Source organism: Silene latifolia, chromosome 11 (genome assembly GCF_048544455.1).
Source record: "Silene latifolia isolate original U9 population chromosome 11, ASM4854445v1, whole genome shotgun sequence".
NCBI classification, from domain to species: domain Eukaryota; kingdom Viridiplantae; phylum Streptophyta; class Magnoliopsida; order Caryophyllales; family Caryophyllaceae; genus Silene; species Silene latifolia.
The window spans coordinates 196,661,502-196,733,590 of record NC_133536.1 but is presented as its reverse complement, the minus strand read 5'-3'; the positions used below and the strand labels follow the sequence as shown (position 1 = coordinate 196,733,590).

Sequence of the window (72,089 nt, the reverse complement as noted above, 5' to 3'; positions counted from 1 at the left end):
GAGGTTATGATGCTGGGAGGTCGTGCCAAAATAGGGGGTTGCGATGGGTGGGTATAAATGAGGTGCGTGGCATAAAGGTATGATCATGGTTAGGAGCTGGTGATGGCGATTATGTAAGAGGGACGGTGGGGCGTAAGGGATGGTGGAGGCAAGATGGGTTTTGGGTGGTTGAAGAAGATGGGATATGGATTGGAGGGTGGCGCTTGGTTGTGGGGGGCTGTGTGTTAAGATTTGAGTTGAAAGGGAGGCCGTGGTCAAGCGAAAGGGAGGTGTTGGGCGCGGTGGAGGCTTGGTCGTGAGTCTAGAGGTAGTCGGTTAGTGATGGCTGACACAGGTTCCAAATTTCAAGACGATGGTGGGTGGGAGAGAAAATGATAGTTAAGGTAGAGAATTAGGTAATATGGTTAAAAGCGTATACGTATTGCAACAAGTAAAATAAATTGTATATTGCTTAAATAAACACGTTATGGTACCTATAATAATATTTTATCCGCTTTTCAGATTCACCTATTATAATATAAAAAGTTGAATATAAATAAATAGCAGAGTGCTTTGAAAAAAATTAAGAAATATAAACTTTTCAAAAGCATATGGGTAGACAAAGTATATTTTTTAAATTTAGTAATTTACTTTATAAAATAATTTTGTAAGTTTGTCTTTCAATAATACTTTCATTACCACCCGTGCAGTGCACGGGTTTGAAAACTAGTATTTATAGTATTGTTGGATCATTAATGCATAACTGAAGTGTAGGTGAATTTATCCATTGAATTCATAGTTATAGTCAAGCGAATGATATTGTGAGATCACAAATTCTCATTGAAGCGTCACAGGTTGGGGCGGATCCAGGATTTGATATAAGGGGTAGCGGAAACACAATCCCTATAATTGTCAAATAATTTGAATGTCGCAAAATATTTTGCACATCAATAATCCAATACATAACATGTATTCAAATCATAACACAATCGACATTTAAAAATTAGAAATTTGACAAAGGATGCAAATTGCATGATTATACCGTGCATTTTTTTTCATATTCAATAACAATGTTAATAATTCGGTAACTTACAATGATTCTACAATATACTTCTTACTTATCACTGATTTTTACGCATTACCATACAAAAACGTACCTTATATTGAATGGGATTGTGGCACTCTACTCGCCGCCAATGCGGAAGGATGCCGCCGAAAAGAATGGAACGCTACTTTGCTCTGCGTGATGAATGGTGCTTCTTGCCTCCCTGTCGTTGTAGGGTAACTTCGTTATTTTGGCGTCTTCACTACTACAAATCCAGGCAACTACAACGCCCCTTTAACAACGATTATTCACGAAAATCACAATAGACGTTGTAGAATGTATGGCGTGAATTTTACTAAAATGAATTACAACAGGTATGGTTATAAAAACCGTTGTTATAAGTTTTAACAACGGGTAACACATGCACAACCGTTGTTAATAATTTGGCGCAAAATTGACGCAAAGTTAGTTAAAAGAAATCACAACGGTTACTTTTGAAACCCGTTGTTAAAACTTATTTAACAACGGTTGTTGTTTTACAACCGTTGTTAAAACTTATTTGACAACGGTTGTTGTTTTACAACCGTTGTTAAAACTTATTTGACAACGGTTGTTGTTTAATAACCGTTGTCAATACCTTCCATACTATAAACCACACAAACACAAGTCTCTCTGACCACAAAACACAAACCTTAATACACAAACACAAACACAAACACAAACACAAACACAAACACAAAACACACACTTTCTCATCGTCTCTTTTTCTCTTTCTCATCGTCTCTTTCTCTCTTTCTCATCGTCGCTTTATCTTCTCGCCGTCACTGTTGATTTCATCGTCTAATTATCAGGTAAATCTCGCCGTCACTGTTGGTTTCATCGTCTTTCATCATCATTATTTTCTTTTTCTAATTATTTCATTTGCATGTGTATGTGTTTTTATCGACCATTATGTTATTTCTTTAAGTATTATTCGCTTAATTAGCTAGTAAAACAAATCTATATAATAACATAAAAAGGCGTCTTGAGCAGTGTTTAATCGACATGTGGCATCACTAAACTGTGCTACGTGGCACCTTAATTTTGGATGTTTTATTACTTCATCCTATATCTGGTGTAGATGACACTTCTTTTCCCCATTTGAAGCGTTGGCATACAACCCATCTAACTCCCCTTTGTTAATGGCCTTAAATTGCATTTACCAACTCTATTTATCTTTATTACTCATAATTCTCAATATTAATGAACAATGACCTTGCATTTTCCATGGAATATTTACGTTATGCTTTTAGGCTATTTAATTTGTCCACCACCATCACCTTGTCAGTTGTGATTGCTCACGACTTCCTAATTTCGGGATTGCTCCTGTGTTGTCCTCTCCATGGTACTTCGTATCCCTTCTTTCTATTTACTAAGTATTTGTATTGTTTAGTTAATTTGTATCCCCACCATGTTGTTCTTTATTCGAGATTTTTAGATAAACTCTAAGATATCGTATATTTATGGCGTGTAATTCTCACTTTAGACGAACACTATCCGTTTAAAGCTGTAGACGGATAGTGAGACTCTCACAAAATACAAGTGATATAGCTGTATTTGTATATTTTTATTTTTATTATTATTATTATTATTATTATTATTATTATTATTATTATTATTATTATTATTTAATCAAGTGGCATTATGTGTTTCTAATGCAGAGAGAATGAGATACGAAGTACCATGTATTGTTTCTGCGCTAATAAGTTTACCCTTTGATCATTGCAAATACATATTCGTCAGTAGTACACATTGCGAGCCCTCGAAATCTAAGAGCCCTCATATTTCCTCCTTGACATGCTACCTTCATCTCCACTCTCCTTCCTCTAACCACCAAACAATGAATTTTTATCACCATTCTTTTCCAAACGCCACCCTTATCAAATACACATTTTATTTTGAGTGATTAAACGTGTAGCTTGCAAAGAAATCAATCCGTAATATTGCCATTCACAAAACTGTATTGTGTTTTATTTATCCTTCATCCCCTTAAAGATTAGACTTAATACTATGAGTTCCCTTATACTATATTATTGTGCTCCTAGATCACTTACGGCTGCAAGATGAGGATTTTTTTTTTGGACAAAGAAGATGAGTATAAATTTCCTTCATTTCACACTACTTCACCCCAACTTTTAATTCGTTAAAACTCTAATATATTAAGTTAAAAATCTTTCTCAAAGTTGCTTTTTGTAACTTCAAAAACCAATGGTTGTATTAAAATGTAAAAACTAAGTCTTATGTGTCATTTTCACATTTTAATACTTTTTTTCCCTAACATCTCTAAAATATAGAACAAAATATTAAGAATGCAAGATAGATTATGTTCGACTTCAAGGACCTCGATGATGAGACGCGATGTAAATATGTAATTCTCAAGTAAAGCCGAGGAGCATCTCTTTGGTTCGAGAATCTGAAAGCCCATAGGGAGGCAATAAGCGAAAATCACTTCTTTGACTACTTTCTATTAAATTTCCACTGCAAGATTAGAAACAAATTAAATGACGAGAGATATAGGAAGTGCTTACATAGTAGCATTACAATAGAGGGGAGGGAGATTCGAATTTGGGACCTACCGTAAACGATACCTATATCTTACCCGCTAGACTAAACATATTCGGTATCTCATATGGAATTATTATAGCCTAATAACCAAAAAGGAATAAATTAAAACAGACCCGTGAATTCACGGGTTACAGAACTAGTTAAATAAACTAAAACAAAGAAGAAGCAAGATGATAGAGAGGAATGCATGATAAACATAATTAATATATATATATATATATATATATATATATATATATATATATATATATATATATATATATATATATATATATATAATAAATACATAAATTAAAAAAAAATTACATTAATAAAAATGCAATTCTTATATTTTCATAGAGGGTCTTATTCTCCTCTATGATATCCGTCCTCTCCTCCTTGGCTATTTGGAGGTTAGTTCGTTGCCATTGCTATATCGTCATATAGCCGCAATCGCTCGCTTTTGTCAAGCCATCTTCTTTGGCGTCCTTCAGTATGGATCGAGCATCCGCAAGGTAGCTCCTGAAACTTTCCTCAATGTGGAGCAACCGGCGGATGAAACTGTTGTTGTTCTCGATCATAGTAAGAGTCTTAAGGATGATATCATTCATTTTGTTGGAGTTTGGAGTTTGTTTTGAAAGATTAAGTAGGGTTTATTTGGAGTTTGTTTTAGCAGTTAGGGTTTGGAGATGTATAGTGAGATAATGGAATGTTAGTTGAGATAATGCATGTATTTATACTAAGCAATGTGTGGTTTGAGTTGTTTTTTAATTAATATATATGTTAGAAAGTTGTGCCATAATCATCATCATATCTATCTATGCTGCTTCAAATCTTATTACTAACCCTTCTCATTCCATATTGTCCGTTCATATGCACAGGGATGGCAGTAATAATGCATGCATCGGAATTATAACGGGCCGTAATTATGCATGCATCTAGTAATATTTAATTTAATTTTTTTTATTTTTTAAGAACAAACAACAACGGTTATTTATAAAAAAAAAACCCGTTGTCTTTAGTTATAACAACGGTTTTGTATATTACAACCCGTTGTTATAACTTTCCTCCCAAAATTGAGTCACATTTTCCACAACGGGTTTTTATACTTAAAACCGTTGTTAATAGTTTTAACAACGGGTTCCTTAAGAAAATCAACCGTTTTTAAAACCTTTTACAACAGACGCTTTAACAACGTCCGCTTTTTTATATAACAACGGTTTTTAACCGTTGTTATAGCCTGTATCTGTAGTAGTGCTTCTTGTTCAGTTGGGGCTGAGGCCCTATTTTTTAGCGGGACACCTGACGAGATAGGAACCACGGGCCTCCTGCGCCCCTTGAGGTGCCTTTTTTTTAATGGAAATAAATCAGTTGTATTTTTGTATTATAAAATTTACATCAAGTGCGAAGTATTTTTTGATATTTTAGATATACTTACAATTTATTTTTATAATTTGCAAATATGCAACATTATAAATAACTCATAACTATGAAAAAATACGCTAAATTAATATATATCTTCCCAAAAAAATAGATGAATTGTTATCCCCATTTACAACGGTGGGTTTGCTGACTTGCTCTTCATAAGGATCTTAATGAGCTTATTTATCGAATAAAATAAAAAGGAAATGGTGATATAGAAAGCAAAAAAAAAAAAAAAAAATGAAACATGTTGGTTCTACTTATTGGTTCACATAGGGATCGAACCACCATAAACCATGCGGAACATATAGTTTTTGCCAGTGACCACATGTATTACTTAGAGCATCTTCGATTGTTAAGCAAAAGGACTTGTTTGCAAATATCTCCTTAGGATAGCTCCTCAAGGTCTTTGTTCAATCTGAACTTCTTGGCTCCATTGCTCACAGAAAATTGGGTTTGAAGATAATCCCAGATTTCTTTAGCAGTCTTGGAGTCCATCACAGATCTTTAGATAGATTTCTCCAGGTTGTGCATGATCCAGGAGATGAGCAAACAGTTGCAGGTGTCCCAAGCAGCTTCCTTGAGAGGATCATTGGCAGGTCTTTTCACCACTCTAGTTAGGAAACCTAGCTTCTTCTTGGTGCATATAGCAATCTCCATTTGCCTCTTCCATTCAAGATAATTTTCAATACCAGACAGTTTGGTATCTACCACTACTGGATGTGTGCTTTCAGCAGGATGAAGGTAGAGAGGATCTGAGTGATATTAACATGTAATATTAACATGTAATACTGGTAAGTATACATGGAGGCCATAAACTTCTTAGCATACATGGAGTATTTTATTAGTGTGTAGATATGGTTGTGTTATACAATGTTCCGTTCAACTTTTTGGAAAAAATAATAATGATGCAAAAGGCTTTATGATCTATTTCTTAGTTGGGGTGCCTCTTGCTTTAAGATACTCAAAACCATATTGATCAAGTGATGGAAACACATTCAAGAACTCAAAGAGGTAATAAATTGTAGAGCAAAATATACAAATGAATTTATATGCCCTATGAATTGGTGAAGAAGCACGGTCAACTCTTATCTAATTTGATTACTGCAAAGAGCAGGATTTACCAAAGTTCATAAATTATATACTCCATCCACAAATCTATTTTCACTCAATTTCATTAAAATATACCTCACATATAATAAAGAAATATGGTGAAAATAAATTTGTGTAGGGGGTATTAAAGGTAGTTATTGTGTAAGACGATTTTACGTATAAAGGGCATTCATCATTTATTAGTTAATGGTAATAAATGAATGGTTTTCTTACACAAAAAGACCGTCTTATATGTGAGACCATTTTATACATAGAATGTGCTAATAATATGTTTTAGTTAGTTCTGTTAGTTAATTGTTTTGTATTTTGAGAATGATCTTGAGTTTTGACTCTTGAAAATTGTAAGGTTACAAATGAGCACTTACCGGCTTCAAAGTTGGATCGTCTGATTCTACCAATTTCGATGATTGTATTTTGCATTTTGTCGATTCAATTCTATCAATTGACTTATTTGCGTATATTCAACGGTAGGAGTAGTGGAGTACATAATCCTATCCAAGCTAAGACATTATACGAAATATATTTTTAGTATTAAAACTACACACAGTATTTAACGGCTTAAGAATACTAAAACGTAGTAGTAATAGTTTTTCATTCATCGTTGTACCTTCGTAGTGTTGGTACTATTCCTTTATCATTATAACATGGATGATTCTTGGGTACACCGGGTGTACCACGTCATCGTACCTCCTAGTCAATAAGATCGTTAGAATTACTCAAACTCTCCATAAATAATACAGCAAAATCTATGTGAAATATAATTAAAGATTTATCATTGATTAGGGTGTACGATAATCTGTACACCCGGTGTACCCAAGAATTTTTTCTTATAACAGATAGTAAGACAAAGCTAAGTGAGAAAAAAAATACAGATAATTAATGTAAAACTAGTATAGGCCCCGTGCAATGCATGCACGGTGTTTATAAAATTTTATCTTTTAGTATACTATATTTATAGAGTGTAAATTGACAATTCGTTATTTTTTAACGTTTTTCATCATTGTATTTTGATTTGAGAGGAAAAAAAACATTTAAGTAATACTCATAACATAAAATGTGTATTTTAATGAAAAAAAGTTTTTACACAGATTTAATGATATTGTTTTATAAGTTTTTTTAATAGCATATCTTTTAGTTACAACTTATCTTACCGAGTACGAATTTTTTATCATCAAAAAACCTAGAAGCAAATATTAAATAGGGAATTATATTGACATAGGAAAGAAAATAAGGGATTATATCGAAATAGGGGAAATATTTTAGGCGGGAAAACTTTGAGTTTTTCCTATTCATTTAGTATATAGGGGATAATACTATTGACTATCAATTTGAAAGCTTTTATTGGAAGTTGAATTTTAGGACTTACTCTGATTAAATTTTTTTTGTCAAATAACAGGTACGTAGTATTAATGATTGACCAAACAATTCTTAGGGAATTAGTTTAACTTTTTTTTTTTAATGATGAGGAGACCCGTAGTTGCTATTTTTGGTGTGCATTAGGTAAACCTTCGATATACTGTAATAGCCTGCAAACCACGTATACGAGGTAAACCATCCGAGAGTAACAACAATAACAACAACATCAGAGCCTTAATCCCAAAATGATTTGGGGTCGGCTGACGTGAATCATCCTTTCGAACCGTCCATGGGTGAACGCACGCCTCAAAATGCGAATAAAAAGGGAAAATGAAAAACAAAAAGGAGAACGAAAATGTAATGGAAAATCAGGCTAAACTTAGGGATTTTAAAATCGAATTACGGATTTCTTTTATAAAAATTAAAATTTAAATCGAGAGAAAAGATTAAAATGATTTTAAAAACCGAAATAGAATTAAGGATCCGGAATGCCTTAAAAGTAAACCAAGTAAAATCTATAAGAAAGTGGTTGGTAAAAAAGTGTAATAAAGGAGAGAAGAATAAATAATTTAATTTCTTTAAATTAAATAAAAAAAACACTAAATATGTCAAAAAAACATCAAATATTAAAAATCCACATGTATCCTTTCCCTCCATTATAACAAGCTCCAAAAATATAAGGCATAGATTTAGACCATAAATACTCCACATGATTGCTCTTGAATATGCTAACATGAGTCCCGTGAAAATTTAGACCCATTGTTCCACAAGTTAAACTCCTAAAAGTTTAGTTTAGCTTCTATAAATTCAATGCAGAAAAGTTGAGCTCTTATAAATTTAGTTAAGTTTCAATATGTTCTGATGGGGCATATTCTGCACCGCTGACCAAGTCAACATATTGAGCAAGGTCAAAGACATCCACAGCAAGTCAACGACTTAGACAGCCTAGCCGATGCAGCCCATCGGCCTGTCACCTGGGTCTCGGCATGACAACCAGCCAGCCGGGGCACACATCCGCGTACTCATATCCAAGACCCCTCGGCCGGCCTGCCATGGGTCCATCGGCCGAGGGTAGAACGGTCTTTCCACCTGCTAGCCACTTGGCCACTTGGCCACTACGTGACAAAAGGTGAAAGTCTATAAATACTCCTCAACCCTCATTGAGGAAAGGATCCACAATTTAACCTAAGAATCACTATTCATCTGGTAATATCTTCCTTATCTCTCTACAACATATACTTCGCCAAGTAACAACAACTTCTCTCTAAGTTTACTGACTTGAGCGTCGGAGTGAGTTCGCTCGGTCACCAGCCGAGCCTTCAGTTTGTTCATCGTTTCAGGAGACCGAAAGGAGGATTCAAGCTAAGACATCATTCTACAAGCTACGAGTGGTGACAAATATCTGCTCTGAAATTACACCCGGAACAATTGGCGCCGTCTGTGGGAAATCGACACTAGAAGCTAGTCACATTCATTCCCAAACGAAAAAAAAAAAACACAAAAACCCACCCAAAAAGCTAAGAAGATGTCGAAACAACAAGAGGTATTCGTGACTGACGAACCCGAATTCTGCCAAGATGATACCGTCCACAAATCTGGAGTTGCGCAACCCTCCGTCGGCCAAGTAATCCAACCGGAGTATGGGATGCCAATAATACCAGATACGCCGCTGCCCGCCGACCAGGTCACCATCATGGGACATGTGGTTGATGCAGCAAAACTGAAGATACTCCTGGACCTAATTGGTAGTACGCCGGCTAGAAATTGGAACACATTGATTCCGCTCGTTCCCGTCCTTCGCTTCAGGGCCTGTCCCGTATCTACAACTACATCCCCGAGCGGCAGTCAAACGAGGGCGTGAATGCGAGATGCCAGCGGAATGATCGGCCGGACAGAGGCTAGGGCTGCTTTCTTCCCCACCGCGTCTTTCCTTGTGTGTCGGAGCCAGAGGCAGAGACCGGCACTTCAATCCATTCTGATCTATAGTTCTATAGTACATTCCTATAATCTAATCCTAGTCATTCAAAGAGAGGCCCGAAGGAGTGGTCTTGCCCGAAGTCAGGCGAAGCCGGTCCCATTCACTAGCTAGCGTAAAACGATAGCGTATAGTCAGCCAGCCACCAGTTAGAAACCTGTCTCATTATTGGAGAAAGGAGTTCAAATCAGGCAACCAGCGGCAATGTTGCGTTTCCGGAGGCCGACCAGTACTTGTTTGTTGGCCGCCTCCGCCTGACCATTGCTTTGGGGGTGGATTCATGCGAATTCACAGACACAAAACCACACTGTCTCACCGACAAGAGCGGTGGAACCCGTCCAGGAGACCAGGGCCCAAAATGTGACTCCGAGAAACTTGAACGGAGCACTAGGAGAAGCTGACCCTGCCAAGACGCCGGAGGAGCCCAAAGTGCTAGTGGTAGACCTGAGTCCTCCCCGTACTCACGGGAGGACAGCGTCGCCGCAGCACCGACGAGGCCTGCCTTAGAGGAGTGAAAGAAGTCCGACTCAGCAGAGTCGGAGAAGAAGCCCGAGTCGGAGAAGGAGTCCTTCCCGCTACGAGGAGAAGAGCCGGACTAGGAATGCGAGGAGCCGATCGCCGCGTGTCATTCGACACGTGGTCAGACAGCCCCTCAGTGCCTATGTCCTTGAAACCGCCGTGCCAACCAAGCTAAAATTGCCGGCGTTCACATACAAAGGGGATAGCGACCCCACCGACCATGCCGAGGCTTTTAAGTCGTACATGTCGGTGTGGGAACAGCCCGATGAAGTCTGGTGCCGAGTCTTCCCAACGACCTTGCATGGGATGGCTCAAAGTTGGTACAAGGGGTTGCCCGACGGTTCGGTATACTGTTACGCCGACCTAAGGGACGCCTTTTTAGCCCAGTACTCTTGCAATAAGAGGAGGGCCGTGGAGACGTTGGATCTCCTAACTATCAAACAGGAGGGGGGCGAGTCTCTACGAAGCTATGTGAAGAGGTTCGACGGCAAGATTCAGCAGATTCGAGAGATTAATCCCGAACTGGCGGCCTTCGCGTTGATGAAAGGCCTCCCAAGGGGAGACTTAAAAAACGAGCTCATCAAGTACGGAGGTCTAGGTTTAGACGCCGCCAGGAAGATGGCCGACCAAGCCATCAAGGTAGAGGACTATCACAAGACCTGGGTAGACCACAGCGAGGCTGGGCACTCAGAGAAGAAGAGCCACCGGGAGGACAACCCGGATGAAAGACGCCGTGACAATAATGGGTCACGGTCTGACAAGTCTGCCAGGAAACAGAACTCGGCGGACGCCGGGGGGAGTTCGGGACTGTACTACCGAAAGCGGTACAATGATCACACCCCCCTGGTCGTATCGGCCGCCGAGGTCTTCGCCCTGAGCAAAAACGAGGGTCAGAAGTGGGAAAGGCCCCCCAGGCCGAGGAGTGACGGTGACACGAGCCAGTACTGTGAGTACCACGGCCACACCGGCCACTTAACTAACGACTGCCGACATCTGAAAAATGCCATTGAAGAGCTGATCCGGAAGGGGAGCCTCGGCAAATATGTTGCCGGAGGCCAAAAAACAGATGTCGGCGGGTCGAATAGCAAATCCGTCTTTGAACGGATAGGAGTAATCCATGTTGTCATCGGGGGCAACGAGAACGGTGGGTCCGCTCATGGGCACAAACGGCACCTGAATGAACTATATCAGGCCATCAACTTTGTGCCCAACACAGCAACCCCCGCTTCCAACATCCCCGATATGACCATTGGGAAGAAGGACTACGAGGGAGTCATCGCTCCTCACAGCGACCCACTTACAGTCCACCTGAACATAGCCAACCACTTGGTGAAGAGGTGCCACGATTGACACAGCGCCTACACAAACATTATGTACAGAGAATGCTTTCTCGGCCTCGGTCGAAGGTTGAAGACTTGAGCCCCGCACCAACCCGTTGTACGGCTTTTCTGGGCCTACTGGTACCCCGGGGTCAATCAGGCTGCCGGTGATGTTCGGCGAGGGAAGTGCGGCCAAGAACGTTATGTCTGAGTTCGTGGTCATTGACGGTTCGTCTGCCTACAACGTCCTCATAGGCCGAGTCACTCTGAGTGAGGCCGACGCAGTGATGTCCATCCGGGCCCTGACATTAATGTATGTCTCGGACCGGGGGGAAGCGCATAAACTCGTCTCAAAGAACGAGAGGGATGAGGTAGTCAATGTCCAAATATCTGCCAGAGGGTGCAACATGCAATCCTTCAAAGTGGCGAAGGAGTCAGAGAAGGGGAAGAGCCCATCCTTGCAACAGGGGGGCGAACGCATGGATAACTCTGTCGGCATGGTCGAAGGAGCCGAGATCGAAGAGGTGGAAGTTGACCCGGGCGCACCGTAACTATCGGTGTCAACCGGGAACCAGGATTCGGGCCGCTCTCCTAGACTGCGAGGAAGAACAAAGACGTCTTCGCCTACTCAGCGGCCGAGATGCCAGGCGTGAGCCGGGAGGTAATTATTCACAAGCTGAACGTACTCCCCACCGCTCGCCCTGTCAAGCAAAGGATGAGGAACTCCTCAGCCGAGAAAGATGAGGCCATCAAAGCCGAGGTAGATAAATTACTAGCGGCGGGCTTTATCATGCCTTGTACTTATCCTGAGTGGTTAGCCAATGTTGTGATGGTGAGGAAGTCATCGGGGGCATGGAGGATGTGCGTAGATTTTACCAATCTTAATAAAGCGTGCCCCAAGGATTGTTTTCCCTTGCCCCGAATAGATAGTTTAATTGACGCCACGGCAGGCTACACCATGCTGAGCCTGCTGGACGCCTTCTCGGGGTATCACCAGGTATTCATGGCCGAGGAAGACATGCCTAAATGCGCATTCATCACCGCTAACGGCACATACATGTACAAAATGATGCCGTTTGGTTTGAAGAACGCCGGTGCAACATACACAAGACTGGTGGACAAAGTGTTCCAAAATAAAAAAGGGCGAAACATTGAGGCTTACGTCGACGATGCTATTGTAAAAAGCAAGTCTGACAGCGAGCACTTGGCCGATTTACACGAGACATTTTGTTCACTAAGGAAATACAAGATGAAGCTCAACCCAATGAAATGCAACTTCGGTGTCCGGGCAGGTAAGTTCCTCGGCGTACTTGTCGGCGCCGGGGAATTGATGCCAATCCGGACAAAGTCCGAGCAATCCTAGACCCACGGAGCCAAGGAATCGAAAAGAGGTTATGATCGACCGGGAGAATGGCGGCTCTAGCCCGTTTCATCTCTCGGTCAGTCGACAAGAGCACCCCATTCTTCAAAGTATTGAAGGGGAATAAAGACTTCAGCTGGGGGGAGGAACAGAGCACAGCTTTCAAGCAACTGAAAGCTCATCTTCAGACTCTCCCAACTCTGTCTGGGCCGATCGGGGAGACGCTATACCCGTACATAAGCGATATTTTACCTTGGCCACGGTCGGTCTGCCGTGATCATCGGGGAAGAAGACAAACAAAGAACACCCAATCTACTTTGTCAGCCATACGCTGTTGCCCGCCGAGAGAAATTACCCACTAATTGAAAAAGCAGCCTTCGCCGTCGTCGTTGCCGCAAGGAAGTTAAAACCCTACTTCGACGCAAATCCCGTGATGGTCCTAACCGACCAGCCATTGGAGAAAGCTTTGGAAAAATTCGAACAATCCGGTAGGCTTATCAAATGGGCAGTGAAACTCTCTGGTTTCGGCATTCAGTACAAGCCGAGGCCCTCGATAAAGGGGCAGGCACTTGCAGACTTCCTTGCCGAGTGCACTTACCAAGAAGAATCACACCCCGGGGTATGGGAAGTATACACCGATGGTTCCTCCACGGCAAACAGCTCAGGAGCCGACATCCTTATCATCAGCCCAAACGGGGACGAGTTTGAGTATGCCTTGAAATTTACCTTCTCGGCCTCGAACAACGAATCCGAATACGAGGCGGTGATAACCGGAGTTGAGCTAGCTAGAGCTGCCGGAGCATAACACATTGTGTTGAAGACAGACTCACTGTTGGTTACTAACCAAATCAGAGGAGAGTTTGAGGCTCGGGACGACGGGATGGTAAGGTACCTAGAAAGGGTGAAAGCTGACATAGCAAAATTGAAATCTTTCCAAATCCAATGCGTTCCCAGATCTGAGAACAACCGGGCCGACGCTCTCTCAAAACTTGCCAGCTCAACCATCAAGAATGTCAGCCGAACCGTGCTGGTAGATATCAGGAATGCGAAGAGCATCACTGAGGCCGTCGGCATGGTGGGCGACGTGGAAACCGAGACGACGTGGATGACTCCGATAATGAAATACAAACTTACAAATGAGTTGCCGGAGGACCGCAATATCTCGGCCAAGATAAAAAGGATCGCATCAAGGTACTTGGTGTTTGAAGGAGAATTATACAGAAGGTCCGTAATAAGACCACTTTTGAAATGTGTCGGCCCAGCCGACGCGGAGCTAATTCTAACAGAGATTCACGAAGGCATCTGCGGCCATCACATGGGGGCAAGAACACTAGCCCACAAAGCTCTCCGAGCCGGCTACTTCTGGCCCACCATGCTTGAAGATTCCAGAACAAAGACCAAGAAGTGCAAAAACTGTCAGATGCATGCTCCGGTGATACATGCTCCTTCCCGGGACCTACAACCGGTGCTTAGTCCCCTTCCTTTCGCACAGTGGGGGATGGATATGCTAGGGCCGTTTCCAACGGCCTCCGGAGGAAGGAAGTTCTTGATCGTCGCCGTTGATTACTTCACCAAATGGGTTGAAGCTGTAGCTATCAGCGAAGAGCACACAGCAGCCGTCATAGAAAGGTAATGGGAAAATGTTATAACTCGTTTTGGGTTGCCCCAAGTCATGGTATTCGACCACGGCCGAGAGTTCGGAGTGACTCGATAATGAATCGGTTAGAAGAGTGGGCATCAAGTTTGCATACTCCTCCGTCTGCCACCCACAGAGCAACGGGCAGGCGGAGGCAGCCAATAAAACAATCCTCAACGGTTTGAAGAAGACAATTGAAGACCTTAAGGGAAGATGGGCCGATGAACTACCCGGCGTCCTGTGGTCCCTTCGGACCACGGAAAAGGAAGCAACGGGGTACAGCCCCTTCCACTTAGTCTACGGGTCCGAAGCAGTCCTGCCAATTGAAGCAACGGTGCCAACATTCAGAACGACTACCTTTAACCCAGTTGAAAATGAGGAAGGCCTGAAAGCCTCCCTAGATCTGGTCGAAGAAAGCCGAGATACAGCACGCCTCAACTTAGCAGTATACCAAAACCGGATGAGAAGAGCCTATAACCGAAGAGTCCACAAAAGGGACTTAAAAGTAGGAGATCTAGTCCTAAGAAAGTCGGCCGCCACCAACAAAGGAAATATTCATGGTAAATTGACGGCTAACTGGGAGGGTCCCTACAAAGTGGTTGAAGAGATGAGGCCGGGTACATACCGGCTGACAGACATGGAGGGTGTGCCTTTGATGAGCCATTGGAACACCGACAACCTAAGAAAGTACTTTGTATAGCGGCGGAGGTGTCCAAACCCATTGTGGACACCCCAACGCATGATCACAACAAATGAAGAATCACCCGAGTTTTCCATCAAAGTGCTTGTCCCCTCCATAGTTGCCACCAGGCAGTCACCCAAAGAGAAAGAAACGCTGTCGAGCCGTAACCCCGATTGCCCCGGCCAAAACCGGGAGTGACGGGGACACAACGACCGATACGCTAGAAGAAACGTATACTCAATACAGTTGAGACGCAATTCTAGCCGCCTCGGTCAACCGAAGGCCTGGCAGAGGAAGCGGTCAATATGTCTACAGATACGAACGCTGTGGAGCCGTAACCCCGATTGCCCCGGCCAAAACCGGGAGTGACGGGGACACAACGACCGATACGCTAGAAGAAACGTATACTCAGTACAGTTGAGACGCAATTCTAGCCGCCTCGGACAACCGAAGGCCTGGCAGAGGAAACAGTCAATATGTCTACAGATACGAACGCTGTCGAGCCGTAACCCCGATTGCCCCGGCCAAAACCGGGAGTGACGGGGTCACAACGACCGATACGCTAGAAGAAACGTATACTCAGTACAGTTGAGACGCAATTCTAGCCGCCTCGGTCAACCGAGGGCCTGGCAGAGTAAGCGATCAATATGTCTACAGATACGAACGCTGTCGCGCCGTAACCTCGATAACCCCGGCCAAAGCCGGGAGCGACGGGGACACAACGGTCGATACGCTAACATGTCCACAACGGCGGTTGGGAAGCGCAAATCGGACGCCTCGGCCAAGACCGAGAGTGAAAGAGGAAGCGACCAACATGCCGACATGTTTAAAAAGACGTTAAACACAGTTGAGATATGCATTCTAACTACCTCGGCCATGCCGACGGCAAAAACGAAGGCACTCAATTAATAATGCAAGAAGACAAGTGAAGGATTGTGATCAAAGCTCCGGCCAAGCCGAGGGCCAATAAGACAAACTTTATTGAAAATGATTACAAGGAGAATACAGACGACGGCCGTCCCCATAGGGATAAGCCTAAACACAACCTACCAAGAGTTTTACAACAAAACAAGGAAAAGAAAAGCAAAATATTACAAACATATCATTTGAAGCGCCAAAAGATGGCAGGGAGGAAAGGCTCAACAGTTGGCCCCCGAACAGCTAAAGCTATCCGAGATGTCGGGTGAGTCTGGTGACGACCGCCCGTCTCCCTATGCCTATTCGTTTCGCCCTCCATCTCCAGGTAGCAAGAAAGATCTTCGGTGGCCGGCTCGGGAGAAGGCTTGACATTTTCAAGTGCCTTTAGCCTCTCGGCCTCCTCTTGGGCCTCCTTCATCTTTGCATCATAGGCCGCCTTGGCCTCGCCTATCCGAGCCGCCTTCGCCGCCTCCGCCTTCTCCTCAGCCGCCTGTTTCCGCAAAGATCGGCCATCTCATCCGAAGCTGGTCAAATTTATCCCACGGGAAGGAGCCTTCGGGAAGAGCTTGATTGCCTCCCCGGTCGCCTCCTCGGCCTGGTCCCGGAATTGGGCGCACATTTTAGGGATAAGCTCAGTTTGAAGCATCTCAATATCCTTCTCCTTCTGAGCAAGGATAGCCCTTGTGTCCCTGTGCGCCTCCGACTGGGCATGGAACAGATCCTTCCACTCTTCCCTTTTGGCAAACACGGCGTCATGAGCGCCTTTATACCTGTCCCGCTCCTCCATCAACTTGGCGGTGGCGGCATCAGCAGCCTCAACTTTGGCCCTCTCGGCCAATAGCCGCTTCTCAGTTTCCTCCTCACGATTTCGGGAAGCAAGGAGGTCCAGCTTAGCCTTCCCGGCTTCCCCCTTTGCAGCGGAGAGATCAAGCTTAAGCCGTTCGATCAATGGCCCAGTTTGGGCCATGGCCTTTTCTTGCTCCATAATGTGGGAGCCGGCTAGTTGAGTCCACTTCGCCAGCCTCTTGCATATTTTCGTACCCTCTGCCACAAGCTCGGTGGGGGGAATCTTCTGAAGCAAGGAGTCAGCGGTGGCACTTCTATCGCCCGCCTTCTCGGTCGTTTCGTAGCCGCCGCTCGGTGAGAACGGCGATCGCCGACGGCGGATCTACAAAAAATTTACACAGAGCATCCATGTCAACATGCACTGACACATCAGAGAGTCTGTCATCGGGAATGTCCAACGAACCAGCTAAGTCTGAACCGCAAGTTAGATCCGTATCAGTCTGGACCCTCTTGAATGGAGGGTCGGCTGAGTCATTCTTCTCCCCGGCAACGGTGGAAGCAGGCGGTGGCTCCTTTCTCTTATTTGGAGGAGGAGGGCCCCTCGCAACGGTCACCACCTCCCCAGAGATATCGACGACCTCCACATGCTCCTTCTGAACCGCTGGGGTCGAAGAGGGAGTTGGCACAGACGCCGTCGCCAACCTGGACGCTGCCTTCTTTGTTCTCTTCGGCACGCCTCCGAGAACCCGTACTTGGGCCGCCGCCGGATCCAGTGTCTTCAGCTGCTTGTCCATGAGTTCGTTGGGAGCCAGTCTACGATCACGCGCGTCAGTCGTAGGATGTCGCTGAACGACCTTCCCGTCCTTATCAAGCCCTAACCTCTTCAAGGTCCTCTCAGACAGATCCTGGCCAAACCGGTCTGCAAGAAATCAAACAAGAGTTACATAAAAGAAGTAAAACAAAGCTCTAAAACAGGAGCATAACAGGCAAAGATGGGCCTCACACCGACCCCACTCACCCTGGTTGAGGGCCGGTATGAGGCCGACGCGGCAAAGCAGCTCATCCTGAAGAATAATCTGAGTCGGGGGCACCCATCCCTTCTCAGCATCAAACAGCTGCATCGCCCGCTTCTCATCCGCAGTAAGAGGGACCATCGAAGCGTCCATCTTCAGCTTACCCCGGGTGACCCATTTGTCGTGCTCTGCCTTACTCTCACACCGCAAATTAACTTGGTGCTGGAAGGACCGGGGCAGCGGATAGTCATCTGGCACTTCGACATACACCCATCGCCCCTTCCAGTCCTTACAGGAAGAGAGCTTATCAACGGAGACGTAGCCCGGCTCCATCTGCACGCTGTACCACCCCACTTTACCGGAGATTGACGGTCGAAGATGATGGAGTCGGCGGAATAAGTTAACTGTTGGGGTCTCCCCCCTAAAGAGACAGAGCCACACAAAGCCGACTATCGTCCTAATGGCCAACGGATGCAGTTGGGCCACAGCGACGTTCATAGCTTTGATGATGGCCATGACGTATTCATTCAAAGGAAACCGGAGCCCATACTCCAGGTGCCTGATATATACGCCGATATGACCCGGGGGAGGGCAACAGACCGCCTGACCCTCCTCGGGGATAACAATTTTGTACCCCTCACCGAAGGAGAAATGACCCCCGAAAAGAGTTCCACCGGAGCAACTGGCGAATTTATTGGTCCAGGCACGGTCAAGACCAGTCATGCAGGCCTCGCCGTGATCCAGGATATGCGGCCTCTTACCATCAGAAGGAGTCCTCTCATCATCACCATCGTCATCATCAACATCCTCATCCTCCCATTCCTCCAAAATTTGTGGATCAACTTCGGGAGAAGGAGACCTAGGACCCCCGGACCTTAGCGGGATGGCGTCTAATACCCCTCCTCATCAGGACGCGACGGGGAACCCCCCGGCGCACGGTTACTAGGTCCGGCATCAGCAGAAGACATGTTCACAACAAATAAACTTTACAATTAAAAGTTGGAAATTTTGTTTGTTTACCTTGAAGAAAAACACTAGCCGAGGTGACAACTCTGAAAATTGGAAGAAAAAGAAGCCCTTGAAAGTTTAGAGAGAAGAAAATTTTGGAGAGAATGAAATTGGTGGCCAATTTCAGGGACTAACTGCCCTATTTATAGGGAAAAGCCCATGAAGATGGACCAATCAGGGCACAGCCCATGAAGCATCAGCCAATCAGCGAACAGACACGTGTCGGACATGCAACCACGGAATGTCAATCGTTGTAACAGTTGAACGTCAATCAATGCAACAGTGACCAAGCGTCTTCAACACGCCCATTCATATCTCCTTGCCTATTCATCTTCCTCAACGAATTCCTAAGTATCTGTTCTCCGCCAGCCACATGATCAACCAAGCTAGGTAGCACCCGGCCGGGGGCAATCAAAAACAACCGGCACTCTCAACCCTGGTCTCGGCCAGCGTCACTTTCTTTTCCACATCGGATGCCCTTTACACGTCCATGTGGAGGGGGGATATGGTACGGCCTAAGCAGAAGAAGTCGATGCAGTAGAAGAAGCCGATGCAGAAAAATTTTTGCAAATTACTTGCGCAGAATATACGCTCAACATACATCGGAGCCCATACCACGGCATAGACTACGCTGGGGGCAAATTGATGGGGCATATTCTGCACCGCTGACCAAGTCAACATATTGAGCAAGGTCAAAGACATCCACAGCAAGTCAACGACTTAGACAGCCTAGCCGATGCAGCCCATCGGCCTGTCACCTGGGTCTCGGCATGGCAACCAGCCAGCCGGGGCACACATCCGCGTACTCATATCCAAGACCCCTCGGCCGGCCTGCCATGGGTCCATCGGCCGAGGGTAGAACGGTCTTTCCACCTGCTAGCCACTTGGCCACTTGGCCACTACGTGACAAAAGGTGAAAGTCTATAAATACTCCTCAACCCTCATTGAGGAAATGATCCACAATTTAACCTAAGAATCACTATTCATCTGGTAATATCTTCCTTATCTCTCTACAACATATACTTCGCCAAGTAACAACAACTTCTCTCTAAGTTTACTGACTTGAGCGTCGGAGTGAGTTCGCTCGGTCACCAGCCGAGCCTTCAGTTTGTTCATCGTTTCAGGAGACCGAAAGGAGGATTCAAGCTAAGACATCATTCTACAAGCTACGAGTGGTGACAAATATCTGCTCTGGAATTACACCCGGAACATGTTCAATTCAGCAAAATTAAGTGCAAAATAGTAGGACCTTAGAGTATTATAACATCATAATATTCATAAACATAGGATATTACAAGTATGCCCTTGCATCATCCGGGCATTAAATCTAGTTCCCTAATAAAGTTAAGAAAAAGCTAAACTATAATTTTAATTGATTCATATAATTAGTATATTTTTTTTATTTTATTTCAAGCTATTTTCAATTTCCAGCTTAGTTAGGGGTAACTTTCCTAAAAAAAAATAAAGAAAAGGAAATCATAATTTGAGTTAAGGAAAAGAAGAACCGTATTAGCTAAAAAAAAAAAAAAAAAAAAATAAAAAAAGGTTGTTGAAGTGTTGAACAGAACAAGAATCATATCTCTACCCTCTAACAGTCTAACACACAGCATACCTTGTTCCATAATCTTCAGGTTTGGTTTCCTCTTTCACTTCTTGTGTTGGTAATATTATTAAGCTGTTTAATTGATCCGTCTCTGTTTAATCGTGTTGAATAATTGTGTTTAGTAAATTTGCTTCACTTCATGCATGTTTCCTTTTGTTTATTTTACTCTCCTGTTTATATTCCTTTGTGATCTTTCAATTCTATTGCTGTTAGTAGATACCCGCCAACATATGTCATATGTCTGTTACCTTAATTTTACCGTCATGTTGTTAGATAGTAGACAAGCTTCTCTGTCTTTATTCCTATTTATCAATATTATTTTTGTTATTCATATTACTGTCCTATTTATCACTTCATGATTGTTTTTTTTTTTTGTTTGCAAGATCATGGCTGCTAATGATTGGTCGACATTGCCTCTTGATCTTCTTGGTGCCATTGCGATGAAGTTGGAAACTTTAGATGATTTTATTTATTTTTCAGCGGTATGTCACTCTTGGAATCGTGTTTCATCCTTAATAAAGCACCAGTGGAGGCCGACAGTGCCATGGCTTTTACTAGCTGAAAACACTAGCAATAATCCACATTGTGTACGGAAGATTTTTAATCCTAGTAATAATAAGTGTTACAAATTGAATCTCCCTGAGATTTTTGGAGCAAAGTGTTGGGGTTCAGACTATGGTTGGATTGCAATGGTTGACCGTAAGCTTGATGTACGCTTGTTCAATCCAATCACTAAGGCTGAAATTCGCTTCCCATCTGCGGAAACCATCCCAAATCGACGCCCATATGATGAAGAGGTCGATGAGGATGAAGAAGATTATATTAGTTGGTTTTTGGAGTTGTATATGAAGAAGCTCATTGTGCTCAAAGTGTCTCAAAATGAGTTTGTTATTCTAGTAATTTATCATTCCTTCGGTCACCTAGCTTTTGCTAAACCGGGGGATAAATCGTGGACATCAGTATTCGTCAAGAAAGGTCATGGTTGTAGGATGTTTGATGTCATGGCTATGAACGGTTATGTATTTGCTTTGTATAGTAATGCATCGCTTGTATATTGGAATATCGAGGACTTCCAGGGTTATGAGCTTGTAAAGCCAATGGATTATTTGTCAAGTGAATTGCAAATGTCAAGAAAATATCATTTGCTTCCGTTCATACATGGGATATCTAAACTATATTTGGTGGAATCGGATTGTGATCTCCTCCTGGTGTTACGATTCAAGGAATCCATGTCAGATGACCATCCTGACATTTATGAAACAGTTGGTTTTTCGGTCTATAGACTGGATCCTAAAGACAGAAGATGGGAAGAAATTAAAGATCATGCGACATTGTTTGTAGGTGTTCATTCTGCCATGTCCGTTTCGGCCAAAAGTTTGCAACCCAACTGTATATATTTCACCGATGATGAATTTGAGCAGTGTAAATCGAGGACCGAGCTTGGTCAACCTGATATGGGTGTTTATGACATAAAATGTGAGGAAAAATGGCGATTTTATGAAGGAGATGACATCCGCTCCGCATATTGTACACCAACTTGGTTTATTCCTCAACTTCAAATTATTGGAAGTGACAGACAGTCAAATTTTAGGCCATGATACCGCGTGCTGATCATGTTATAAGATGTATTGAAGTCTGCTACATCAGAGATTCAGAGCATATTCGCAAATGATACAGCATGCCGATCATGATACCATATAAAATAAAAATAAAATAAAAAGTCATTCTTCCGTGTCATTCATTTGTTTACCTTTGATTAAAATCCGTCTCCCAAAAATAAAATAAAAAAGTTAAAACAAATGAATGGGACGAATGGAGAATAGATGAACTTAAGATACTAGGAAATGAAGAACACAGTCAGTGGGATTTTGAATTGAATGATTGATACAAAGAAACCCGATTTCTTAATCACTAACACATCATTAAGCAGAATCATCTTAATATATACTTTAACAAACCCGATTTCTTAATCACTTAAATTTTAGGCCATGATACCGCATGCCGATCATGTTTGGACTTTCTGAAGTATCGATTTGTATTTCCGTATTTATTTGGTTGTGTTTTTTTTTTTCTAATTATGATTATATCAAGGTTTATGCAAATATAGATCTTATTTTTTATGGAAAGCGATAGGGCGTCACCTGGTGGTACCGAATATCAGCGTCACCACAATAAAAGAAAAAAAAAGAAAAAATTTAGTTTTTGCGCTAAATGTTTAAAGGTAGATATGTAATTTTATGTCTATTCAATATCTAAATTAACAAAAATCTAAATAAATTAAATTGTATCTATAATATTTTAGATCAAAATAATTTATTTGATAGTAACCTAATTTACCCAAAATTAATTTTATCGGTAATTTTTATTTCATCATCTTGGTTCGTTTTTCATTTATAAGCGAACAAAAGAGAAATACGATATGATCGTCGGTATAAATTCTGGAATTGTGATAAGTAACAAATGGGTTCTCTTAATTTAACATGTCTTGCCCATGAATCAAATAAGAACTCTAGTACTCAATAATAGGAATATTTATAATAGTTGGGCCTCAACCATCACTGGGTTCAAATCCTGGCAACCTCAAAACTCCTCAAAACTCGAAGTGGAAACCAACCCAGGGGTTCAAATCTTATCTATATTAATACAAAAGACAATACTCAATCCTCAGCGCGCCACGTCATTAATGCAGGGTTTTTTTTTTTGGAAATTCATGTTATGGTGGGACCCGTGAGTGTGCAATGTATTTATTTCTTCAGATTTTCGTCTTTTCAGACATGCGATAAATTCCGTCTTACAACAAATTTTATGAAATAATATTATGAAAAAATTCTATGAATTAATATTATGAAATAATTTTATATATTCCGTGTAAATAAAATTAATAACATATACGCATAATGAATTACAATTGCGAGTAAATGAAATTGAATTACATAATTTTTAAAACAAAATTACATAATACTCCGTAATAAAATTACATAATTTCAAGAAGGAATAACATTTATATACGGGATCGAACATAAAACGCAAATGAATTATATACATATATGTTAAAGTTGATTATATTAGATTATATTTCTTTTATTCGGATGTAAAGTTTTTTATGTATGCAATTTTTATTTATAAGAGTAAATTACGTTATTTCCTTATAAACCAGTGTATGTGAACACGTGTTTGTAACAAATTTAAACATAAATTATGTAGATCGTAGATTTAAACCAACTAGATAAGTACAATAGAAATGCAAAAACAAATATACATTCAAAAACATTAATACTGGCTCAAATACATACCCGTGCAATTTTGCACGGGTTTAAAACTAGTAGGAATATTTATAATAGCAACCATGACTTTAAGGTTTTTTGTTTGTTTTTTTTTTTTTTTTTTTTTGGTTGAGATTATTCATCTATCACTCAATGAAGCAGCGAAGATGACGAATTCGAGGAGTCTCCAAATTTCATGTCTAGTTTTGATCTAAGGACGGATGCCCATCGAAGAACACCCGTTACTGCTATGAGTATTACTCAAGAACTCCTTGGCGAATCAAGTACAGAATTGCATGCATCTTAAAGCACCATGTATACAAACGCAGCACTGTTTTGGTTGTTGTAAGCCCTCCACAAAAAGTGGCAAAACTTAGTAAAATTCGACTGATTCTTCATCAGTTTACAATTAATTATAACTAGTTTTAAACCCGTGCAAAATTGCACGGGTATGTATTTGGGCCAGTATTAATGTTTTCACAAATTCTCGTTTTAGGCGGACACTTTTGGTCTTATTTGTCAGACGGATAAAATGTTGTCATTTTTTAAGAAAATGTAACCAATTAATTCACAAAATGTTATGACTAGAGGTGTCATTTTTTACCCTGAAAATGATGTGAACAATAATGGTAACATGTTATCAAAAAATAACAACATTTTATTGTAAAATGATGACATGTTACCCGTCTTATTTCAGACCAAAAGCAATGGTCTTAAGAAAAACGGACCGGTTTTCACAAATTCTTGTTTCAGGCGGACACTTTTGGTCTTATTTGTCAGACGGATAAAATGTTGCCATTTTTTAAGAAAATGTAACCAATTAATTCACAAAATGTTATGACTAGAGGTGTCATTTTTTACCCTGAAAATGATGTGAACAATAATGGTAACATGTTATCAGAAAATAACAACATTTTATTGTAAAATGATGACATGTTACCCGTCTTATTTCAGACCAAAAGCAATGGTCTTAAGGAAAACGGACTTGTAATGTTTTTGGATGTATATTTGTTTTTGCATTTCTAAAAACAACATATTTTAAAGTTTTTCGACTGTTAACTTATCGTGTTGTTATTATTAAAAAAATATTTATTACAACAACTGTGAATTATTTATTAAAAAAAAATTTATTAAAAAATTTTTAATCACTTGTAAATTAAATTAAAATTTATTTGTTTTTTTAGAGTAAAAAAAAATTAAAATTTGCTTTAAATGCTAGTTGAAGACTAAATTAACTCAGTTGCCTATCATTGTCACCTACCATTTTTCGGTGTCTTGATGGTGATAGTTAAGTTGCCGAGTTTTATATTTCAAGTAAATACTCCGTTATGATTGATTTTTTAAACAAAATTTTTTTTACCATGTAGTTTTAAAAAATTATGTTGTTATGTTGTTGCTGCATGGTACAATAATATTAACCAAAATACATGAATATTTTATACTCCAAGTAAATACTCCATCAAGAATTATTTTTTAAACAAAAATTATTGTACCATGTAGTTTTAAAAAATTATGTATATAATTTATTTGCATTTTATGTTCTATCCCGTATATAAATGTAATTCCTTCTCATAATTATGTAATTTTATTATTATTTAATTTTGTTTTAAAAATTATGTAATTCAATTTCATTTACTCCCATTTGTAATTCATTCTGCGTATATGTTATTAATTTAATTTACACGGAATGTATAAAATTATTTCATAATATTAATTCATAGAATTTTTTCATAATATTATTTCGTAGAATTTGTTGCAAGACGGAATTTATCGCATATTTGAAAAGACGGAAATCTGAAGAAATAAATACATTGCACACTAACGGGTCCCACCATAACATGAATTTCCAGAAAAAAAAAAAAAAAAAAAAAAAAAAAGAGGTTGCATTAATGACGTGGCGCGTTGAGGATTGAGTATTGTCTTTTGTATTAATATAGATAAGATTAGTTATACAATTTTAAGTTCCCAAACTATCCCTTTCTACTAATTAATTTAAAATTTATAATTTAGAGGTGGAAAATGAAAATACCTATTTAATTTATTACAATGTTCGTATTTAAATTACTACTCCCTCCTATTCTCAATAACTCTCCCTATTCATGGAGGGCACGGGAATTAAGGGAGAGAGTATTATATGGTAAAGTACTGTAGTGGGGGTAGGAGATTGGAGAGAGGGAAGGTATTGTGTGATATTATTGTGGGATGAGGTGATTAAAATAAGTATTGTTGTGGGGTAATGTGATTAAAATAAGATAAAGTATGGGTATTGTGGGATAATGTTGTGGGGTGGGGTGATTAAAATAAGTATAAAAGTTTGCCAAATAAGGAAATAGGGAGAGTATTGTGAATAGATGAAAAAAGAAATAGGGAGAGTTATTGAGAATATGAGGGAGTATTTCCATATTTATTCAGTTTATAGAACGTGGATGCTGTTAAAATGAATGATTTTTTTCTCAATAATCAGAGATCAATAAAAACAAATCAAATGTTTTAAACTTTTACAGATATGAGATTTTGTACAGTCACACATTGCGGCCATATATCCTATAATCTTGCAATCGATACTTATAATAAAGGTCCTCCCGTTGCAAATGGTTCACACTCGTGTGTTTCTTGTATTTTCGAGTACCTAGGGAGTGTCGGAGCCTCCCTTCCCCCTTCTTTGATGAACAATGCTAAAAGGCGTATTTCTTATAAGTGCCAGAGCTAAGATTTTAAGTCAGCAGGGGCGAAAGATTTCAACGGGGTTGAAGGGGTAATAATATAAGGCAACCAAAATTTTCGAAAATTTTAAATAAAAATTTCAAAATTTTAAACGCTGGGGAGGGCGAGGCGAGCACCCCTGCTAACCACTGTTTCTTACGCTACTCAGCGGGCGAATAGGCTACAATGAAACATTTAGTGCATGTCAGAACAAAAAATTTATCCTTATCAGGTGTTTTTCACATAAAATGTTTTCCAAACTACATACATCGGGGTTCATTAAATTCTTGTTCATGACAAATATTTCTCAAATTCACATCATTATACTCTTTTCGGATTACGTCAAATGCCATCAAAGTTATTCAAAAAATTATTTCAAGTCCTAATCGAAAATACTCCTTACATCTCCACAATTTTATCGTTCAGCTAGTCTTGCTTGTGATAGGTTAATCTCGTCACAAGTTTGTGACCTCTTATAAAAAGGGGAGGGGACAAGGTGAGGTATCCCCATGTGCTTCTCACTCATCTTTTAATGGGCATTTTGTGAGAGGAAACGGTATCCGTCACAAGCTTATGACGGATATCGCCCGTTTTCAATGAGATTTTGTGTATCAGTGTATGATAATATCACTCAATTTTGCAGCATCAAAGTTACCAACTGCCTGCATCCCACTGTCTCACGTGAGTAATTTCCTTTCCTAATTACATTTTTGCAGATTAATTCAATATTCTCAATTTATGATCATTGATTCTTGATTTAATGTCTTCTTATTTGAATTCCCGTCTCTTTAATTACTATCCTTTTATTATGAATTCAGCTATTCTTACATGTGACGAAAAGTAATTTGTTACATCTCACAACCACATCCCCTTTTTTAAATTATTTGATAATACTCTGTAGTAATTTCTTCAAACTCTAATTTTATTCGTAATCCGTGGAAGTGGCAAATAAGCTCTATATGTTTAACTCTGTGTGCAAATTAGCCCCATAACTCTTATTTGGTGCAAATTAACCTCATAAGTTATACACTGTGAAAACATGAAGTAGGAAGCCATTGTTGTATGAAGCTTTGATGATTGATATGATTTGATTAGAGAGAGAAAGTTGTTGTAGAAAGAGAGTAAATAAACTGTGAGTTGTATATTGATTATGAATGAATAATTAGTTACAGTTTGTGTTTCTTCTTTATATACAAATGTACAGTGTACTAACTAACATATGCCAAGTCATCGATCCATGTCAATCCATATGCTTGCTTGTGATTGGTTGTGATTTGTCATCAACCAACACCTCAGCCTTCCTTATTCTCACATCCCCCCTCAAGTTGGGATCTGTTGATAAAAAGTGTAAACCCAACTTGGAGGCAAAACACATGTCCGAGAGTGCCCCAAAGTGGCTTAGTCAAGAGGTCACTAGTTGTAAATGGGTTCGAGATGAGTGGAAATGAAACCTTCTTGTATCTTGTCACGGACATAATGACAATCAATGTTGATATGTTTGGTCCTCTCATGGAAGACTGGATTGGATGCGATATGAAGGGCAGCTTTGTTGTCGCAAAATAGAGGTATAGGTACAGGGTATAGACACCCTAAAATCAGAAAGCAAGCCATACAACCAGGTTAGCTCTCCAGCAGTGTATGACATCGCCCTGTACTCAGATTCTGCCGATGATTTGGAGACAGTTTTCTGTTTCTTGGTTTTCCAGGAAACCAAGGAATTCCCTAAGAAGATGCATTGACCTGTGACAGATCTGCAAGAAGTTTGGCAACTGCCCCAGTCAGCATCACAATAACCCGTGAGCATTAAATCACTGGTGCTAGGGTAAAATAAAGCTGCTGATGCAGTCCCCTTCAAATAACGCAGAACATGGACAGCAGCTTGCAGATGAGGCTCTCGAGGAGAGCTAAGAAATTGACTGAGATGCTGAGTAGCATACGACAGATCTGGCCTTGTGAGGTTAAGGTAGAGTAATTTCCCAATAATGCATCTGTAACTCTCAGGATCAGGAAGTAAAGCTCCTTGATCAATGCTCAACTGCAAGCCTTTTGGCAAAGGAAATGGTGCTGTCTTACAGTTTGTCATACCAGCACCTGTGAGTAAATCCTGAACATATTTTTGTTGATTTAAGAGTATACCTTCAGAGTTTCTGGTAACTTCTAAACCCAGAAAATAACGAATGTCTCCAAGATCTTTGATAGTAAAAGTAGCATGTAATTTGGTCTTGAGAAAATCCAAAAAACATTTGTCTGTCCCAGTTAAGAGCAAGTCATCCACATAGACCAACACTATGGATATTTTGCCATGGAGTTCTCTAGTGAACAAAGAATAATCATATTTGGACTGTAGGAACCCCAAAGAGAGTAACAACTTGGTCAAAGCAATATTCCATTGACGAGAAGCTTGCTTCAACCCATATAAGGATTTCTTCAAATGGCATACTTGACCTGCTGAAGCACCTGAATAGCCCTCAGGTGGTGTCATATAGACCAACTCATCCAAAAAACCATGCAAAAAAGCATTGTTGATGTCTAATTGAGAGATGGGCCATTGTCTAATGGAGGCAACAGCTAAAAGAACTCTCACAGTAGTAAACTTAGCTACAGGAGAAAAAGTAGCCTTGTAATCTTTCCCTTTGACTTGATTATACCCCTTGGCCACAAGTCTAGCCTTGTACCTTTCAACCGTGCCATCTGGGTTATACTTGATTTTGTATACCCATTTGGACCCTATGGGTTTGTGTCCTGATGGAAGGTTAGTAACTACCCAAGTGCCATTTTTCTCTAAAGCTTCAAGCTCTTTGGACATGGCAGATACCCACAAGGGATCTTGCTTTGCCTGCTTATATGTGGTAGGCTCCAAGGTCCTCATTACATTGTTGACAGAATGAACCATATGAGCAGGATAGGTAGTAGGATCAAGAAGAAAGAAATTGCTATCAGAAGCAGCATTCCCAAAGATGAGAGACAGAAAGAGTGGGACAAACAAAATCCTTAAGCCATGAAGGAGTAGATCTCATCCTGTGTGACTGTCTGGGATTAGGCAGAGAACTTTCCTCAGACACAACAGAGGGAGTGTGAGTATGAACAGCAGAACCATCAGTAAAACCAACATTGAGTGGTGATGCTGACACAGTAGGAGAAATAGGATTATTATCATTATCATTGTGATTATTATCATTAGGATTGATATTGTTACTAGTATTTTGTATCTCATTTGAAATGGTAGAAGGAATATTATGTGTTTCATAAGGGAGGTCCTCAGCTGTGTCAGGAAAGAAATCCAGGTGAGGAACTTGTTGTGACTGAGTTGGTGGTTTTGATTTATATGGAAAGATGTGTTCTTGAAAGACCACATCCCTACTAATTATGATTTTTTGATTTTCTAAGTCAAAAAGTTTATAACCCTTTTGCCCATGAGGATATCCTATGAATATGCATCTCTTGCCCTTTGACTGAAACTTATCCCTCTGACGTCTTGGAATGAGTGCAAAACATTGACAGCCTATGGTCCTGAGATGCTCATAAGCAGGTTGACATCCCAGCAACATTTCATAGGGAGTCTTCCAAGACAAAAGATTAACAGGAAGCCTATTAATGACATGAGTGGCTGCTAGCAAGCAATCACCCCAGAATCTCTTAGGGAGATTGGCATAGAGCATCATGGCCCTAGCTGTTTCAACCAAGTGTCTATGTTTCCTCTCAACTCTCCCATTTTGTTGAGGGACACCTGGCACACTTTTCTGATGTAGGACTCCTCTAGCAGCAAATAAATCCAAGCAAGCACTTTGAATGATTTCAGTACCATTATCACTTCTAACTAGCTTTATAATTTTGTTAAACTGTGTGGTAACTTGATTGAAGAAAGTTTCTATGGTCTTGCTAACAATGGTCTTGTCTTGTAATAAAAAGGTCCATGTGACCCTAGTGTGGTCATCCACAATAGTCAAAAAGTAGTGTGCCCTAGTAAGAGAGGGTACTTTATAAGGTCCCCACAAGTCTATGTGAATAAGGCCAAAAGACTCATGAGCTCTAGAGTAGTCCCTTTCAAAGGGTAATTTGTGTAATTTTGCCATGATACAGACATCACAAGAATAGGACTTTAAATCTGAGTCTTTCATTCCAGTAATAAGTTTCATCTTTGCATAGGAAGTATGACCCAAACGAGCATGCATAAGCTCAACAGCACTATGTGCTTTACACCTATCTTCACTATTACAAAGAAGACAATGAACATCAGACTGACCTACATCAGTACTCATAGCATGGACAAGACTATTCTTATCTGCACTACTAGCAAAAGACACTTTATTATGTGTAGGAGAAAAAGAACTGGGAACAGACTGGTGCACAAACTTGTGCTGGAACTTGTAGAGACCTCCATCTTTGTGCCCTACAGCTAAGATGTGGTCTTCATGGTCCTGTATCACACAGTTAAAGGCATTAAACTGAATGACCAGGTTGTTATGAGAAATCAACTTTCCTATGGAAAGTAAATTATGCTTAAAGTCTGGAATGTATAAGACTTCAAGTAAGGTGATGTTTGGATTGATTTTGACAGTCCCTACATAATGCACAGATTTGGTTGAGCCATCAGGAAGACCAACAAGAACAGGAGCACCCAATTTCCTTATATTGGTAAACAAATGATTTTGAGATGACATGTGGTCAGAGGCCCCTGAGTCTAGGATCCACTCAATATCAGTATTACTTAATGTTGGAGACTTAACAACATTTGAGGCAAGAATTTTACCTGCAAAATTAACAGCAGCAGCTGAATAATCAGCTGATCCATTAAGTCTCGCTTGCATAGCATTAAGAACCTGATCACAAACAGCATTCACCAGATCTTTGTCAAACTTGCTGTGACCATTGTAATGATGAGAAGATCCTGAACCTTGCGCCTGCTGCAGAAACTGTTTCTGATCCAAATCAAACGGCATATCTTCATGTACTTCAGCATTGTGTGCCGAGATATGATTGTTATACGGCCTCTGCTTCTTGTACTTAGATTGTCCTCCAACTTGACCTGATGATCCACCATTTCTTGCCAAGTAACTTAACCTCTGATCTTCATTGAGATCCCAGCAAGAATCAATAGTGTGACCTTTCTTTTTGCAGTGGGGACACCATCGCTCCTCATACTTAGGCTTTTTACCATCCCTTCTCCAAACATTCCAGTTACCTTTATTGGAGCCAGGTCGACTGACAGCAAGGGCACTAGCATCTTGCACAGGCTGATTACTGATAGAAATGGACTTTTGGCTTTCAACTTGTTGAACAAATGAATAAACCTTGTTAACAGTAGGAAGAGGATCCATAGAAAGGATATTCGTCTTCAGAGTGTCAAATGTGTCATTCAATCCCATAAGAAACATTAAGACCTTCTCTCGTGAAGCAGAATCAACAATCTTCTTCAAAATGTTGCAGGTGCATTTACCACAAGTACATTCTGGTATTCCTTCGATCTCATCAATTTCATCCCAACGTCTTTTCAGCTGATTGTAATACTCCACAACAGAAGTAGAATCTTGACCTAGATTACGCAATTCCTTTTTCAATTGAAATAGCAAAGGCGCATTTGATTGACCGTACCTCTCCTGAATATCATTCCACAACTGTTTTGCTGATTTTGCAGAAAGAAAACCACTCTTAACTTCAGGAGTCATTGAGCTAAGAATCCAGCACCGGATCATATAATCGCAACGTTTCCACGTTGTGTACTTGTCAGATGTAAGCTCAGGCTCAGTGATTGCACCATTGATAAAACCTTCTTTGTTTTTCGATCCAAGAGCAAGTAGAACTCCTCGATTCCAATTGATGAAATCCTTGCCATTGAAAGGCGAATTAACAAGCGACATTGAAGGATGATCAGAGGAAGACAGAAAAAGCGGTTCATCGTAAGGATTACGATAAGGTGATTGATCAACAGATTCAGATTGAGGCATTTTTGAAGGAAAAACTTATTTTTGTGATTTTGTGTAAAAATTGATCAAAACAATTTGAAATACTATGAAATCAAGCGAAAAATTGACGAAAATTGTTCGCGAATGATGTAATTGGAAAATAATGAAATGCGGATCAAGAGACAGGACTTAGCCTGCTCTGATACCATGTGAAAACATGAAGTAGGAAGCCATTGTTGTATGAAGCTTTGATGATTGATATGATTTGATTAGAGAGAGAAAGTTGTTGTAGAAAGAGAGTAAATAAACTGTGAGTTGTATATTGATTATGAATGAATAATTAGTTACAGTTTGTGTTTCTTCTTTATATACAAATGTACAGTGTACTAACTAACATATGCCAAGTCATCGATCCATGTCAATCCATATGCTTGCTTGTGATTGGTTGTGATTTGTCATCAACCAACACCCTCAGCTTCCTTATTCTCACATACACAATGTACAATTAAGCCCAATTGAAGATATTCCGATCATTTTCTCACCGGAAAAAAATGACATGGCATCGAAAAGATAACTAGGATTGAGTTAGATAATAAAAAAAAATTATAATAAGAAAACTCACTTATTACCGGTTTACCACTACCTCTATTGTTGACTTGCTGTAGATATGTCCCCTCGTCGCTCCTTTCTCTCTTTCCCTAACATTTTGAGTATCATCCGCAAATCTATCAATTTACTCCATTTTTTCTCTCAATGATTTTTGTTTAGTCTAAAAGCCTCGCTTCCACATATCATTCACGATTTTATAATTGAAATTTTACTAAGTACCACCAAAAATTGAAAATAAAATTTGGGAAAATTTTTTACTCAAGTACCTAATGAAGAAGATAAATAGCCATATTAAAGTAAGAATGATGGAAAACCTTAAAGGTGTAATTATAGATACATTATTTTAATTAAAAAAAATGGTCGACACCAAACCAAAACTTAGCTCAACTTCCAGCACATCGTTCGGTAATCCGTCTCTTTATCGAAGTTTAGTAGGGGCGCTGTTATATCTTAATGTTCACTAGGCCGGATATCTTGTATGTCGTTCAACAAGTGTGTTTGCTAATGTGAAATCCCATGGAAGTGAACATCAATGCAGGTACGTCGTTAAAGGTAATATCTCACATGGCATGTGGATTGGGTCGTCCTCACTTATTTCACTCACGTCCTATACGGATGTGGAATGGGTCGGATGCCCCAACACTCACCGCTCTACAAATGGGTGTTATGTGTTGGTCCTCGGTGACAATCTTATCTCATGGGCTTCTAGATGTCAATATACCATCTCTTGCTCGAGTGCAGAAGCGGAATTCTAGGGTTTGCCAATCTTATCCGATTTGTTCGTGAAATAGTAGCTCGAGGCAAGACTCGTGTTCATCATGTGATGTCTCGATATAAAATCATTGATGTTTTCACTAAAGGTCTTCCTCTTCGACGAATTTAGAAACAATCTCAACTCTCAACCAGGCCCGTCTTTTAACAGGTACAACCTGTTCAATTGAACAGGGCCCCCAAAAATTTGGGGCCCAATCTCGGTCCAATACCATTGAAAGTGAAAAAAAAAGAAAGAAAGGAAAGCCAACGTAGGACTGTAGGAGTGTGTACTGTTTAGTATTGCTTCACTGCTGATCTCATCATTCCTTTTCCCAATACAAACTTCTTTATTTTCTTATTTCTCTCTTTTATCATCAGTCAATTAATCACACAAAGTACAAACCTTCTAAAAAAATAGACGTTGACTTTTATTTTCTACTGTAAGTTTTTATTCTTCTATAATTTCCTCAATTACTCCCAATATTCATAAATCATTAGTTCTATTACAATATTTTTCTCAATATTCATAAATCATTAGTTCTATTACAATATTTTTCTCAATTACATTGATCATAAGTTCATACTTTGTATAAAGTTTCATTTTTTGTGTTCAATATATTTTTTCTCATCATTTTATTTACAATAAATCTCTCTCATAATATATCTGTCTTAATATTAAAACGAGTTAAATAACATATTATTTGGGGTGGATAAGACAAGTCTTCTGCTAATATCTAAGCATTTTGTTTTAGTCTTATCTACGCAAATGATATGCTATTTGACCCGTCTTAAGTTTAAGATCGTCTTAAACAAGAATTTGTATTTTATGTGTATAGGCTATAAAGTATAAAGCATGATTTTTGTCAATTATTTTAAACAAAGTTTTGGACAAATTTTGTTTAGAGGAACTAATCGAAGATTTTGCTTCAAATAACGCAATTAGAGCTTTCTTATTTAAGAAATGATATTTTGTAATTGTGAACTTTACTATAATTATCGGAGAATAATTTTTGGTTTATGAGCGAAAAACTCCATATTTTTTTTCTAGATGTATTAAATTTAGGGCCCCGTTTTGATAGTTCGCACAGGGCCACGAAAATCTCCCAGACGGCCCTGCTCTCAACGTCCGAATTTCTCTCGATTTGACTCTCGGGGTGTGTGAGAATATATTTATGTTATTTCGTAAATATTGTATATTTTACTTACTCTATTTTAGAGCTGATCAAGTGTGGGCCGACCCGTTTGGCCCATCCCGCTTGACCCGCTATTTAAGCGGACTTGGGCATAAAAATATACTCCGTATTAAATTAACGGACAAAGAAAATTGGCCGCAAGAATTAATGGGCAGAAATGGACTAAGAAAAATGTCCATGGGCCGTCCTGTTAGGTCCGCTTAAAAAAAATACTTGCCTATTTTTATTAATAGTCCCTCTTATTCACAATAAACTTGCCATTCCATTTTCACACAAAAATTAAGAAAACACACTATCTCACCATATAAATAAATTTGGACCACACAAATAGATTATCCCACCATACAATTAAATTTGGACCACACAAACACTTACAAAAAAAATAGAGAAGTTACTGTGAATAGACGGAAAAGAAAATAGAAAAATTTATATTGAATATAAGTATATGACAACTTTTAACATAAAACAAATGTACATCATAAAATAATATGCTAACTATTTTTCTTAGATAATCTTAAGCAAAATGAAGTTGAGTCCAAAAAACATGTCATCACCATATTTTGTTCTTTATAATAAATACTCTCACCATCTCAATCAATAGTTATCTATTAGTTTTGACACAAAGATTAAGCAAATAAGCATAGGTGAATTTGAACCACACAAATCACTTAACCCACATGCACATGAAAAATGGCGCATAAAAAATTACCAAAAATAGAAATAGATAATTATTCAATTACACCCAAAATGGAAATAGATAACTATTGACCTGGACGAAGAGAGTAGTGTCTTTAGGATAACGAACTAGTTTTTTGTTATAATTTTGAGCCCACGAGCTCGCGAGTAGGCCTGCCTATTTTGATGGGCGGTTAAGGACAATCAAATTACACCTGCTATAATGGACACAGGCAACATTAGGCCCACCGGACAGTTTTTGTAAGCTTAGGCCTGTCCATGTCCGGCCCAAGCCCGCTCTTGACCGCCTCTGCTTTATTTGTGTTAACTAAATAATGTGCATATCCTTTGTACTCCCTCTGTCCCGATCATTTATTGTCTTATTTTATTTTGGGGTGTCTCAGTCAATTGGTGTCCTAAAGCATTTGATGAATAATATAGTCATTCACATTCAAATTGGTCTAGGTGTCATTTAGTAATTGTGCGTCTCCTCTTTCCTTGTTCTTTGTGTCAAAATCAAAGGATAACAAATGATAGGGACGAAGGGAATAATAAGCATCCAATATCTCGAAAACATCTCGACAGTTTTATTTATACTTTACGTTTGATTAATGATACAGCCGTCATGATAGTAATCTGGGTTTTCTTTAATTTTTTTTTTGTCCATATTTTCGGTGGGTTAATTTAGAGTTTGTATTTGGGGACCAAGGCACGACGGGCAGCCCAGTCACGGACTCACGGCACGTACCCGCCCCCTACTACGGTTCGAATAAAAAAAATGGACCAGTCCAAACCAAAATCTACCAGAACTGAAATTAAAATGAAGAAAAAGCTAAACTAAAATTTTGATCGATTCATATAATTAATTTATTTTTTATTTCAAACTATTATCAATTTCTAACTTAATTAGGGGTAGATATAATTGTTTCCTAAAAAAGAAAAGGAAATCATAATTTGAGTTAAAGAAAAGAAGAACCTTAAAACACCCTATAAATAGCTAATCTCACACAATTGGAAGTACATAGAATAATTGAACCGTATTAGCTCAAAAAAGAAGGAAAAAAAACACACACACACACAGCATACCTTGTTCAATAACATCTTCAGGTTTGCTTTGATCTGTGTTTTGAGATAGATTGGATTTGTTGCTATTGAATTTTTGTATAGCTAGATTGATCATGGCTAATGATGATTGGTCAACATTGCCTCTCGATCTTCTTGGTGATATTGCAATGAAGATGGATACCATAGATGATTATATTTATTTTTCAGCGGTATGTCGCTCTTGGAATCGTGCTTCATCCTTAATAAAGGAGCAGTGGAAGCCCATACGAATGCCATGGCTTTTACTAGCTGAAAACACTAGCAATAATCCACATTGTGTTCGGAAGATCTTTAATCCTAGTAATAATAAGTGTTACAAATTGAATCTCCCCGAGACTCTTGGAGCAAGGTGTTGGGGTTCAGACTATGGTTGGCTTGCGATGGTCGACCGTAAACTCAATGTACGCTTGTTCAATCCAATCACTAAGGCTGAAATTCATTTCCCATCTGCAGGAACCATCCCAGGTCTACCCCCATTTAATAAAAAAAAAGATGGGAATAAAGAAGGTTATATTAATTGGGTTTTGAGGGCTTTTTTTCTCAGGCTTATTGTGCTCAAATTGTCTGAAACTGAGTTTGTTATTGTTGTAATTCATGGTAATTTCGACCAACTAGTTTTTGCTAAACAAGGGGATCAATCGTGGACATCAATATTCGTCAAGCAAGAGATTTGTGTTAGAATGTTTGACGTCGTAGCAATGGATGGTTATATATTTGCTTTGTACAATGATGCATCACTTGTGTATTGGAATATCGAGGACTTCCGGGGTCATGAGCTTGTAAAGCCAATCGATTATTCTATACGTAACTTTGAAATGTTCAAGGACTTCAGAAGCGGGATAGGAGCGGTATATTTGGTACAATCAGGTTCTGATCTCCTTATGGTGTTCCGATTCAGGGAAGAAGTGTCGGATTCAGATGGGAATTATCATCCTGACGTTTATGAAACATTTGGTTTTTCGGTCTATAGACTGGATCCCAAAGACAGAAAATGGGAGGAAGTTAAAGATCATGCGACATTGTTTGTAGGTGGTAATTCTACAATGTCTGTTTCGGCCAAATGTTTGCAACCTAGCTGTATATATTTCACCGATGATGAAATGGATCTTTCTAGTTTGGTGAAAGAGTTTGGTGGACATGATATGGGTGTTTATGATATGAAAAGTGAGAAAAAAAGACGATTTTATGAAGGAGATGATATCCGCTCGGCATATTGTCCACCAACCTGGTTTATTCCTCAACTTTAAATTTGAATAGGGGGCATGAAATTTAGAAGTTGCATGCTGATTAAGTCATATGACATTTTGAAGTTGGCTGCATCAGAGCATATTCACAGAGCACGACGTGACTTCTACAAGAATGCAAGGTTTCAATACAAGATTGAATGTCTATGTTTAATCACAAATGTACTTTGCGAGATTATATCTAGTTGTTATTGTATTCTGTATTGGTTAAATTATTGAAATTGTCGCTGTCAGCGGTCTCTGTTTAATTGCATTGAATAACTGGATTACATACATCACTCTATTATTGAAATTGTCGCTGTCAGAGTTGTAAATAACATGGTGACATGGTGTTAATGTAATTCAAGGGCCTAGTAAAAAAGGATCTGTTGGTTCATTAGGCAGTCCACCTAATCTTCCCAACAAATAGAATAGGCAAGATCGCTTAATGTGGAACGGTGGAGAACATCGCTCTCTTATGACCACATTTTGAAGGTTGTGTTTAGTGTTTACTAATCTTTTATAAACAATAAATGTAACCTAGGATATAAACAACATTCTCACATAAAATATGTGAAAACAATCTAACTCAAACTTGAAAATGACTTGAATAAAAAAAAAATTACAATATGACAAGATCAGAAATCGTTGTGTTGAGAAACTTTTAAGAGAAAATTGACGGAAATTTTCTGATTGCAACCGGCTTTATCACAAAACTAGCTAATATAGCAAGATGACCTGACTTTCTATCTACTAAAAAAACCAAGAACAGTGATGCACATGAACCGGCATCACCGTAGACATAACATTAACACTGCCAAGTTGGTATTGGATTAGCAAATTCATTCTAATGGACTCCAGGATTCTATACATCCATGCAATCTATGCCACTATTAAATCAATTCAAACAAGAAATAGAGCAACAAGACAATACGGCAATCAACATTCAAGTATAAAAAACTAGTGTCAGATAACAAACACAAGTATAGTAGTACTAAATTTTAACCATTGCTAACTAAACCGAAAAATGCGGGAACTCCCATGACGAAACACACTGGAAGTTATAGTACTACAAGAAATTCACTAGTTTATACCCACCAGATAGTGGACCAACATGTATGTAGAACAAGAGAAGAGTTGCAGATGACCAAGTTTACTTCTTCCCCGATTTGCCCCTTTTGTTGGGACCAGAACATTCAGCAACATCAGCAGATGACTCTGTAATTTCACCCGAACGAGAACACTCAGCCATGTCACCAGAACCAGAACACTCAGCCACGACAACAGAACCACCAGTACAAGATGATTCAGCAACCGCTTGGCCAAAATCATGACGGTGCTTCACTCCCTTGACTTTGACGGTCACAACAGCCAGACATTTACGCGTATCACATATGTAGAAATCGGAATCGCGGTGGCGAGACTGTATTTAAAGAATAGGCAATTGTTAAATAAAATAGGAAGAGATACCATTTCAAATTTGAAAAGACAAAAGCTTAAGAGATTAAAATTCAAAAGATGTCTCAAACAACTATTGAAACAAGAAAGAGTGAGGATTATGCAAAAAATAAGACCCATACAAATATACAATGGATTATCAGAATGGTGAAAAGGAAAGAAGGAAAACGAGGGAGACAGTTAGGCACAGGATCAGTCAAGGCTCCAGGCAGCGAGGGAAACGAGCGATAAAAGGATTAAGGCACTGAGTACTTAGGTTTCATTGTAGGTATTAAGTATGTATCAATTTATGGACATTGGGATAGGGGGAGAGTTTTTACGGAAGGGGGTGCATTATTCTGGGTACACAGTGTCAAAATCAGATTCAGATACGAAACCACAATATCACCCACTAAACAAACTAGTTAATCAGAAAAACAAAAAGAGATGTCTACCTCAGCATGAGAAATGGCCCCGTCATGATTGACAAACTTCAAACCACAGCAGCATCTAAACTTTTTCTCCGAACCCATTGCACAGCAACAAAAACTAAGGACATTAAAACCCAGATCAAGCAATGGAGGACAAATTCTGGGTGGTTTATTATGGAAATTCTTACAAATTTGAGCAAGAACAGAAATTAGGACAAAATACAACCACAGAAATTCAAACCTAACTGATGCAAAGAAGGGAGAAATCTCTGAAAATCGAATCACTGATGAACAATCATGATACCGTGTTTTTCAATCCAGTTTGATTCAAGAATTCCAATTAAGTTTGAAAGTAGACAGTTTGTTTCAAGAAAAAAAAAACAGCAGGGAAAAAACAGTAGACAAAAGGGGGTGATTTGATTTCGGGCAATTTCCCGCCTTCTTTACATCAGTTTGGTTTGAATTTGTCTTTTCAACTTAATTAGGATCCGCATTCCACAATAAAAAGCAGTAAACAGTTCGTTTCAGAATTCCAATGAAGTTAAAAACACAACTTTAAACGAACTAAGGTTACAGTGGACAAATTTTCATAAGCAAAGGAAAAAAATCAAATTCTTGAAATCCAAAACTAATAAACAAACTGTTTCTTACATTTTTACTCCCTTGATCATCTATCTACAAATGATTAAAATACCATTTAGGATGATGTAAAAGGTAAGTAAATGACTGATACGAAAACACAAAGAGTAATAGCCAAAAAAAGATTAGAATGTTTTCGGTAATAGCCATTAGCCAGATGTATCAAGAATCAAATTTATAGTCAGGAACCTAAATAACAGCAAAGAAAAGGAAAGAATTCGTTCAACAATGCACATAGATGAACCTATACATTACAAGAACACCAAGAAAGTTCAACTTAAAGAGAAGAACAAACCTTCAAATCAAGTTAGCAGATGTCAAATGATACTGCAAAAAATAACAACAATTAATTCAGCAAGTTTTGGAAAGAAAGTGTGAAGGGAAAATTAAAGTGTGCCAATGTGTTGATATACATACACAAAAATTAATCGAATAAAATGAAAGTTACATGAAAGAAAGACAGAGAATTTACTCGGGATCAGCGATTTCTAAAGAGTGAGGAGAAAATATAACAGGGTAATGTCGTTATATACAGGAAATATTGGAAGTAAAAGAGTTAACAATAAGTAGTAATCAAAAAATTATGTACCAGTTAAGTAGTATCGCTTAGAGTTAATACATTCACTTGTGTAAAGTCAAACTATGGGTCAAATAAAACCCATATGGGTAGATAAAAACAAGTATGTGCGACTCCAGGCACTATCATTTACTATGTGGGTAATATATACAAGCTTGTGACGGACATAAGCTTACTGTCACGAGGAAATCTTACTGAAAAATAAATAAGGAAAGAAATTCATACATTTTAGGGTTATGGCTACATGAATGGGTGATCCACATGGATGGGTAATAATGATGACTTCATGGAATCACCTATTGAAATCAAAAACAGAGCAAAACCATGTCAGGCGCTTAAAATTAAAAAGCAAACACCAATTGTCATCAGTGACGGGCAATATCCGTCACAAGCTAGCTAGTATATGTGACTCTTGGGTAATATTGGGTATGAAGAGTAACTGAAAAATAAACAAGGAAAGTAATTGATACCTTTTTAGGCTTATGGCTACATGAATGGGAAATCGTGAAATCAAAGTGACGAAACATGTTGTTGAAAAGAAGATCTGCAGCTTTTTCTTCTACCCTTTGTGATTATTAGAGAAGATTGAAATGTGGTGAAAGATTACCATAACTCAATCGATTTCCAATACAAAGGAGGAAAAGGAAGAGAGATGATAATCCTTCCCACCATCTGAGATCTGGTTCAGTTCATGGGTTAATATGAGATTGAATGCTTTATTTGCATGAAAACTTGACATGGTAATATGGATTGTTTAGATTAGAGGAGATGAAGAATTGATTAGGGTTTCGATTGAGGAGAGATATAAGAAGAGAAAAGGGTGAAAGAGGGAAGAACAGAAAACACACGTTCATAAAATTTGAAGCAGACTAGTATTTTTTTGTTGAAGTTCCTCTCCTGTTTGGCATGTTTTCCTTCTATCAATACTAGTTTTGGGTACGTGAGTTATTCTCAACTTGCTATTCAAAATTTATAGACGAATTTAACCAAAATAATTAAATAACCCAACCTTTGTCAAGCATTCTAAAATAACTCAACCTTTTAATTTTAATAATACTAACCCAAAGTTTGCTTTTGTTTAACGAAAATCTCCCGACATCTTACTTATATTTCATAAATGCTATTTTACTCAAATTACACAATTAATCAACTTATTGATCATATTTTTTTTTTGCAAAGGTAATTATATAAGATTATGAAAAAAAAAAAAATTAAAATTGAAAACATGGAAACTTTTTTGAGAAATATTTCTACTACTGCTCAAAATCCTAAAAGACATAAGTTATTTGGTTTAAAAAATTGTTTATTTCCTTAAATTCTCGGTTTATCAAAAAATATAAAATTATATCTCTCATAAATATTTCCACTATTTTAAAAAAATTATATATATTTGTTTTATTAATTAATTTTCCATTTATAAACTAAGGAAATTATAATTTTTTGAATTTTTTGGTTATGAATTTTTTTAAAGTATGATATCGCAAAATAAACTATATGTAAAGATTTATGAAATTATTTTACAAAATATCATTTCTCAATATTATGTAGAAATTAGTTTAGGTGAGATTTGGGGATATTTTTGTGACAAAAATACAAATGTTGGATTATTATTGTTTAAGTTAAAAGGTTGGGTTATTTCTGGAAGACATATCAAAGGTTGAGTTATTTTTGTTAAATTTGCCAAATTTATATTCAATGGAGGATTTGAGTATTCCTACAATGTTCCAAAGTACTTCGTATTAAATATTCTCCGCACAGGTACTTCCTCTAACTAAAAGATTATTTACATTTAATTAAATTTTTCTTGAATAATTTAATAAATATATAAACTTGTATGTATGTGTATATATATATATATATATATATATATATATATATATATATATATATATATATATATATATATATATATATAGAGAAAGGATCATGTAAGTCCACCTATTTTGGTTGAGTCCATAAGTCCCAATCTAGACCTTTGGATCAAATAAATGAATGGCCAAGATTAGATCAAAATAAAGGGCCTAGATTAAAACACACCAAAACCCTAGCTCCCTCATTTCATTTCACCGCTCTCACAACATACATTTCTCATTCTCTCTCTTCCTCCCACTTTCTCTCTCCCTCCGATCTCTCCCTCACAACACACCCTCCTCCTTCTCTACTACCATCCACGACAGCCACCACCCACCACCCACCACCGACAACAACACCCCCTTCGCCACCCACCACCGACAACAACACGTCAACACCCCGCGCTTTCCCTCTTGCAGCCGCCTACCCCGCCACCATCCGCTCGCCTGCTACCCTCGCCGCCACTCAGAACACCACCACTGACCACGGACGCCGACGACGAACACCGAGTAGATCTCGTTTTTTCAAATGTGGTGGTGGTGCCGCCTCCCTCTTCTTTCTATTTTTTTTTCAAATCTAAAAAAGGAAGCGGTTGTGTTTGTTGTGGCGGTATGCGGTGGGTGTTGGTGGTTGAGGTTGGTTAAAGGTGTCGTTTCAGATGTAGTTGTGGTGATGGTCGTGGCCTATGCGTGTGGTGGTGGTGGCTGGTTATTTTTTTTTTTTTTTTTTTGAGTTCTTTTTTTTTTTTTTTTTTTTTTTTTGTAAAAAGTGGCTGGTGGTGTTGATGGTTGTCGAGTATTGCGTTTTGGAGGTGGTGGGATTGGGGTGGTTGTGGTTGGGGTAGGATGTCGTAGGTGGTTGTTGGTGGTGGTGGTGTAACTTTAGTCATGGTTGTATTAGCTTCTTGCCGGACTAAAGTTACACACGTAGCGAACTAAAGTGACACACTTGACGAACTAAAGTTACAAGCTATTGAACTAAAGTTACAGCCTTATCATACTAAAGTTACAGTTGTATCGGACTACAGTTACACTCGTATCAGACTAAAGTTACACTCTACTTTTACAATAGAAAAGTATATTAATTCAAATATTTACATTAAACTACTATACGACTAAAGTTACAACTTCAACGGCTAAAGTTACGACTTCAAATACTAAAGTTACACTCGGAAAAGTATATAAATTCAAATTTATACATAAAAATCACCACATGACTAAAGTTACATTTTCACGGCTAAAATTACACTTCAAATGACTAAAATTACACTCATAAAAGTATATAAACTCAAAGTTTTACATACAAACCACCATATTACAAAAGTTATAACTCCGACGACTAAAATTACACTCCCAACGACTAAAGTTACATTCGTAAGACACTAAAGTTACATAGATTTTTGTTAAAATGACATAAATTTTAATTTACAAATTCAAATTTGTGTATATAAGTTGGCCTTAAAAGATAAGATACACTTACAAATCATTAAATGGCTAAAGTTACACTCATAAATCAGTAAAGTTACACTAAAAAATGATTGGCTAAGAATGGGACTTAGGGACTCAACCAAATTTGTGGACTTACTTGAACCTATCTCTATATATATATATATATATATATATATATATATATATATATATATATATATATATATATATATATATATATAGAGAGAGAGAGTGAGCATCCCATGAGTCTAGCATCTTAGATGAGTCTAGCATATCAATAAGAACCGTTGGATCAACAAGATCCAACAGCCCTCATTCTTCCACGTCACCCTCTATTAATCTGCAAAATTATAAAACTAAACACTTCCTCTTTCACGTCTCATTATTGTCATAAATTTTATCTCTCTACAAGTATTCTCTCCCCCTCTCTCTCTCTCTCTAAACACCATAGTCATCAATTATTCAACAAAAAAACAGACGATCTAATTCCTTCAACCGCCTCTTTTTCCAAAAAACATTAAAAATCAAACGAAATTTTTATTAAAATCAAGCGAAGATCTTCAAAAAAATTTAGTTAAGATTATATTAGATCGGTTTATCGCATAAAGAAGAGGTATAAATCGCTCTCAATTTTCGTTATATTTTTACAAAAATTTCGTTGTGATTTATGTTATTTCAGGTTGTTGTTGTTGTTGTTGTTGATGATTGTTATTGTTGTTGTGGTTGTTGTTGATTTTATTGATGACATGAAGAAACTATTAATTGATTTAGGGTTAATGTTTTGCTCAAATCGATTAATTGATTTTTCGCCAAAAAATTAGGTTTAATTTGCATGTTGCTTTTGTTGATCATGAATTATATAAATAAACTGTCAATTGATTGTATATATATTCACTTTTTCGAACATAGAAATTGAGAAATTAATTCTAGTTTTTGTTTTCTTAGTTATTAAATTCTGTGATACTTCATGTTCTAATTTTCGCCTAAAAATTAGGGTTAACGATTTATAAAAACTGAGTAATTAATGTACGCTTTTGTGTTTGCGTGGGATTGATTCTTGTAATAATAGCGTTCTTTGTAATATTACTACCGCATGACATGTAATCGTAACGATTTCATAAAATCCTCAACTCTTCTTATTGTAATAGCGTTTTCGTAACATTACTCTTTGCATGATAAACCGAACTTGAAAATCTTTTGTTACAATATTGTATATTTGATGTTATTGGTTTTTTCTCATTAAATTTGATGGTATAACAATTGTCATAAACTCACAAATAATGTTCTTTGTAATATTGTTATTCTTGTAAAATTATGAATAATGATGGACCACAAGCTTCGCATAAGTTTTAGTTATTAATAGTCGAATATTTTGTTTTTAATGTTAGAATATTTGAAGAAGAAAGTTTGAGAAATCAACCAATACAAAAAAGGCGCGCAAAGAGAAGATATATACAAAATGGAGTAAGACTCTGGCTAATCGGTCATGAAGATAGGTGTGAAGAAGGCAACGTTAATGAAGTTGAAATCCTAGTTGAGGCTGTTAACATTATTGTCATATTTTGATGTGTGATTATGATGTATACTTCTTGTAAACTTTTCACATTAATACGATGTGATATTGCAAATCATTTTAGTGGATCAACTGGGCTAGTCTGTTTTCACTTGATTTTTTATTATTGAAGTAATTAAAGTTTGGTCTTTTAACATCATGTATCCGTATTATTTTTATGAATGAATGATGTTACAAAGAAACACAATTCATCAGTATCAATGTTACAAAGATAACATTGTCACTTTTAAAATACGAAACATACAACTTTTTCATTACATTTTTGAACTACTTTATACACCGTTTGATATAATACACAAACTAAATAATAATTATTGTAACATTGTTGTCATGTTAGTTTAATGAATTAATGTTTTTACAAATAACATTGTTCTGATAATATTGATATACCATTGAAAAATTAAATATAACGAAGATGTTACAAATAAATAATCGTAACTTTGATTAATGACCGATATTCTTTGTAACACTATTGTTGTGACGTGGCAGAATAAGGATTGGTTGTATTGGAATTAGGAGGAACGTACAAAGTTATCTAATAAACTAATAAAGCAATAAAGTGGTGTTGACCATACAACAAATAACACAACAATAATGGTAAAAGTGTCCACTATCATTCCAACTTCAATAACATTGCTTTCTTCATGCCTATCTCCATGATTGATTATTCAACGTCTTGCTTTTTTTTGTATATATTGTATCCTTGTGCGCCTTTTTTTTTGTGTTGGTTGATTTCTCAAACCTTCTTCTTTCTTCAATTCTTCTGACAACCAAAACAAAACATTCGACAATTACTAGATAAACCATATGCGAAAGTCGGTGGTCCATTATTAATGATAATTTCACAGTAACAATATTACAGTAACATCATTACAGTAACATCATTACAGTAACATCATTGCGAGTTTATGACAATGTTAAACCATCATATTTAATTGAAAAAAATCACATAACATCAAATATACAATGTTGTAAGGATATTTTAAGTTCAATTCATCATGCGGTTTTAATGTTTTTGTAACGCTATTACGAAGACGAGGTTTCGTTGATTTTTTACGAAAACTAATTGAATCCTCACATTTACCGCAATTTCACGAAAACAAATCCAGGTATGAATTTAATAATGTGAAAACCTTAATTTTTTTACAAACATTTATAACACAAATAATAAACGGTAAATAATATAAAATGATGTTATACCACAAAATAATCCATAAAATCGCAAATTAACACATAAATCAATTACAACAAAGCATGAGAAAACGAAAGATTGTTAGTTTCACCATGACATAGCCCTAACGTTTTGAGAAATAGTTTGAATACAACATATAATCGACATTAATAGTATGAACAATCAACAATAACAATTTTTAAATTAACTAGAAAGCGTAGAACTAACCTGGAAATCGATTGAAGGTAATCGAACGAAAAATGCGATTTCAGCTGAAAGATCTAAATCGGGGTTTGATTAAGTTGTTTAAATCGATTGAATAGATTCAATCCCGAATTGCTAGAATCATGAATTAACTGAATTGATTGAACTAATAAAATTGCTTATTGCTTGAGTTTCTAAAATTGATGAGATTAATTAAACGTGAATTGTTGAAAATTGGAAACCTAGAATTTGGGGATCTGTAGAAGAAAACGATTTAGAGAGAGATGGGAGGAAGAGAGATAAAGTGATATTGGGTTATGATGCTGTTAGGTTAGATTTTTAAGTCTATATAGTATGAGCTAGGATTAATCTCAGCCATTCATTTGTTTAAAATCGAATGGTTGAGATTAAAATGCTAGACTCACCTAAGATACCTAGACTCACTTGATGCAACTTCTATATATATATATATATATATATATATATATATATATATATATATATATATATATATATATATATATATATATATATATATATATATATATATATATATATATATATATATATATAGGGGCGGGATCCCGTGCGAACTAAAGTATGGTACGAACTCTACGAACTAATGCTACCATCCTTATATTGAATAATCAGTGGTCCAAATTAGATCTCCACTCCCCACATAACAAACCCAATCTAATCCCTGTACTCCCAACCTCTCTCACCCTTATCCCCACCACTTTTCGTCACCGATGTACGGTCGCCGGAGCTCCGTCAAAAACCTCGCCGGCGAGCGCGCGCAACTCCACCGTTACGCAAGCCTTACTTTCTCCTTGCTCTTTCTCCGCTTCACTTTAATTAACCTCGTCGCTGACCACACCATCACCACCACGGTTATAGTCATCTTTGATTGAAATGAGATATGTTTGACACAAATATTGCAATAATGTCATTGGTATGGTTAGTGTTTTGAATTTCTTCATTTTCCACAAATTTATGGTTTGATTCACAATTTACTTTAAAAATGATATTTACTGTGTTCGTGGTGGCGCATGGTCATGGTGTGATTTGATATTTGACGGAGTTCTGGGTTGTGGTGGAGAGAGGAGGGCGGTCGGTGTGCCAGTTTTATGGTAGTCATGCGACGACGGTTGGCATGTGGTATTTTGAGTGCGTGGTGGTATGGTTGCGAAATGGGGTGAGGGCCTGGTATGGTGGTTGATGGATGAGTGGTGTCCGCGCAGAAAGGGAGTGGTGAGGGGAGTAGTCGTCGGCGGTGTGATGAGGTGGTTGTCAATGGCGATATGTAAAGGGATGGGTGGAACGGATCGATGACGTCAAGTATCCGGTGACTTAGAATTGTTGGAATTGCCGATAATGACGCCGACACAGTCTGATGATCGGTAACGTTATGGTGGTGCATGGGTTGTTGATGATGAGGCCAGCATGATCATTGTTGGTGGTAGGTGACTAGGTGTGGTGCCAGTGAAGGGTGGTTAGGCTTGTGTGGGTACTAGTATGTGTATATTACTCTAGATATAAAAATTAGCTTGTGTATCTCGGGTTACTAGTATCTGAATCTGCGGGTACTAGTATGTGTATCCGACTAGTTGGTTAGCCGGACTTTGTGCATAAGGCGCCTCAAGGCGTAAGCGTTGCGAACTACTGCCCCATAAGCGCATTAGCGCATCAAGACACCTTAGTTGAATAACAATTCAGCGGATTCCGGCTCCACCATCCGTCATGTGTATCTAAAGATGACCTTTTCTCTAGAGTTATCTTTCATTGTTATTTTACAATATGTAGATGCTTTAATAAGCCCTTTTGGATTATCTTTCTCTCTTTATGTTCGGTTCATTTTCAATCTAAATCTATTGTAAGTTGTACGCATCTAATTATCCAATCACTTATTATGATATTTTCCTTTTTTTGTTTGTTTAATAGAAGATTTCTGTTAAATTTGGATGAATTTGTGAAAAGGGGGCAATTTTGGATTGAAATAAGTCTCTTTCATGGTTAAATATTGCGAATATTATTTGTCCCGGAGATCATGTCTGGTTCTCTTATGAATATTTTATAATTAGAAACATACTTAGTAGCTATTTAAACGAGCCTAGGACCTTTTAAAATGTACTCGCTAAACCCTTTCCTTTATTATGTATCTAGCAAATTACAAATATGTATCTAGTAACTTAAAAGAGTGCATCTATCAAACTAAATGTATGAATGTAGTAATAATTTAAACGAGTGTGTATTTAGCTAGTTAAAAGTATGTATCTAGTAACTTATAGGAGTGTATCTAGAAGTAACAAGTATGTATTTAGTCATTTATTGGAGTATTTCTAACTATTAATTGGGAGAAATAATTTACTGTGCATCATTTTCTTACACCATTGAGACTTTTATGATATTTTCGTGTAAGGTGTAATTACACCTAGAATATGACCATGCATGTGCATATTGTCAATTTCTACATTGTTAATTTGACAAGGGAAATGTTTATGTTTATAAAGTACGGGAAAGAATAAAATCTTGTTAACCCATCGTTAAGAGTCTCATCCTTGTGAGAAGGTATTAGTTCTCATTGAAAAGTAAACTTTGCTTGGCACTTCGCAATCTTTATCTTGTAACTTATAAAAGGAGAGGATTGAGGGAACGACAATGTTGTTTGCGGTGAAAAGTATGTATCTAGTAATTTAAAGGAGTGTATCTAGCAAGTTAGAGGCATGTATCTAGTAACTTAAAGAATTGTATCTAGCAAGTTAAAGGGTTGTATCTAACAACTTAATGGGATCAAAACGAGGTCACGAGGGGATGCGTATCCTAAGTATAGGACGGTTTTAGTAATTTAAATGAGTATCTAGCAAGCTAAAGGTATGTATCTAATAATTTAATGAAGTGTATCTAGCAAGATGACGGTATGTGTATCTAGTGACTTAAAAGTGTATCTAGCAATCTAAAGGTATGTATCTAGTAATTCAAAGGAGTGAATCTAGATAGCCAAAAATATGTATCTAGCAATTTAAAGAATTATATCTTGCAATTTAATGTGATAAACGAAGGGGACGTGTATCCTAAAAGGGAGTCATGACTTCTCTCCAGTTATTAATCTTTCATCCATCTTTAGATCACCATCTCTTCAATCCTCACTTAAAATCCTCTTTTTTCACCCTCTGTACTTCATTCCACTCTCGCAAAAACATTTAAACTCTTAAATTAATACATGCCCAACCAATTGTCTCATTTCACTTTTTAATGCTCTTCATTTGTTAGCTGTTGCACAACTTGTTAATTTATATGTTAAATTTGGTGATTTAAGTTATTTTATTTATTGGTAACTTTATTGAGCTTTGCCTTACATTATCATTGACTTCTTATAAGATAAAACAGTAAATGTAATTCCTGAGTTATCAATTACTCAAATATTTGTCTTATTTTGTTCTTCTCTTACCTAAATAGTACGGAGTACTACTATAATATACTGGTACCCTTGGTACTTGAGATACACAAATACACCTGATGTTTCTACCAGATACACAAATTAATACGTGTATCCCGTACTAATACCATGTGTATCCGGACTGATATTATGTGTATCCACCGCTCCACCATAATCCACCAAGTCTACCACCACCACCACTACTACCACACCTCACTACTACCACACCTCACTACTACCATCATTACCATAACACCAGACCAGTTACTACCACCAACCACTGAATTCCCCATCACACCTCATCACTAATACCACACCACGACTACTACCACACGAACGCAGCCCCCACAACAACATTGTCCTCTTTCTTCGACTCGCGAAATCTGTCAAACACCATCAGCTACCCCCGTTAACCAGAACGACATTTACGTTCGCCGCCGTGACTCCAATTTTTTTTAAAACATTCCAGATCGTCAGTGAACGGAGCATTGTCGTGGGTTGTTGTATACTCCATAATATTATGATTGATTACGGTGATGAGTTGCAGTTGGATATTGCGTTGAATGGTCACCATGACTCGGTTTATGGAGAGCAGTACTGCAATCCTGTTAATGCATTAGGTAGCACCATGATGTACCATGTAGCTAAGTACTTGGAAGAGGGAGGAACAAGTTAAAGTCCCTTGTCCTTCGGATTTATTGTAAGTTCATAGTTCAGTATATGCAAGTTGAGCTTTTGCACAATTGACTTCTTAGCTTCTGGAGTTGATGATCTTGCTAGGTCGATTATGCGCCAGTAAGGAAATCTATGACCAAATTGACTTCAAAAATTTCCCATGGAATGGAAACTAGATCTAACTTTTTCATAACTAAATCTAAAAACTAAATCATAATTAAATCTAATCTTCAAATAATGAACATCGCCTGAAGGAAGGCGCAAGAGAGGATGAACCCCGGTGGTAAGGGCGTGGCGTAGGGAGATCGTCAGTGAACGGAGACACGAGACATGGTCAGCGCGATAGTGACTAGAGTAGGAGTGAACAAAGTAAAGCGAGAGAAATTAAAGATCATCAAAGTCGATTGGATGAACGACGATTTGGAGGGTTGGTCGTCGGATTAGTGCCGTCAACTAGGATAGTAGCCAGAGGTCCGCCGACGTTGTTGGTGTCCGCCTGCGATAAGGATACCGTGAAGAGGAGAAAGGGAAAAAAGTGTCGGTGACGGAAAATGGGGTGATGCGCCGGCGAGGTAGATGTCAGAACTCCGGCGACATTATGGTGGCTGACGGTGATGACAGATAGTGGTGGTAGATAAAGTGAGGGAGATTACCGATTGAGGATTGGGTATGACTTATGAGTAATATGGGGTTTGATATCAGCCTTTGATCTATTTGATCCAAGGGTTTATAATGAGTTAAATGCAGATTCGCATAGTAAAATAGTTCGTACGAGATCGATTATATATATATATATATATATATATATATATATATATATATATATATATATATATATATATATATATATATATATATATATATATATAGATTTAGGATCCGGTGAGAACGAACACTCAATGAGAACGGTGAGAACGACTAACAACCGTTAGATCAAACTAAAATCCTAATTTGGTACAACAAACACAAACAAATAAAAAGAATGACTACATCCACCCTTCCCCTTCTCTTACTACCTTTCCATTAAAATTTGGGGAGATTCTCCAACAAAACGAGCCTTGATTGTGGATCGAAATTGAATTAATTGATGCATATTATTCAACGAAATTGATAAACATCTCTTTTATTTTCAAGCTTTACTACATAGTTTATGTATGTATAAATAATTGTTCCTGATTTGATTTCTTTTTTCTAGGGATTTATGGAGATTGAAGGTTCTAGTGAATTAATTGTTTCTAGTGATGCAATTGTTCCAACTGATAGGAATCTTAACGAAAAAACGTCTACTGATTAAGGTATGTATCTATGTTTCATCGTTTTCAATCTGTGTTAAGTTTGTGTTTGTGATAATCGCGTATCAATTGCGGTCAAATTCATGTGGTTCAATCGTGTTTGCGTTTCATCTATTTTCAGATTTTTGTTTGTGTTAAATGTATTCCAATTTAGCTTTTTGTTAGTGAAATCATTTTGCCTTTGGTTTGTCAAACATATCATGTCATGACGTTTTTCGTATTTGATTAGCGTATCAGTTTTAAGAAATATTGACGATAATTCGATAAATAAGCTCTGATATTTTTGGTAATCGATTAGCGTATCTAGCGATATAATTGATGCTTATCAGGTTGAAAATCAGACAATAAATAAGGTATGTTGTTTTTCGTATCTAATTAGCCTATCTAGTGCTACAATTGATGCATATAAATTTTTTTAAAAAAAGTAGACGATAAATAAGCTATGTTGTTTTTCGTATTTGATTGGCGTATCTAGTGATATAGTTGTTGCGTATCAGTGTGAGGAAAATTAGACGATAAATCAACTCCGCTATTTTTTGTATTTAATTAGTGTATTTAGTGATTTACTTGATGCGTATCAGTTTGAACGATAAATAAGCACGGTTGTTTTTCCTGTGTGATTAGCGTGTCTAGTTATGTAATGGTTACGTCTCAGTTTTCAGAAAAATTGATAATTCATGTACTCTTATAATGTATACGTTCATGGCCACATGTCTTTCCCAGGAACACACGGGCTTAGGTTCTGTTCAAAAGCGAATCAATCAGAATGGACGAAATAATGTACTTTCCGACTCAAGCAAGAGCACATTGACTACATCATCCTCTTTACCATTTTGGGAATTAAGAAGTTCAATGGCACCCCATAAGGAGAAAGCTATCCGAGAACATAAGAAACCACCGAGAAAATGCAATGCTTGTGGTGAAGTAGGATTCCAGGATAGTCGGAATTGTCCTAGGAGATTCATAGGCAGGTAAAATATTCAATCTAGTATATTTTTTGTAAGTGAGGTATATTTGTTTTTTCTATATTTGTATTGTTGTATCTAATTAATTGTGCAATTTTACTTATGTTAGTCTTGAATTGTTGAAGGATCAAAGGGATAAAGATTACTGACATTAGGATTGAAGATTTGATTACTGGCACAAGCATTGGAGATTTTAAAGATTTTAGACAAACATTTTTTTTTTAATAAAACGCGCATCTACACGGATTATACATGTAACTACGTAAGGCCAATAGTGTATCCACCATAATTATGTATGGTAAGAAACATTTTTGTCGTTTTTTAGTACTAGTCATGGATGATTGTTCCTAGGTTGTGTTTTGTTGGTGTTATGATTAATTGATTATGCTTAGGTTGTACTATCAGCTTGTTTCATTGTGTTAATCGGATATTGCATTTAAATTCAAAATCGTATTCAGTTTGCCATTGTTTGGGTTATTTATACATAATAGCTTGAGTATGCTAAAGTTCAAATCGTCTGGAAAGAGTTTGGCACATTTGCGGCATATAACTTGAGGTGGCTGAGATTAACACTCAATATATCTACCATATGTTCAAGGCAGCAAACACACGGTTCTTTCGGGTTTTTAACCCATATGACATTTTACAATTCTAAAAAAGAAAACAACACTCTAGACATCATATGTCAAAAATTCAATCAAGAAGACGAGAACGAAAAAGTTGAAAATTGTTTCAAACAATTCCAACAAAAAATGAGGAAAAAGGAACCACTGCCTTCATGCATATATGTAGTCTCTTTAAATTAATTTGTATTGAAAAATTGATATTTACGATGGTTCATGTGGCACAGCTCTTCTTGAATGGACAAAGGTCAATTGTCGCAACAGTTCGCATTTTAAATTGCTAATGAGGTTACACTACATTTTCATGACAATCCTAAATGAAACTATTACAAAACAACGACCCTAATTGAATTGAAGAGCCATATTTGTCACCATGGCACATTTCGAAAAAGACGATCAATATCCTTGCTTAATTGCTTGTAGTCGGATTTCCACAAGCTCACACTTCCACATCTACTTAAAATATCTACAAAGCAACCATGTAAATGAAAACATCATGCTATAATTTAAGAGATTTCAAAAAGAAAAAAAATGAGAATGGGAAAAAAATAAAAAGTTCATACCATCCTATTAATTTCTTGCCATCGTAAAAAGTTGACTGCCACTGTCTTTCTATAGCACGCGAAAACCTGCGTATCGATAACAATGTTATAAATATTGTACCAATAATTAAAAATACCAAAACTATACTTCTATTGTCAACTTTCCAGGACTAGACTTCTTGATGACTACACAAGTAAACAAAATTGTAGCTACTAGTATATTTGAAGAATACACAATGTAGCACAACACAAAACTAGAAACGTACCTAGTAGATAATTAAACGTAAGTAGAACTCGTTAAAACGTATCTATTGGGTATAGAGTCCCTTAAATGTATAGAACCACTGAGAATTGGATCTCACAGTATACCCCACTAAAAATAGAGATGTTATCACATCTTTTTGGTGAATTTTTATTCTTAGCAACTATCTCGCATAACTCATTTCGTTGAGAAACCAACCGACACTACCAATAACGACAACAACCTACGTTTAGATGCAGCAAGCAACAATCAATTGTGAAGAAGACTAAAAACGTATCTAGTAATAAATTAAACGTAACTATAACCCGTTAAAATGTACCTAGTGGCTACAGAGCCCTACCTTGAATGTATATCTCAAGGTATACCACTAAATATAGATGCTGCCACATCTTTTTGTTGAATTTTTATTCATAGCAACTATCTCAAATAATTCATTTCTTTGAGTAACCAACCAACACTACCAATAACAACAACAATCTACGTTCAGAGACAGTAAGCAACAATCAATTATAAACAAGACTATAAACGTACCTAGTAGTAAACTAAACGTAACTAGAGCCCGTTAAAATGTACCTATTGGCTAAGCAATCAATTATAAAACTAATGTAACTTCACAATAGACAGGGAAAATTAAACAATTCAGCTAAAATTAAGTAAACTTATTGGTAGTGAATAAGCGAAAACAACATGTAAAGAGGAAAACATAGTAAATATACTAAAAATGGAAGTATAAATTAAATGCTAAGCAATTGATGAAACTAAATTCGCAAACAACGCAATTTCCAGGAGAACAACACAAAAACTGAAGAAATAATAAACATGACGTATAAGAGCGAAAACATCGACTATCAGAGTACTTTAACTGGAAAGAAAAGTATATGCAATCAGGAAAACAACAGTGAATACATAAATAAATTAAATGTATAAATTAAACAAACCGAGACGGAAAACTAATTAATCACGAAAATGAGAATATTACCTGATTAAGAAAACCTCAAAAGGAAAATCAAAAAAAAAAAATTGATCCTACAAGAGTGATTTAAAGCATGCGGAAGAAGTTAAAGAGATATTTAAGATCAAAATCATAAAATTGGACAAATTCGAGCAACACAATTAAGAATAAAGCTCAGACAAACACGATTACTTACAAAAATGAAAGAGATTGTTCGATTAAGGAAGCTAATCTGAAAAAATTACGGATGATTGAGCGTGTTCGTCGCCGTCTGCGATCTATTATCTGGAATTTTGACAAGAAAATTGAATTGGGGGAAATATGGTAGAGAGAGATAGTGTGCTGGACAAATGAGAGGAGAGAGAAAGTAATATGAACAAAGTGATGTTTTATACGTAGAAGGTAGTTGTATATGTGTGCATTAATCTCAGGCGTTGGATTTTTTTAAATCCAATGGTTGTAAGTCGTTCTCACCGTTCTCACCGAGTGTTCGTTCTCACCGGATCTTGACTCTATATATATATATATATATATATATATATATATATATATATATATATATATATATATATATATATATATATATATATATATATGAATGGGATCATGTGAGGATACACTATCTTTTTGAGGATTGAGGATTTCGTTAAAAATATCACAGTTGTTCAATACAATATCACAAAGTTATTCGATAAAATATCACAAAAAAAAAACACTGTGCAAAAAAAAAAAAATATAATTTTTTTTTTCAAAAAAAAAATAAAATTTGGCAAAGGTCAAATTTTTCGTGATATTGTATTGAAGAACATGTGATATTGTATTCACTAATCCTCAATCCTCAAATATTTAGGAGTTCTCACCAGGATCCCTCTATATATATATATATATATATATATATATATATATATATATATATATATATATATATATATATATATATATATATATATAGAGGCGGGATCTCGTGAGTTTGGTTCTTATGGTGAGTTGTGAGTTTGGAAAATCTCAGCCATTGGATGAACAAAAATAAGGGCTGAGATTAGATCTCATAAGTCGTACTCAGACATAAAAAAAAATCTCAGCTATCTCCCTCTCAATACTTAACGGCTGTCACTGTTTTCCAGAAATTCATTGAATGCATTCCTTCAACTTTTCCATCTCCACTTTTCCAGAAATCAAAATAAATTATCAATTCCATCAACTTACTTCCACATCCAATTCCTTCCATTGAATGCATTCTCATCTACTCCTTCAATTCACATTCAAATTCATCATTTCATGCTAAAACTCGTCGTTTCGTCATATACTTCGCCGTCATCTGGAAATATAATCATTTAAATCATATTGTATGGAGTAATTTGTATTCGATTTCGCGGAAATTAAAATCTTAGGGTTTATGTTTTGTGATTTGATGATCTGTGATTAGAAATGCAGCAGAATTCCGATTTTCGAAGGCGTGCTTATCTCACCCCTCTTTCGTTAGAAATCCATAAGAAGCTTCTACGAGTGAGATTTTTTATTCTCTTGATGGTATTTGATTGATTTTTGATTTTTGATTTTGTCGATGTTATTTGATTAATTTAAAAATCTCACGATTTCTGCCATTAAATCCGTCAATTAGAAAACACAAATTTGTGTGAAAAAGCTAGTTCTCCATCACCTTCATCATTGCTGGAGTAATTTCGACATTGTTAGTTCGTCGCACCATCGCATCGTCGTCATCACTGATTTTAATGGCGTCTACTGAAGGTCTAGTTCCCATTACTAGAGCTTTTGTATCTTCTTCTTATTATAAATATCGTCTTCTTCCACTATCCAATGATGGATCGTGTTTTTGCTTCATTTCATGTAAATAAATTTTTTGTGTTTTGTAATTTGAGTCGTGTTCAATTAATGGAATGAAGGAGTAGTTTATAATCTTGTTGTGTTAAATTTTATTTTGATTTGATTCGAGTTTCGACTGCTTTGTTTGTGTGTTATTTATACTAGTTTTTCTGATTTGATTTTAGGCAATCAAAGGCTATGTTTAATTTCCACATACTGGGATTGCTAGTGTTATTGATCAAAGACTATGTTTAATTTGTGAGTGTGCTTTCTGTTGATTCGTTGTCGTATAGGTGACTCAAATATAACGATTCCAACTCCTGATCCTGCTGCTGTTGGGGTTTCTATCAAGCTCAATGCTCATTGCTATTACAGTCATCCTACCGTCCCGTCTGTCAAGTCATGCTTCATGCTTCATTGCTATTACATCATAATAACAGCACAATAACACCAGAATAACAGCACAATAACATACGTTACAAAAAAGAGTAAAATTGGTGTCTTTTGTCATTTATTTGGCAGGAATAACATCACAATAACACCAGAATAACAGCACAATAACATGCGCTAAAAAAAACAAAAAAAAACAAAGTGACACCGGAATAACAGCAGAATAACAATAGAATAACAACACAATAACACGTGGTAAAAAAAAAGAAAAAAACCAAAAGTCGTAAAAAAAATTAAAGTGGCATTGGAATAACACCAGAATAACAACACAATAACATGCGGTAAAAAAGAGTAAAAAATCAAAGTAATAAAAAAATCAAAATAGTAAAAAAATCAAAGTGACACCGGAATAACATCACAATAACAGCAAAATAACAGTAGAATAACAGCACAATAACACGTGGTAAAAAAAAAGAAAAAAAAATCAAAGTCGTAAAAAAAAGTCAATTTGACAGCAGAATAAATAACATGTAGTTAAAAAAAAGAGGGAAAAAAATCAAAGTAAAAAATGCACAATAACAGCATAATAACACGAGGTAAAAAAATTAGAGTAAAAAAAATTTCAAGTAAAAAAAAATCCGGTATAAAAAGAAAAAGAAAAAAAGGTAACATAATGAGAAAATTAGGGAAAAACATAAGAGAAAAAAAATCAGTTGTAAAAAAAAGCATAATAACACAAGGTAAAAAAAGGAGATAAAAAAATTAAATTAAAAAAAAAAGAGTAACCCTAAGAAAAAAAGAAAATAAATAAATGACAGTGGTTATATATGATAGGTAAGATTAGATCTTGACCATTCATCTCTAATATAATCTAGTGGCTGAGATTTCAAAGTCCAAAACATATATATATATATATATATATATATATATAGAGAGAGAGAGAGAGAGAGAGAAAACAGCAATTGGTATGATTATGAACCTTCACCTACCTCTAGTTGGGCTTGGCGCAAAATTTGCCAAGTCAAGACCATCTTCAAAAACTTCTTACTTCAGCAAACGGGGACTGATACTGGACAGAGTTATAGGCTTGATAAAGGTTATCAATGGTTGTTACCTGTAGGAGCTCAAGTTAGCTGGTTCCCCTGGATGAATCAGAGATGGCTCCTTCCCAAACATAGCTTCCGCAGTTGGCTCATTGTTCAACAAAGGTTATTAACTCAAGACAGATTAATGCGAATGAATATAGTGAATCATAATTGCTGTTACTTATGTGGACTGCAAGAGGAGTCTCATGATCATTTATTTTTTGACTGTGTGTATAGCAAGCGATGTAGGGCCTTGATTTCTGATTGGTGTCAGGTACAACTCCCTGGCACGAACAGTATTCTATGGTGGCTAAAATGGAGGAATAGAATTGTGGGGAGGAAGCAAGGGATAGCGGTGATTCTTGCAGGACTGATGTATTGGATTTGGTATGCAAGGAATCAGTGTCGAATTGAAGGGATGCTGTGGAGACCTGAGTTTTTGGTTCAGCGTGTTAGAAGTGAAGCTTGTATGCGGTTCAGAGTCATTAAGAGTCAAAATATAAATTCTGTAACTTGGATTGATAGCATGATGTAATAGTTAGAGATATTGTTATAAGTCTCTAACAAGTTTGTACTTGGGAATCTTTATTATTAATGAGATCAGCTTACTTGCCCAAAAAAAAAAAAAAAAAAAGAGAGAGAGAGAGAGAGAGAGAGAGAGAGAGAGAGAGAGAGTAAAGTTCTTATAAGTCCTTCATATGTTTTGAGTCCATAAGCCCCTCCCATATCCCTTAGATCATGCTTGGTGGATGCTTGAGATTGAAAGTAAGAAACACACTTAACACTAATTAATTCACTTCCCTCTCTAGTTTTAATAATACATTTACTAATTCATTATCATACACAATTAACACCACCATTTGTCTTATACTTCAAATTTTTTGAAAATTTTGTTAACACTTTTCCTGTTTCCGTTTTTTTCGTTTTTTTTAGACAAGTTTTCGACATTTTAGAATTTTACGAGTGTAATTCTAACAGCAAAAAGTGTAACTTTAATCTACGAAGCGATTTTGACGGATATTATTTTGAAATTTGTAATTTTAAGGAATGATTACGAGAATTTTGCGTCTTACGAGTTTAACTTCAGTCTTTTTTGACTGATTTTGACGAATAATATTTTAAATTTTTGTAATTTTATCACAACTTATTGTAATTTTAACATTTTACGAGTGTTATTTTAACTACAAAAAGTGTTATTTTAGTCAAGGAAAGTGTAATTTCAGTCCAATGAGAGTGTTATTTTAGTCCAGGAAAGTATTATTTTAGTCCAGGAAAGTGTAATTTCAGTCCAATGAGAGTGTTATTTTAGTCCAAGAAAGTGTTATTTTAGTCCAGGAAAGTGTAATTTTAGTCCAAAAAAGTTTAATTTCAGTCCACTGAGAATAATTATGGTGCAAGATACTATAATTACAACTTATTTTAGTTGCACGGGCAAGAAAACTAGTGATCAACTAAAGTGTCTCGCCAATTGAGTTGGGTTAAGTTCTTATCAGAAATTGATAATTTCCATAAATTAGGCCCTGTTCTTTTGGACTGAAATTGTCTGAACTGAACTGAACTGAAGTGAATTGAACTGAACCGATTTGAACTGAAATAATAATAAAAAGATTATACTAATAATAATAATACCAATAATAATAATAAATATTATAATAATATTATTCATTAAGAATAATAATATATTAGTTTAATATAGTAATAAAAATCTAATAAGATATATAAAAAATAAAATAGTAATATAATAATAATAATAATAATATAGTAATATAATGATACCATCAATAATAATAGGTCTAATATAATAACTTATTAATATAATAATATTAAATATAATAATAATAATAATAATAATAATAATAATAATAATAATAATAATAATAATAATAATAATAATAATAATAATAATAATAATAATAATAATAATAATAATAATAATAATAATAATAATAATAATAATAAATATGTGATTAATAATATTAAGGATTAATTAACAAGAATAATCTTAACTATGGGTGGTCTTCCCAAAATAATCCCAACCTCATTTTATTTCAGAATAAACCGTATTATGAATTCTTCCTTCTAGTAATAGACTCGGGTAACTCACTACCTGCTAATCAAGTCATTATTTATTTTATCTTTTAATTATAACCATTTACATTCTCCTTCACCATCAACTTCAATACCAGTATACCATTAACACCCACCGACATAAACATAACAATTATCAACACCAAAGTCAACCACCACCACCTGCCAACGTCAATCCACTAACCTTACCGCCGACCTTAACCATCACCATTACTTACCACAAATACACCATTACAAGTTTACAACCCACCAATCAGAAGTAGGAGGCGGGGTACGAATATGCGGAAATTTCTCATTGCTGAAGTAGTTTAGCATTTTCTAGTAAAAACAACAATAATTACTACCCAACAAAAATAATTGCAGAGAACAAAAGTCTGGTCCAATTAGAAAGAGAAAGGGCATGAAGATGAAGAGAATTAAAATTCGAGTTAGGGTTTTTGGAATTTGGTCAAATTGACGTTAATTGATATTTAATTAATTGGGTATTTGTTTTATTTTTATTTTGTATTTGATTAAGTGGGTGATTAAAAAATAAAGGGAACCGCCATTGTTGAGAAGTGAGTTGTCAGAAAGAAGGGTTCAAGAAGGAGGAGTACGGTGGTATCGTGGCTGCAAATATGGTGGTGTGGAGGAAGTAAGGAGAGAAGAGGAAGTGAGGGTGTTATGAATGGTGGTGATTTGATTTTGTGAAATTAGAAGAAGTTGGTTTGATTAAGGAGAAAGAGGAAGGGAGAAAGAAGAAGAATGGATGGCTGAAGTAGGAAGAAGAAAGAAGAAGACCAGGACGAAAGATGAAGATGTATGTTTAATTACAATAATGGGCCCCTGTTCTTATTTAACCGGAAACTACAAGTCAAATAGAGATCAAGTTTAGTCTGATAAAAGTTGGGTAAATGTTTGGTTTATTGTGGGTTAAAATAAAATTGGGATTAATATGAGAATACCACCGATAGTATGAATTATTTCTGTTAATTTTTCCTAATATTAATAATAAAGAATATATTAATAAAATAATAAACAATATAATAACTTATTAATATAATAATATTAAATACAACAATAATAATAATAAATATGTTATGAATAATATTAATAATAATGAATATATTAATAAAATAATAAATATAATATAATAATAATAATAATAATAATAATAATAAAATATATTAAATATGAATATAATAATATAAGCAATATGAATAAATATGAATAAATATAATAGTAATATAATAAATATAATAATAATAATAGTAATAACAATAGTAAATATAATAACAATAATAATAATAATAAGAATAAGAATATAAAATAAGAATAATAATTTAATGTTGAAATAAACTAATATAAATTAAACTGAACTGATCTGAACTGATCTGAAGTGAACTGAAGTGAATGGAGCTGAGCTGAACTGAACTAAATTGAACTAAATTTATTAGAACTGAAATTAAATCTAAAAAAAATAGGAACTTACGTGCTTGCCCTCTATTGCCTTTAACTTGATTTTGCTTGTCATTTGAACCAAACCAATAATCCTCCCCTTTTACATACGATACTTATTTACCGTAAAACGACCCTTTTACCGTTCTCATATAAATATGGTAGGTACTCCGATTCTAAAAATTCTCTAAAAAATTCTCTAAAAATTCTCTCGCAAAATGCAAGCTTCAACCGGAGGTCTCCCGCCGGAGATCTCGTCACGTTCACCTCCAACCTCACAAACTAACAATACAATGACAGATCCACCTTCAAACTTTCCTCCTCTGCCAAAGAACTCCAAGCGCAAGACGATGCATATTAGTGAATTTCTGGTCACTGATAAGCCTGCCGCAGGGACAGAGGATGTACCCAGTAATGGAGCCCAAGGTCTACCATATACCACCGCTGAAAGAAGAATTTCGTATAAGGACATGGCTCAAGGCTTGAGTTTCAGCACTGGTGACGAAGACATTTATGATTTGGAGGACTTAGCCATTGATTCAGACAATGATGATATTACAGAAACAGAGGAAGATGATGAATTCTGTCCAACGATCCGTCTGAACAAGGATGAGAAGGCATCGCTTAGGAAACCTTGGAGACATGCCCTCATTATCAAAATGTACGACAAACAAATTGGTTATTTGTCACTTATGAGAAAGCTTCAAGCAAAATGGGCCATTAAAGGGAAACTCACCCTCACAGATCTGGGTTGCTCCTTCTATGTTGCCCGATTCTCATCAAGACAGGACCATGAACATGTTATAACACAAGGGCCATGGATGATTGATGATCACTATCTAACTATACGCAAATGGGTTCCTAATTTCGTGCCTACGGAAGACAAATTAACACATTTGACGGCGTGGGTGCGCATCCCGAAACTTCCTGTTGAGTATTTTGATAAAGGGTTTCTTACTAAGATTGGGTCAAGAATTGGCACTGTCATAAGAATAGACAAAAATACAGAGATGGCGGAGCGAGGTCAATTTACTCGCATGAGCATAGAAGTCAATCTAGAAAAACCTTTGCTATCAAAATTCCGTCTGAATAAAAAGGTATATCATATACAGTACGAAGGTCTACGTATGATATGCTTTAAGTGCGGAAGACTAGGCCATCTGGTGAGTGAATGTTCGTTTGATCCGTCAAAACTTAGTCCTAATACTCATGACCCCCAGAATGAGCAGGATACAGACACCATCTTAATGGAACCAGTTACTGAGAATGTCCCAGTACCAGTCCCGCAGGAACCAGAGTCCAACTTTGGGGAATGGATGTTTGTCAAAAAACCTCCCCGGAGAAAGCCCCAACCGAAAAACGATTACCTCACTCCGGCTACAGGCAATCAACAGGGTAGCAATATCTTCAATTATGGGAAAAATCAATCAAACAACTATGGTACAAGATTCCAAATTTTAGCAAATCAATCACAAAATAATTTGGGAATAATTAGCCCACATATTTTGCCTGGTATCTCGCAGGAAAATATTACTTTCTCTTCTTCAGCCAATCAACCAAATACTTCCCATAATAATTCATCCAATATATCTTCCTTTCAAAAATATTCCAATGATAAGAATACAAAATATTCCAAGAAAAAATCCACCTCAAACTCTACCAATATTCCAAAATCGTCCAACATTGAGTCATCAAACATCCTGAAAGATATTACCAACTCAAACACCCCAATTCAAATTAATTCTAACACCCCTGCTGCCAAAAACCTCTCGAACTCGCAGACTAGCCCCATCATTCAGAATGCTACCCATCCCAGACCCACACATCTCCATATTTCACCCACCGTTGCCACAACTTCACTACCTCCCTCAGCCCCCAACAATAGAGATGATTCCCCCAGCACAAACTTGCAAGATGAGAGTATGGTCGGAGATGCCCGTACCTTATATGGGGGTGATGATACCGGAGAGCCCAGTAATGGATGTCACGTTTCGACTGCTCAAAGAACCGCCAATGAGTCTCCAAGTGGAGCTATCGATTCCATGGAATGTTAATCAATTGCTCTCGCATGTAAGTCGAGCTTATCTATCTTTTTTACCCTGCGTACCTATTCATATGTCGGACAGAATTCCTAGATTGTCACCTAACCTACCCCCAATCACCTGTATGGTGTGGAACATCCAGGGGACGAAGAGTAAAAATAAAATTAATGCCCTTAAGGAGGTAGTTAAAACCTATAAACCAACTATCCTCGCTTTGGTAGAAACTCATATGGACGGCAACCATGCTGAAAAAATCCGCTCAGTCCTAGGATATAATGGGCACTCTCGTGTCGACACAGTTGGGTTTAGCTGAGGTATTTGGTTATATTGGCGCCCGGAGTTAGTGAACGTTATCCCTGTGTATTCCCACGACCAATTTATTACAGTTGAAGTATCCCGTCGAGGAGAGGAGCCCTGGTTTTTCTCAGCTATTTATGCAAGCCCAAATCCGCAAAACCGTAATGAACTATGGGCAGAACTAGAGCGATATGCAAAGAACAATAACTACCCCTGGATGTTAGCTGGAGATTTTAATGAGACTAGGTCTCTAGCAGAAAGACACGGAGGGGATCACAATATGGCGAGACGATGTAATTTATTCAACAACTGGATTGAAAACTGTGAGTTAATCGAACTGGAATTTTCGGGCTCTCTTCATACTTGGGCTCGAGGTAATTCATGTGACACAAGACAGAGTGCGAGACTAGATCGTGCTTTATGTAACAGTGATTGGGGCACTCGTTTTGAGAACGCTACTGTAAAACACTTCCCTGCATACCAGTCGGATCACTGCCCACTTTTTATCTCACCAAATGGCTTCGTTCCTCTTCAGTCAGTCCAGAAACCTTTTCGATTTCAAGCTGCTTGGTTAACTCATGAAAAATTTGCAGAATTCGTTAGTGAAAGCTGGTCCGTTGGTTCCTCTTTGGTTGATCAATTATCTTCTCTTTCACATAAACTTCAAAATTGGAATCATGAGGTCTTTGGAAATATTTTTCGGAAAAAGAGGGAACTCCTAGCTTGTATTGAGGGATGCCAGAAACATCTCTCGTTAAAAAAGGATCGTTATCTTATGAAGCTCGAAGCAAAACTCAGACGCGAGCTATAGATGAAGTAATGGAACGAGAAGAGCTCTTGTGGTATCAAAAATCTCGGGTCGAATTTATTAAAGATGGGGACCGAAATACTTCTTATTTCCATGTTAGTACCCTTGTTCGCAGATGGAGAAATCGTATTACATCCCTCAAAAATAATGACGGGTCATGGGTTGAGGACGAAGAAGAAGTAAAGAATATGATTGTTGAATATTACAAGAATCTTTACACAGCCGAGGAGATTGATAATGAAGGCATTGATATTCCTTACGATATTTTCCCGGAATTTTGTGCTAAAGATTGGGACTGGCTATCGAGGTACTACTCCCTGGCCGAAATAGAAAGAGTTGTACATGACATGGGCCCTCTCAAAGCTCCCGGACCTGACGGTTTCCAAGCTCTATTTTACCAAAAGCATTGGTCGACAGTCAAAGAGGATGTGTGTGCTATGGCTTTGAAAGCTTTAGAAGGCAGAGGTTTTCCTAACGGTTTAAATGACACTCATATTGTTTTAATTCCTAAAGTAACCGGTCCTGAGCATATTTCACAATTCCGACCTATTAGTCTATGCAACGTCGCCTATAAAATCGTCAGCAAAACTATTGCTAATAGGGTGAAAAAAGTCTTACCTCAGCTTATATCGGAGAATCAGAGCGGCTTTGTACCTGGTAGACAAATAACGGACAATATAGTGGTCTTTCAAGAGACTATACATTCCATGCGCAAGGCTAAAGGAAAAAAATGTTATATGGCAAATAAGATTGATCTGGAAAAGGCCTATGACCGTTTGCGCTGGGATTTCATTGAAGCAACTTTAAAAGACATGTGCTTCCCGCCTCTTATGATAGAAACAATTATGGAGTGCATTTCAACTCCAACAATGCAGGTGTTATGGAATGGGACACCGACTGAAAAATTCAAACCGTCGAGAGGAGTTCGACAAGGTGACCCTTTATCCTCCTACTTATTTGTCATGTGCCTTGAGAAGCTACAACAAGCGATTGATGAAAGAATCAGAGGTTCTGACTGGCTTCCGGTTCCTACTTGTAAGAATGGCCCGAAAATTTCTAATCTTTTTTTTGCAGACGATATGGTTCTATTCGCCGAAGCCAGAGCTGACCAAGCATATATTATTAATTACGTCCTTGATAATTTTTGTCGAGCTTCAGGTGAAAAAGTTAGTATTGCCAAGTCTAAAGTTTTCTTTTCGGCAAATACACCTGAGTATGAACAAGAAGAAATACAAGCAATTCTTGGGTTTGAGAGCACGACAGACCTGGGTATCTATCTAGGTATGCCTACCATCAATGGTAGAGTAACGAAAGCGACCTTTGCTCATTTAGAAGAGAAAATTCACAAAAGATTAGCGGGTTGGCAGACTAAGCATCTATCTTTGGCGGACGCAATACTTTAGTGCAATCGACTTTATCTACTATTGCTAATTATAGTATGCAAACATCGAAGATTCCAAGATCAGTTTGTGATAATATTGACAGGAAAAACCGAAAATTTCTATGGGGCGGAACTGAGGAAGCAAAGAAGGTTCACCTTATTTCTTGGGAAACGGTCCAAAAACCAAAATCTATAGGTGGCTTGGGTATACGTTCCTCCCGTCAGTCGAACACTGCCTTTTTAGTCAAGCTTGGATGGCGTGTACTCACAGAGCCGTCTAGCCTATGGGCTCGTGTCCTTAGAGCTAAGTATTGCAATGGCCGCTGTGATGTAGACATGTTTCAACCTAAGGCTAATATGTCTAATGTATGGGCAGGGATCACTTCCAACGCTGAATTTTTACATAAAGGAGTTTCCATGGCAGTCGGGAATGGGCGAAGAACACTTTTCTGGGACCACTCTTGGGCCGGTAAAGGCTGCTTGTCGGACAAAGTTATTGCTCCTATGCCGGAAGCTATCCTTGGGGCCACAGTCAGTGAGATGTGGGATGGACAGGCGGGATGGAAATGGGATGAATTTGCTAATTATCTCCCGCAAGAAGAGTTACAAAAAATTGCTTCTTACTCTCTATCTATTGATCCTTATTTAGAGGACGAATTTTACTGGAATGGTACGTCTTATGGTAAATTCACAATTAAATCGGCCTTCAATATCATAAGAGGAGCTGACATTCAAGCCGAGAGCAATCAGACGGCATGGAATCTCATATGGAAACTCCCGGTCCAACAAAGAATCCGTTTGTTCATTTGGCTTGCAGCCCATGATCGTCTAATGACTAATTATAATAGGGTTCGGCGCAATTTATCAGACGACCCTATCTGCCCACGCTGTCTTGAGGAGGACGAAACCGCAGATCATTTGTTGCGTCATTGCCCCGTATCGATGGAAATTTGGTCTGAGATTGGTGATGGTGCAAACTCAGAACACTTCTTTACGGATTCCTTTAATTCGTGGATTGCAAAAAATGCGAGTAATGGGTCGGCTCTTGTTTCCATAAACTGGTCGATGAAGTTTGCTATCACGTGTTGGTGGTTGTGGAGGTGGAGAAATAACATCGTCTTTGGCAAAGCTATGGAAAACCCGACTGACCCAATATCGTTCCTCCATCGTCAATTTGAACTCTCAAAACAAGCCTTTGATCCCTTTTCCCTCTTCATCCCGAGCCCCGGCACATCTCGTGTTGAGCGTTACATCAGATGGCACCCCCTGCTCACGGCTGGATGCTTCTTAATACCGATGGTGCATCACGCGGTAATCCGGGTCCGGCTGGATGTGGTGGTATTATTCGAGACGAGACGGGCAATTATGTCTCGGCATTTATGTTTTCATGCGGCTCTTGCTCGTCTATGAGAGCTGAGATGCGAGCATTACTGACTGGGTTGGAGCATGTAAGACGACTTCAATTCCCTCGCCTGATGGTGCACATGGACAACAACCCGTGTGTTGAGTTCTTCAAGAGCGATCAATTGTTAAACAATGATTTACGTCCGCTAGTACGAAGATGCAAAGAACTGATGGATTTAGATGGTTGGGAAGTTCGCATCAATCATGTTTACAGAGAAGCAAATCGGGCAGCGGATTGGTTAGCGAATAATGGGGTCAATGCGTCGTCATCCACCACCATTCTCGAGTATCCTCCTGAAGGGCTGCGTACGATATTGCGTGAAGATATCTTAGGTGTCTCGTTTCCTCGTTTAGTCATCACTTAATCTTTGGGGCTTGCCCCTCATATGTACCAAAAAAAAAAAAAAAAAAAAAAAAACATACGATACTTATTTTATTAGTTAATTCCAATTGTTCTAATTACATAATTGAAAACTAAATACAAAATCCCTTTTTCTTTGGTTCGACCTCGCTTTCCAATCTACTTTTATTATTTAATTAGTGAGGCTTTAAATTGTTAATTTGACGGCTTTTAATTACGACATTTTATTCTTAGGTGAGTTTTGGGATAGAAAAATGAAGAGAGGGAAAGATGATGAGAAGATAATGGAACCAATGTTTCCAAGGTTACATGTTAATGATACTGAGAAAGGTGGTCCAAGAGCACCACCAAGGAATAAGATGGCTCTATTATCTATATGAACAGCTTACAATTCCTTCTTAGAGCCTAATCAGGATAATTGCAGCGGAGGCGGCTTGGTTTCTTCCACTTCAACTAGCCAGGTGAATTTTTTTTGGCTAGTTGAAGTAATGCATTTGTTATTGTTTGATATATTGAAGTGACAGATTGTTGTAGGAAGTTCCGAATATCTGTTGCGGACTTTGGTTCTTTGTTGTAGGTTCTGTTAATTTGTTTGAACTAATTTGTGTGGAGAAAGCGAGAAGCATGTATGCTCGAATAGTTTCCTAATAGTGTGAAAATGGGAGCCATCAATATTAGGGAATTTCCTTATAATAGGTATTTATTTGGGAAATGAATCGCAATATTTGTAATTTATCACAGCAAGAATATATTGACTTTCTGGTGACATCTGTTATATACTTACTCCTTGTTTGGATACAAAAAATGGAGGGAAAGGGAGGGGAAAGGGAGAAGGAGGAAGGGACAGGGAGGGTCGCAGGCCGCGTTTGGATAGCAAAGAAGGAGGGAAAGGTAGGGGAAGGGGATAAAGGGAATGGTAAGGGATACACATTCCGTCCAAATCTTTTCTATGTTGGAGGGAATTCGATTTGGCTTGGAGGAGGGTAAGTGGATCCCTCCCCCTCCATTTCCCTCCTGCCTAATAGTTATCCTAACAAGGAATTTTGTATCACTATTCTCATTCGTAGAGTTAATCATTATTCCTTTTAGTTTCAAAGACTGGTAACATTTACTTCTGTAAGATATGCAAAGGATTGGTTATGAATTATGTACTTTGCATTGATATGTAATTACAATATTTATAGTGTGTACAATTACAAGACTTGGAAAGAAAATAACCTAATTACCTAAAGTATACAAGGAAATAAGGAAAGCATAGATACAAGGAAGATATGTAAAGTAGCGAGCAAGGCAAAGAGATACGGTGAATATACACGAGATTATCTAATGACTAACACGCCCCCGCAAGATGGACGTTCCGGAGGAGAGACCAATCTTGGAGCAGAGTGTAGCAAAACGCAGACGAGACAGGGGCTTAGTAAGGAGATCAGCAAGCTGATCAGTACCCGATATATGCTGTACACGAAGTTGTTGAGATTTGATGCGCTCACGAACAAAATGAAAGGCAATAGCAACGTGCTTCATACGAGAATGAAAAACGGGATTTTCCGAGTAATGCGTAGCACCAAGGTTGTCACAGTAAATAACCGGAGTAGCAGACGGAGTGACACCAAGATCAAGAAGTAAAGCATGCACCCATTCAAGGTCAGCCGTGGTATCAGCAATGGCACGAAATTCGGCTTCAGTGGTGGAACGAGCAAGAGTGCGCTGTTTTCGAGAAGACCAAGTGATGGGATTACGGCCAAGATAAATAATATAGCCAGAGGTTGAGACATAATCATCCTTATCCCCACCATGATCCGCATCACAAAAAGCATGAAGATGAATAGGAGAGTTACGATACAACTGCAAACCAATGTCGACAGTGCCATGGAGGTATCGAAGTAACCTTTTAACAGCGAGCCAATGAATATCAGTGGGAGAAGACATAAATTGAGCTAATTTGTTTACCGTAAAGGAGATGTCAGGACGGGTAATTGCAAGGTATTGAAGACTTCCAATAATAGCTCGATAATCAGAGACATTAGAAATGGGGGAGCCAAGATTACGCAGTAGTGGTGGATGAGAGACAACTGGAGTAGGAAGAGGCTTCGATTCGTGCATCTGGTGACGCTCAAGAAGATCAAGAACATATTTCTTTTGAGTGAGAAGGAGACCTGCATTGTTAGGAGTAACTTCGATACCCAAAAAATAAGACAAAGGACCTAAGTCCTTTAGCGAGAACCGGGCTGCAAGAGTGGAGATAAACGACAACAGACAAGCCTGAGAAGGACTTGTAACAATAATATCATCAACATATACGAGTAAGTAAATAGGAGACGATGAAGTAGTGCAAAGAAACAGGGAAGGATCCGCAGGGGATACACGAAAACCGTAGGCCAGTAAGGCCGTTTTGAGCTCATTGTACCAAGCACGGGGTGCTTGTTTGAGACCGTAGATAGCTTTGGACAGTAGACAGTGATGGGACGGACACGATGCATCAACGAACCCCGGAGGTTGCGCCATGTAAACCGTGTCAGTTAGAGAACCTTGGAGAAAAGCATTATTAACATCCAATTGTCGAAGAGACCAATTGTTACAAACTGCAAGAGATAGTAGAAGACGAACCGTAGCCGGCTTGACAACCGGACTAAAGGTGGCGGAATAGTCTATACCTGGCCGTTGAGTGAAACCTTTCGCAACAAGACGCGCTTTATATTTGTGAATTGTATTATCGGGATTGTATTTAATCCGAAACACCCATTTACAACCAATCAAATTCCGGTCAGATTGTGGGGGGACAAGGGTCCAAGTTTTATTGTGGGAGAGAGCAGTGAACTCCTCTTCCATAGCTGCACGCCAGTGAGGCGTAGCAAGGGCTTGTTTGGCGGAGGTAGGTAAGGAGTGAAGATCAGAGAGGGTAGCGGTTTTAGCATACTTAGGGTTAGGTTTACGGATATTATTTTGGAGACGCGTGGTTATGGTGCGTGATGGAGGAGGAGGAGGCGGAGGAGGTGGTGGAGGGGTGATGGGAGTCGAAGTGGCAGAAGAGGCAGGTAGGTTGGGTGTAGGGGAGGCAGTCGGGTTGATTAGAGGTGAAACATGGGAGGCGGTAAGGGAAACAGGGGAAGCGGGTGTTGAAGGGATAGGAGGAGACATCGTGGGGGATGCA

At 37.6% G+C, this 72,089-nt stretch overlaps 5 protein-coding genes and 2 long non-coding RNA genes across 8 annotated transcripts; 5 read left to right on the top strand and 2 right to left on the bottom strand.

Moving 5' to 3' along the window:
- Positions 1–20,257: 20,257 nt before the first annotated feature.
- LOC141615283 (putative F-box protein At2g33190) lies at positions 20,258–21,931 on the top strand. Its single transcript, XM_074433702.1, has 2 exons — positions 20,258–20,345; positions 20,701–21,931. Exon 2 carries the CDS (start codon positions 20,704–20,706, stop codon positions 21,913–21,915), a length of 1,212 nt encoding a protein of 403 aa, XP_074289803.1. The 5' UTR covers positions 20,258–20,345; positions 20,701–20,703; the 3' UTR covers positions 21,916–21,931.
- Positions 21,932–36,594: 14,663 nt separating this feature from the next.
- LOC141614594 (F-box protein SKIP23-like) lies at positions 36,595–37,767 on the top strand. The gene has a single exon (XM_074433341.1). It carries the CDS (start codon positions 36,595–36,597, stop codon positions 37,765–37,767), a length of 1,173 nt encoding a protein of 390 aa, XP_074289442.1.
- Positions 37,768–38,551: 784 nt separating this feature from the next.
- LOC141612250 (uncharacterized) lies at positions 38,552–41,720 on the bottom strand. Of its 2 annotated transcripts, XM_074430981.1 has the most exons (5): positions 41,298–41,720; positions 41,053–41,123; positions 40,546–40,577; positions 39,636–39,729; positions 38,552–39,166 (listed from the first exon to the last, which is right to left on the bottom strand). In XM_074430981.1, the coding sequence occupies exons 4-5, from the start codon at positions 39,711–39,713 to the stop codon at positions 38,897–38,899; spliced, it is 348 nt and encodes a 115-aa protein (XP_074287082.1). In that variant the 5' UTR covers positions 39,714–39,729; positions 40,546–40,577; positions 41,053–41,123; positions 41,298–41,720; the 3' UTR covers positions 38,552–38,896. The 2 variants fall into 2 exon arrangements, with proteins under 2 accessions (XP_074287082.1, XP_074287083.1); XM_074430982.1 differs by lacking the exons at positions 40,546–40,577; positions 41,053–41,123; positions 41,298–41,720 and having other exon boundaries at positions 39,636–39,811.
- Positions 41,721–52,336: 10,616 nt separating this feature from the next.
- LOC141615282 (uncharacterized) lies at positions 52,337–53,669 on the top strand. Its single transcript, XR_012529776.1, has 3 exons — positions 52,337–52,480; positions 53,201–53,448; positions 53,568–53,669. It is a non-coding gene; the product is annotated as an uncharacterized LOC141615282 (long non-coding RNA).
- A 578-nt stretch (positions 53,670–54,247) lies between these two features.
- On the bottom strand, positions 54,248–56,196 carry LOC141615281 (uncharacterized). Its single transcript, XR_012529775.1, has 3 exons — positions 56,018–56,196; positions 54,629–54,694; positions 54,248–54,531 (listed from the first exon to the last, which is right to left on the bottom strand). It is a non-coding gene; the product is annotated as an uncharacterized LOC141615281 (long non-coding RNA).
- Positions 56,197–58,846: 2,650 nt separating this feature from the next.
- On the top strand, positions 58,847–59,655 carry LOC141614593 (uncharacterized). The gene is made up of 2 exons (XM_074433340.1): positions 58,847–58,869; positions 59,031–59,655. Exons 1-2 carry the CDS (start codon positions 58,847–58,849, stop codon positions 59,653–59,655), a joined length of 648 nt encoding a protein of 215 aa, XP_074289441.1.
- Positions 59,656–62,863: 3,208 nt separating this feature from the next.
- Positions 62,864–65,795, top strand: LOC141614592 (uncharacterized). The gene is made up of 2 exons (XM_074433339.1): positions 62,864–64,694; positions 65,074–65,795. The coding sequence occupies exons 1-2, from the start codon at positions 62,864–62,866 to the stop codon at positions 65,793–65,795; spliced, it is 2,553 nt and encodes an 850-aa protein (XP_074289440.1).
- The last annotated feature ends 6,294 nt before the right edge of the window (positions 65,796–72,089 follow it).

Coding starts and splice junctions, on each gene's coding strand:
- LOC141614594 (XM_074433341.1), top strand. CDS start 36,595: ATGGCTAATGATGATTGGTCAACATTGCCTCTCGATCTTCTTGGTGAT.
- LOC141612250 (XM_074430981.1), bottom strand. CDS start 39,713: ATGGGTTCGGAGAAAAAGTTTAGATGCTGCTGTGGTTTGAAGTTTGTC. Junction 39,167..39,635: donor GGGCCATTTCTCATGCTGAG/GTAGACATCTCT, acceptor CTTTAAATACAG/TCTCGCCACCGCGATTCCGA.
- LOC141615283 (XM_074433702.1), top strand. CDS start 20,704: ATGGCTGCTAATGATTGGTCGACATTGCCTCTTGATCTTCTTGGTGCC.
- LOC141614593 (XM_074433340.1), top strand. CDS start 58,847: ATGACAGTGGTTATATATGATAG. Junction 58,870..59,030: donor ACAGTGGTTATATATGATAG/GTAAGATTAGAT, acceptor ACCTACCTCTAG/TTGGGCTTGGCGCAAAATTT.
- LOC141614592 (XM_074433339.1), top strand. CDS start 62,864: ATGCAAGCTTCAACCGGAGGTCTCCCGCCGGAGATCTCGTCACGTTCA. Junction 64,695..65,073: donor AGCTATCGATTCCATGGAAT/GTTAATCAATTG, acceptor AATTTATTACAG/TTGAAGTATCCCGTCGAGGA.